At 38.5% G+C, this 72089-nt stretch overlaps 5 protein-coding genes and 1 pseudogene across 5 annotated transcripts; all 6 read left to right on the top strand.

Annotated features, from left to right (window-relative positions):
• Positions 1-4792: 4792 nt before the first annotated feature.
• On the top strand, positions 4793-7622 carry LOC113246508 (olfactory receptor 5G3-like). The gene is made up of 2 exons (XM_026487105.2): positions 4793-4947; positions 6658-7622. The coding sequence occupies exon 2, from the start codon at positions 6672-6674 to the stop codon at positions 7620-7622; it is 951 nt and encodes a 316-aa protein (XP_026342890.1). The 5' UTR covers positions 4793-4947; positions 6658-6671.
• A 14578-nt stretch (positions 7623-22200) lies between these two features.
• On the top strand, positions 22201-23151 carry LOC113246415 (olfactory receptor 5G3-like). Its single transcript, XM_026487026.3, has one exon. It carries the CDS (start codon positions 22201-22203, stop codon positions 23149-23151), a length of 951 nt encoding a protein of 316 aa, XP_026342811.2.
• Positions 23152-37286: 14135 nt separating this feature from the next.
• LOC113246401 (olfactory receptor 5G3-like) lies at positions 37287-38223 on the top strand (annotated as a pseudogene).
• A 6496-nt stretch (positions 38224-44719) lies between these two features.
• LOC113246523 (olfactory receptor 1002-like) lies at positions 44720-45664 on the top strand. Its single transcript, XM_026487117.2, has one exon. It carries the CDS (start codon positions 44720-44722, stop codon positions 45662-45664), a length of 945 nt encoding a protein of 314 aa, XP_026342902.2.
• Positions 45665-55913: 10249 nt separating this feature from the next.
• Positions 55914-56858, top strand: LOC113246530 (olfactory receptor 1002-like). The gene has a single exon (XM_026487126.2). The coding sequence runs from the start codon at positions 55914-55916 to the stop codon at positions 56856-56858; it is 945 nt and encodes a 314-aa protein (XP_026342911.2).
• An 11531-nt stretch (positions 56859-68389) lies between these two features.
• Positions 68390-69334, top strand: LOC113246521 (olfactory receptor 1009). The gene has a single exon (XM_026487115.2). The coding sequence runs from the start codon at positions 68390-68392 to the stop codon at positions 69332-69334; it is 945 nt and encodes a 314-aa protein (XP_026342900.2).
• The last annotated feature ends 2755 nt before the right edge of the window (positions 69335-72089 follow it).

Genomic DNA, 72089 nt, shown 5'->3' with positions numbered 1-72089 from the left:
GCCCAATGAGTAAGTGGCCAAGGCTCATTTTAAATTAGTGTTTCTAGGTCAGGAGAAACTACAAATATGACTCGAGTAAATAGCTGGGAATATTAGGATAAGGTATTATATTTTATTTATCAAGGTAGCAGTATCAGCTTTATAACTGTACCTCTTGGCTTTATCCCAGGGATTAAATGGTGGGCACAAGAGGGATTATGCAGTAGTGAATTGAAGATGGTGGGACAAGGTGGGACATCAACAATCAGAAGCCACTTCAAGCTAGGACTATCTCTATCAACACTTGTATGATTTGTGTTGAAATACATGTACATTTTCTAAAGAAGTAAATTTTTTGCTTTACGGCTGGTGGCTTACATTTTACATTTATTTATGGACAACTTTAGGAAGACAGTTAAATTATGAGGTATACAGGTAAAGACATGGATAAAATAGTAGATTTGGATGTAATTCCTTAGTCAGTTCGTACATGCAATACAAACTTTTCATATTCTTTTTTAAATTAATGAAATATGAATGTCTATATACAGCTAATGAATCATTGAACATTATATCAAAAACTAATGATGTACTTATACCTTGGCTAATTGAATTTAAGTATTCCTCCCCAAATAATTTCAAAGGTTTGTTATTTTCCACTTTTAAAGTATGATTGTGAGTAGTGCAAAATTTACATTGCATAATGAAAATATAAATAAATGTAAATTTCCCATCCATTCCAGTTTCCTATCAAGAGATTTCTTATCAAGAGATTTTTCTCTGCATAGAAAAGCATGCATATTTGTACATATGTGCGCACTTTTACAAATAATGTAAAGGAAAGTTTACCTTATACACATCTCTACACTTGGCTTATTTATTGATTTATTTTATTGAATGAATCTGACATATAGTGTATAAGTTTAAGATGTACATTCTGTTAACCTGATACATTTATATATTGTAATATGATTGCCATTTCAGTGTTATTTATCATTTTACATAATTATAGTATAGCATTTTATCTATATTCATTATACTATGCATGAATAAAATAGTAGTCCATCCATGTTGTTGGATATGTCAGGATATTCTCTTTCCTCATGGCTGAATAATGTTCCATTGTGTACATATGCCACATTTTTTAAAAGAACTAATCAATTAATTAATTTAGAGAGAGCATGAGCAGGGGGAGGCCCAGAGGCAGAGGGAGAGAGAGAATCCTCAAGCAGACCCCCCACTGAGCAAAGAGCCCTATGCTGGACTTGAGCCCAGGACCAAGAGGTCATGACCTGAGCAGAAATCAAGAGTTGGCCGCTTAACTGACTGAGCCACCCAGGAGCCCCTACACCACATCTTTTTATCCATTTGTCTCTTAATGGTTAATTAGGTGTTTCTATACCTATTTTAGCTATTGTGAATAATGCTGCAATGAACATGGGAGTACAGATATCTCCTCAAAACTGTTTTCATTTCCTTTAGGTAGCTACACAGAAGTGGAATTGCTGGATTGTATGGTTTTTTGATGGACTCTTGGGGATTTTCTAAATATAAAAGCATTTAATCAGCAAAAAGTGACCATTTTATTTCTTCCATTCCAGTTTGGATGCCTTTTATTTCTTTTTCTTGTCTAATTACTATAGCTAGGACTTCTAGTACTATGTTGAGTAAAGGTGGTGAGAGTGTGCAATGTTGTCTTGTTCATGATCTTAGTGGAAAAACTTTCCTATTTCTTCATTGAGTATAATGTTAGCTGTAGGTTTGTCATATATGGTCTTCATTATGTTAATGTATGTTCCTTCTATACCCAATCTGTTAAGAGTTTTTAATTTGAAAAGATGTTGTATTTTATGAAATGTGTCTTTCTGTGTTTATTGAGATGATGTGATTTTGCTCCTTGACTTTTTAAGTTGAATATTGTATATGTAATTGTGTCACTTCAAAACACATTGCTCTAACTCATTTAAAAAACTATTTAACCTGTCAAATATTGATAAAAAGTTATTTCTAATCTTTTGCTATTTTAACAAATGCTGCAATAATATATAGGTTTATGTTAGCTGTACACTCCATTCTTAAAGCTTTCTTCTTTTAATATTTCTTTTAAAAATATTTTACTTTATAGTATGACTTTGGATGTTTTAAGGCATGTGTAACATATGTGCATTTCTTCTGGTAATCTGAAGGTGGTATAATTTATTTTTATAATTTCTGATGTTAACCTTTAGAATTTAGATGTTATTCTAAAATTCTGTTATAGGTGTTATTCTATAAATTCTGATGTTAACCTTTAGAACAGAGAGACTTAAAAATATAATGAACTATTTCTTGAATTATTGCTTTAAAACTATATCAGTACAAAAGATGTTAATATTAATTAGTTAATATTAGACTTTTCTTACATTTATATTTTTTATTTTCCTTCCATAAGCTGATTTTGATAGGTTGTTATCCTTTCTTTTTTTTTTTTTTTTTAGGATTTTATCCATTTATTTGACAGAGAGAGAGAGACAGCCAGTGAGAGAGGGAACACAAGCAGGGGGAGTGGGAGAGGAAGAAGCAGGCTCCCAGCTGAGGAGCCCCATGTGGGGCTCAATCCCAGGACTCTGGGATCATGCCCTGGGTCGAAGGCAGATGCTTAACGACTGAACCACCCAGGCGCCCTGAAAGATTGTTATCCTTAACACTCCTAGTGGCAAATTTCCTCTGTCTTAGACTATACCTACATAAAATACTGTATTTATAACATTTAATCAGTATTTAATAACTCTCTACACTGAGAGGAGGAGATTGGTAGGCAAGAGAACCTATAAAACTCCATCTTCTTTCATGTTTGTGTTAATTATGTTACCATATTATTATTGGTCATATTAATATCACTATTGATTATATTACTATTGTCATATCACCATTTCCTATAATCCCCACAGTTTTCTAATCTTGGTCCATGTATAAGATTATTCACTCTAATGTAGGGTGGAAGGAAACTGCTGAGCATTTTTAGAATGATTAGACTTTTTTCCTCTTAAGGAAAAGAAAAAAAAAAAGTCTAACCATTTACCAGAATTTTATGTTTTTTCCTTAAGACATATTGTGTGCTTTTACTGATTAAATACAGATCATCTGATATTTTACTAAGTTTTTAGCATACAACATCTCTCTTCTTCAGAGATACCAATTATTTGTATGTCAGATCTTCCTTTATTCCTTGGTAATCATTTTTTTCTATGAATATTTTGAAGTTGTGGTTTATTTTTAAATTTTATCTTTTTAACCTTCTCAAATACCTTCCATTATTGTTTTAAGGAGTTTCTATATTACTTTTTTGTTTTGTTTCATGTGCTGACAGTTTTAATATAATTTCTTTCCTGGGATCAGCCAGCTTACTTCCTATTACCTGATGTAAATTTTTTCTTTCTTCAATGATGCTATTCCACATAATGAATATTTTTAATTTTAAAAATGTATTAAAGAATTTTCTATAATTTTTTCCTGTTAATAGAATGATTTTTCTTATTATTTTCCTTTCCCTTTTTAGGTATAATAAAATGTCAATAAAATCTGTTTTTGTTGTTTTTCTTATGTTTTTAAATGGTTTTAAGAAGAATTTTTCTGCCATCCATAATCAAAGGTATGTAACATAATTTTAATTACTAAATATATACCATTATGAAGGATAAACTTGGGGGGGTTTACTTTCCAGTAAGTCAAGAAATACTGACACAACACCAATTATTGACAACCTTCTGAGATAGATAGTTAAAATGAGCTACCAATAAAATACTATAGGGGTTGAATAGAAGGGGATATCAACTCTTCTTTCAACAATAAGGTTCTCAGAGAAGGTGGTGATTGCATTAGTTTAATCCGTGTCATCAGACTCTACATTTGTTTCTTTCTTGAGTGTGACCCTTCCATCCCAAACAGCTTCCTTGCTTCTGCTCCTATTTCTATGGATCTCCTTAGCACTGCCTGGAATACCTTTCCTTTAACTTCGGTCTATCTAAATTTTATTTATTTTTCTAGAGAAATTCCTTCCTTGAGTGTTTTCTCCTCTATTCCAGTTTTATAGTAATCTATCCTTTCTTTGGAGTCAAGGGACTGTGCTTTTTTTTTTTTTTTTTTTTTTTTTTTGCCTAGATATAAACAAAGAAACAAACAAAAAACTGCTTTTATTTTAATGTCTAAGTATTGTGTCCTTAACTATGCTATAAATCCCTAATAATAATACATAACATTAATGAGCACGGATTCTGTGCTGGACACTCATTAAGTAGTTTAAATGTATCACTTCATTAAGTCCTTCCAAGATCTCTGTGAACTAGACGCTGTTGTCTTCTTTAGTTTAGAGATTCAGAGAACAAGGCACAGAGAGACTTAAAAATGTGCTTAAAGTGACCCAAGCAGTAAAGCTGTGGAATTGAGGTTAACACCAGGGGCTGTTTCTCCAGAATCCAGGCAGCAAACTACTTCCTCCAAACTGGTCCTGGGTGCTCAATGCATCACTCCCCACTGATGGAAAAGAGAGCTCTTTTCGGCAAGAAGGATCCCAAAGTGGGGGAAAAACCCCATTGTTTTCTTAGGAATCCTCTCTTTGAGAAAAGAAACAGTTATGAAATAGTACTTGGTCCAAGTGCCACTGCAGTTATTTTAATTTTGTCTCTGTGGGTGTAAACTCTTGAGGTTTTAGTTCTTTGGGGACCTGGCCTTAAACTATTGAAAACTCCTGAGAACTACTGAAATCTCCTTATGCTGTGCAGTGCGTGTATTCATATGCGGGTCAAAAAACATCTTTGTACTTGCAGGCTCTTCAAGACGGACATTTGTCTTCTTCGCCAAGTATTTAGAAAGTCATACCTCTTGGAAGAGGTTACCACCATGAAGGAAGTTGAGTGTTCCCTTCTTCTAGAAAATGATCATTTCCTCTGTAGCAGTTAAAGGAGCTACATGAAGGGTATCCTTAAAGAAGTAAGTACGTTGCATTTTGGAAAATAGGAAGTTTTTGAAATTTGGTGGAGAAACCTCATGATGAGCTTAAATGTCAGGAAAATCAACCTCCTTAGCTCGGGCTCTCTAAAGAGAGACCAAACAGCTGGTTTGGTGTGAGTTTTTAAAATTGAATTTCCTATTTATTTCTTTAAATATAGAGATACGACAATGTCTATGAGGATTTCTAAGGTCACAGAATGGAGGTGTGAAAGGGGCATACAGATTAACCTCCTTGTCTCAGAATAGCTTACATTCAAATAAAGAATAAAGAAAGAAAGAAAAGAGAGGGAAGAAGGAAGGAAAGAAAGAAGGAAGGAAGGAAGGAAGGAAGGAAGGAAAGAAAGAAAGAAAGAAAGAAAGAAAGAAAGAAAGAAAGAAAGAAAAGAAAGGAGGAAAAGAAAGAAAAGAGAGAGATTGGATCAAAAATAGAAGGAAGCTGTCTATTCTACCTTCTAATTCCCACATGCTTATATTAGTGTTTTTGGACTGGCATAATGCCCTGGCTGATGCTAACATAAGCCTAGAATCACCTTTGTGACTGTTGAAATCATACTTTATATAGCATTGAGCAAATAATTATTAAAATGCTAAAAGAATCAAATTGAATGGATACAGTCACTGTTTATATCATGTATCAAGCTTCACAAAAAATTATTGAATAATAGAAGTAGTATATTGTTTTTATTTTATTTAAAGATGACATTAATTGAAAAGATAATAAATGTTATTTAAAACAAGATTTTTCATATAAATTTTCCTGCATAGTGATTGTCTCCTTGGAAACCATTTGATTTCTTCTTCCTGAACTAATGAGACAGAAAGTAAAATTGTCTTCATAGGGCTCCCTGTACAAATCATTCCCCATTTGATATTTTACACATTAGTATAATTGATATTGCCTGACAGATGTCAGGATAAGTGCCTTAAAAGAAGTTTGTATAATGTACAGGGAATCACATAAAATAATAATATGTTATTTTGGTGCAAACAGATGCTTATTTTTCTATACAATTGTCATGGCATTTCCATTTTGCTGTCCAAAATTTGCCAGATACCTTGTTCTTACACATAAGACCTCTCCATTTCTTCCATGACATCATATTCTTGTATAGGAGTAACTGCTTCACTAATTGTGTGCATGATCCTTTCCACATCCTGTTATCAGTGCAAGCAGAGAGTAGACTGATAAACACATCTATGAATTGTGTCTTAATAACATTCGAGTGGTACTGATTCTTCAGTGAGAACAGGAACTCCCTTGCTTAGTTCTTTCCCAGATGTCTAATGTAGGCATCTATCATATTGGTGAGATTTTACAGTATTTCCAGTAAAGGTATTCCTAAGTGAGTTATTATCTCATAACACAATAAGATGAAATGTGGAGAGTAATTCCCATTTCAAATGCAATTTTATACCTTGCAGAACTTTAGATGATATAGTTGGACTCCACTTTTTATGGGAGAGTACTGAATCCAAAGAGATGAAGGGTGAATCATCCAAGTTCACACAGTATTTTTGCACAACTCCTAGACCTAATACATGGACATACTGTCTTCAAGTTCAACAATATGTCAATAATTCTCTACTATAGATCTGTTTAGGATAATATGTTATTGGCTTAAAATATTATTTGTAACTGTTGATGATTGATTTTTTTAAAATAAAAATTACTTTTCCTTCTTGTAACAGATTACAACTGATCAATGGAAGATAAGAATCAGACACAAGTGACTGAATTTCTTTTCTTGGGCCTCACAGATCATGTCCATCAGCAGATTGTCCTCTTTGTCATGCTTCTGTCTGTCTATCTTGTCACCCTCGTGGGTAACACAGGGATCATCGTTCTCATATGGACCGATCCAAGACTCCACACCCCTATGTACTTTTTTCTCAGCCACTTGTCCTTTGTAGATATTTGTTCCTCTTCTTCCATTGCCCCCAAGATGCTGTGTGATATCTTCGCAGAGAAAAAAGACATCTCTTTCACGGGTTGTGCCACACAGATGTGGTTCTTTGGTCTTTTTGTGGCAACTGAATGTTTCCTCCTGGCTTCCATGGCATATGACCGGTATATGGCCATCTGTAAGCCTTTGCTGTATACACTTGTTATGTCCCAAAGTGTCTGTGTGCAGCTGGTGGTAGGGCCTTATGCCATGGCTCTTATAAGCACAACGACTCATACAATCCTCACTTTCCGTTTACCCTTCTGTGGTCCAAATATCATCAATCACTTCTTCTGTGACATTTCTCCACTGCTTTCCCTAGCATGTGCTGACACATGGATCAATAAGTTAGCGCTGTACATCATGGCTGGAATAATTGGCGTGCTCAGTGGTCTGATCATCATGGTCTCCTATGTTTGCATCCTGGCTGCCATCTTGAAGATCCAGACTGCTGATGGGAGGCAGAAAGCTTTCTCCACTTGCTCTTCTCATCTGGCAGTTGTCTCCATCCTGTATGGGACTCTTTTCTTTATCTATGTTCGTCCTGGCTCAACTTCCTCCCTGGATATCAATAAAGTGATTTCTCTATTTTATACTGTGGTAATCCCCATGTTGAACCCCCTCATCTATAGCCTGAGGAACAAGGAGGTGAAAAATGCATTCAGGAGGAAGTTTGAAAGGAAAAATTCTCTAATGGTTTTGGTAAAATAGAATTTTGTTGTGTTATACCATAGATGTTGGTACAGACTGTATAGGAAAATCATCCCTGAAGTGGAAAATCAGAAACTGCATGTGAGTCTGTGCTCTGCCAGCTCATAGATGATTTGAAAAATAGAGTAGTTCTTAAATATTTTTCTGCCCTGTCTTGTTGTCTATGACATGATGAGACTTTCAAAATAATATAGAGATGGATTGAGGACATAAATGTGAAAATATCGTGGAAGAACACTTAGGTGAATATTTGTACAATCATGTATGCTTGAATATTATTTAATCCAGACAAGAAAACCAAAAGTTGTAATCAAAAGTTCAGAGTATACAAACAATATTACGGGGGAAATAATAAAACAACAGAAAATGTTTGTGCACATGTTCCAAACAATGAAGTAGTATCCCTGATGATGAAAGAACAGCCTAAAATTCAATGAAAAATAAAAGAGATAAATGGGCAAACGAATGAACAAGCAATTCACAGAAATGGGGATCCATATGACAAGATCGTATGGGAAAAAGTTCACTATCATTACTGGTCAAGGAAACGAAAGGAAATTAATATGCTAATGCAATGCCTTTCCATGTAGATGGAATATTGTTAGTTTCCCATGATGGTGAAGTTCCTATATGTCCACGTTCACTCTTACTTCCTGCTAATAGTGTGACTACTCCATTTTCACAAAGAATCTGGTAGTTTCCAGATAAGATGATAAATTTATATGGCATCTGATCTAGAAATCCCTTCTTTAGAAATCTAGTTGACAGAAATATAAATGCCAATGAGTAAGATTACTCATATTTCAGCATTTTGTGTGGAAAGTAAAAGAAAAGAAATAGAGTGTATATCCACCATTATAAGAAAAGTCAGTTTTGTGTGCATGCATGTGAAATGTACAGCGAATGAGAAGACTAGATTAGGTAATTATGGATTGACCTGGAGTTTATATGCAGTCACTGTTAGGTGAAAAAAAAAATCAAGCTGAAGGTCAAAGTGTAGCTCTGATCACTAAGAACAAGTGCCAACGCTATATAATAAAATGTGCATGTGCACGCAGGTGCCAGTGAGCAGAGGGAGGACTGTATGAAGGATGCACAGCAAGCTTTTGACGTTGATTACTTCAACAGGAGTGACATTGGCGGTGGGAAAGGAGAGGTTTCCTTCATGCACATTTGAATTGTTGCTTAATCGCGCCCCTTGCATTTACTTGGGCTCCATTTAGACGAGCTCATTTCCATCTTATGATCTTTGCTTTGCCCATTTTACTTTATTTATTGGCGGATCTGACGGGACCCAGTGCATGAGGCCTGGATACGTGCTCACCTGGTGCTTCTTGTGCAAGAGTTCCTTCCTTATTAGGGCCAACAAATGGACTAGGAGCTCTTTCTCAGAAGCCGGAACATGCTTTGTTGCAGATGGTATAGAGTAGCTCCCGCAGCTCAGGACCTGCTTTATCTCCCCACTGAGGCTGGTAATATGCTCCATGTTGCTTTTCTCCCGTGACCACAGCTTTCCTTACAGATCCTGCTCTATCACGTGGCCCACGTGGCAGGGCTGCTTGTACTGTACCTGGACCTGCTGCTGAGGCTCTCCTGTTCTGCATCCCACCTAATGCCTGCGGCCTTCTGTGCCATATGGTTTCTGGGCTGGAGAACCATTCCTAGGTGTGGAATATGTGGCCTCCAAACCCCAAAGAGGCCTACTAGGACTCTCTGATTCTCTCTTCATGATTTTTTACTTTGGATGGGATTTTGCAGCATGCCCCAGACCGCTGGACCTGTAAAAACTCACGCAATGTTTTGAGTTCCTGAGTCCTGATAGGTATTTGTGTGTTTGTGTTGTGTCTCTCACTTTCTGGAGCACAGGTGTTTTACCAAGGTGTCCAATGTTCCAGCATTGGACCTGCTTGTGTAACCTGCTCTCTCAGTATGACGTTATCAGTGTAGTACACATTACACTTCGTATCCACTGAGTGCAGTGGGTAGGAGGCCAAATATCTTAGGGGGCTACATACCTGCAGAATATACTGGGAAGGCAGGAGTGTTAACATAACCTGGAGGAAAAATTGGAAATGAGTATCGTTGTTCATCTCACATGAATGCAAACTGTTTCTGATCCTCCGTTCTAATCAGAATAGAAAAGAATACCTTTCCCAAATCATTCACTGCATACCATGTCTGGGAGACCTTGTAAATGATCCCATGTAAAGTATGGAGCTGCTGCTGGGCTACCACTTGGTTGAACTTTAAGCAGTCTACAGCCATTCTCTAAGAGCCGTTTGATTTCTGGATGGGCCAGACTGCTGGATTAAATGGAGAGATAATATGATTACTTCTGCTACATCCTCTATGTCTTTGGTGGTGGCATTAATTTCTGTATTCAAATGTTCTGGAGTCCTATCGTTCCCCTTTACTTTAGGAAGCCTAGAGGCATAACAATATCTCATACCACTTGCTTCCCACCAGCTAGAGTCTCTCTTTAAAAAAAAAATTTTGAAGATTTTATTTATTTGAGAGAGAGAGAGAGAGGAGAGAGAGCATGAGTGGGGGGAGGGGCAGAGGGGAACGAAGAGAGAGAGACTCTCAAGTAACCTCCACGATGAGCACAGAGCCCCACATGGGGCTTGATCTCACCACCCTGAGATCATGACCTGAGCTGAAATCAAGAATGGGATGCTTAACCGACTGAGCCACCCAGGTGTCCCTGGAGTCCCTCTTACTAGTGCTTTTCTTTATTGCTTCAGTGGAAGAAGTGTCCTCTCAGGGAACACAGTCACCTGATACCTTCTTTGATGGATATCTGGTAGCAGCATCATCATATATATTTACTTATAATATAAATCCTTTCAAGCATCCTTGCATCTCTGAGTTTTGGGCCCCTTCTTCAACACTCTCACCTGACAATAATGGTGTTTCTACCACACTTACTGTAGGCTGTCAGTTTCTCCAAGGTTCATGGAGTCATCCCAATAGTGCATTAGGATCCGCTTCTGGTGTCTTGCCTACAACGTAATTTTTGAGTCGTTGGAGTTCTAGATCAGTAAATTCTTCCTTATTCAGCTTTATATTCCTCCCATCCTAAGCACGTTACCTTCAAGATGTATACTGCACATTTTCCAGTTCTGGCTGATACTGATTAGCTTTAGTTATCAGACTATACCATTCTGAGCCTTGCTCCTGGTTTAGGTCTAAAAGCTAAGAGGGGAGGTGAGATAAGATCTCGAGAAAAGCACTTATTATCTTGTGCTATGTCTCACTCAGGTGAGGCCTCTTTAAGTTTTCTGGCAAAGAAAGGCTGGTGTCTTCCAGCAAGGGGGAGAGGGCCCCTTCTATAGGGTCAGAAGCTTTGGGGGGAACTGCAATATCTCAAACACATTCACACAGATGTCCTAATCTCAATTCTCGGTGTCCAACTCCTTTCTTATCAGAGTCCTGACTTTTGTACAGGAAACTTGCAAAGGTTGTGAATTCAGCTTCCGTCTTATTCCGTTTCCTACTGTAAGGTTGTTGGGTTGAGTTTATATGAAGTTTGGTCTCTAACTGTAGGCGATGAGGACCTTTTTAAAATGCTGCCTGTCTGGGGCGCCTGGATGGCACAGCGGTTAAGAGTCTGCCTTCGGCTCAGGGCGTGATCTCGGTGTTCTGGGATCGAGCCCCACATCAGGCTCTTCCGCTATGAGCCTGCTTCTTCCTCTCCCACTCCCCCTGCTTGTGTTCCCTCTCTCGCTGGCTGTCTCTGTCTCTGTCGAATAAATAAATAAAAAAAAAAATGCTGCCTGTCTGACTTTGACATCGTATCATGAATTGGAAATTGTCTGGCCCGAGTCTGTTATTTTCATCTCTTAGCATGTTAGTGACATTTAGTAACAACTAATTCCATAGTCCAATAGTTACCCTTGCTCCCCATATGTCTCACAACCTGGAGATAATTACATAAGCTGATGTGTATTTTTCACCTGTACTCCATCCCAATTCACTGCTGGTGAGTCTTAGTAATTGCAATGCTTGGGCACATTAGCAGTTATGACCCAGCATTGGACTCCAGCTGCCATCTGTCCAGTGAGCATTCCAATTCCAGACTTCCATCCAAGGATCTGCTTAATTCATTCATCCATCAAGTTAGTTAGGTCAGCCTATATTCAAAGACATGGAAAAAAAACAACCACCCTCAATCGTACAATGGAGGAATAGCACACATTTACAAGGAGGTAATTAATTATGGTCATGTAAGAGGTAACCTAACAAAAGTTGTTGGAATGACAAAAACTAAACAAAATTTAGTACCTATATGATAAACAACAAAAAAACCCCTTATTGTTTAATATGGTGCAAGTGTCTGAATTAACTCAATTCACTTACATATGTGGTTCAATGAAATTATAATACAAAGAGATAAGGAAAACAATTCCCAATAAAATTTTGGACAATTATATTACAAAAAGATAACCTTTAGAAACTGCTTGCCTAGGAAATTTTACTTCTCACTTACCTCTTGGAAGTCAAGACAGGACTTCAATAAGAACAGACTCTGCTTCTCTAAAACTTGAACCTAGTATACAGTTTTCTAAAGACTCTGACTAAAGGACCAAAGGTCAATTCCCTTAAGAAAATACAACATTTGTTATATATATGTGTGTATACACACACACACACACACACACACACACACACACACACGGAATGGAATGAGTAATGGAATATTAGCCATAAATAATGAAATCTTGCCCTTTGCAACAAGACCCATGATCTAGAGTGTATTATGCTAAGTGAAACAAGTCAGTCAGAGAAGACAAGCACCATATGTGGAATTTAAGAAACAAAACAAATGAACAAAGAAAACGAGAGGCAAACAAAAAACCAGATTCTTAAATACAGACAACACACTGGTGGTTACCTGAGGGACAGTGCGTGGGAGGGGATGGGTGAAATAGGTGATGGGGATAAAGGGAACATTTGTCATGGTGACAATTGAGTAATGTATAAAATTGTTGAATCACTATAATGTATACCTGAAACTAATGTAACAATGGATGTTAATTATACCTGCATTGAAAAAAAGAGAGTTAGTAATGATACATAATATGAACTAAAATGTGGGTTAAAAAGTCATCATTATGAAAAAGTAACTAGACAGAATAAAAAACTGAAAGAAAATTGGCTCAAATGTTATTATGGCTTATCTTGATGGTAATACTCTGCATAACGTTTTCTTATCTTCCTTTTTTGTTTTCTAAATTTTATAAGACAAAGACATTTTCAAGTGAAAAAAAAAATCAAGTACAGCATAGGGAACATAGTCAATAATGTATGGTGATGGGGCACCTGGGTCGGTTAAGCAGCCAACTCTTGATTTCGGCTCAGGTCATGATCTCAGGGTGGTGAGACGGAGCCCTGCATCAGGTTCAGTGGGGAGTCTGCTTGAGATTCTCTCTCTTCCTCTGCCTCTGCCCCTCCCCCTGCTTGTGTGCTCTCTCTCTCTAAAATAAACAAATCTTAAAAAAAAATAATGTATGGTGACAGATGGTGACTACAGTTAGCATGGTGAGCATTGAGTAATGTATAGATGGTTGTACACCTGAAACTAATATAACATGGTATGTCAATCATACTTCAATAATAAATAAAAATAAGATAATTTAAAAATTAAAAACAATAAACTAAAAAAAAATCTGGACCTCAAGTGGTGTGGGTTAAGAATAAAATTCATAGGGGCGCCTGGGTGGCACAGCGGTTAAGCATCTGCCTTTGGCTCAGGGCGTGATCCCGGCGTCATGGGATCAAGCCCCACGGCAGGCTCTTCTGCTGTGAGCCTGCTTCTTCCTCTCCCACTCCCCCTGCTTGTGTTCCCTCTCTCGCTGGCTGTCTCTATCTCCGTCGAATAAATAAAGAAAATCTTAAAAAAAAAAAAAGAATAAAATTCATAGGCAACTTTCTTTAGAAATGAATTAATGACCACTGAGTCCTTACCTGCCAAGTCTGATGTCCTGGGCAGAGAACAGGACTCTGCCCAACTGCTTTGCCGAAGCTCCTCTGAACAACTCAAGGCAAGGTTGGCTTCTTGGTGGTTTGAAGTTTCACACACTGTTTCCCTGAGCACTTTAAAAATAAATCCGCTCTCTGAATATAAGCATTTTTCAAAGATGTGGAAGGTCTTTAACACCACAAAGTTTAGTGTTGACCAAGGAAAGAGGCAAAGCTTAAATAAAACTCTGTTCTTGTATTTTTGTTTTATATTTATTTGGGGTCTCAGAATTGCAATTCAGGAAGCACAGCTTTGGGTAACCACCCAAACTGTGTCCTCTCAGGGAACAGAAGTCAAGGGATTTTACTTATTTATTTTTTAAGATTTTATTTATTTATCTGAGAGAGAGAGATTGAGAGACCAAGTGGGGGGGAGGTGCAGAGGGAGAACCAGACTCCCCGCAGAGCAGGGAGCCTGACATGGGACTCGATCCCAGGACTCTGGGATCATGACTTGAGCCGAACGAAGGCAGACGCTTAACTGACTGAGCCACCCAGGCACCCAAAAGTCAAGGGATTTTGAAGGCAAAAGGGAATGCTTGCATATGTTGTTTACAAAGAATTTTAATTGGTGATGGTGCTAGAAAACTAATCTTCACTGAGTGTAATTGTTTGCTAAGGTTAACACTAAGCAGTGTCCTACTGTAGCAAGTTACAGGTATTTGGGCAGAGTCTTGGAATATTTGTGGTTTGACCCCGTTCAAAAGTTGGTTTCACTGATAAGGGTGCACAGAGGGCCGGCCCATCTCCTTAATGGCATCCTGGTTCCATTTAAAAACCCCTGGACATAAGCAACCTCATTTCATTTCACATTTCACAGTGTCAAGTGGTAAGACTGCAAATTTTTAGACCTTCCCTTTTACCATGAGAAAAAGAAAGAAATGCTTTTATTAGTTCTATCCTAATGTCAGAGGCTTATATGGCAGGAGAAAACCTGGTTTGTTTCTAGAGGTTTGACATTGAAATCTCTCACACGAAATCTGCAAAATTCCCTCTCAAAAATGTCTGCAAGCATTGTGGAGATGTGTATCAGTAAATAGACAATGGCCTGAAATTTGCAAGGCTGTGCGGTAACACCAATGAAAACAGTAATTTAAAATCTTCAAAGTAACTTGCTGTTTGCATTTCAATTTACTGCTGGCAATGTTGCCTTTCTGTCAGGTTGTCTTCAAAAAGTTTTCTGTTCCATTGTGATTGTTTCAAGTTGCTACCCAATTATTTGCTGTTTGCCTTCCTAGGCTTCATTATTGTCCTGCTCTTCCTCCTCCATTGAAATCAGGCTACGGTTGTTTTATTTAGTGGCTGCATCAGTATTAACTACCAGTTATAAAAGATCTGCTATGAAGCCTGCCAAGTGATCTGCCTGTATATTTTACATTCACAACTATTCTGTGAGCTAGGTACTACACTGAGAGAAACAAACAACAGGGGCGCCTGCGTGGCTCGGTTGGTTAAGCATCTGACTCTTGCTGATTTCAGTTCAGGTCATGATCTCAGAGTCCTGGACTCCAGCCCCACATCTGTCAGGCTCTGCACTCAGCAGGGAGTCTCCTAGAGATTCTCTTTCTCTCTCTTCCTCTGCCCCCTCCTCCTGCTCGCTCTAAAAAAAAAAAAAAAGAAAAAAAAAGAAAAAAGAAACAAAAAACAACCCAAAGTCATTAACTCAAGCATGTATTAGGAATGCTATAATAATGGGGGTAGCTTTGAGATGAGTGTTCTGCAGGGAGCAAGTAGCTGTAAGATTTCACAAGGCTGATTGGGGAGGGTCATTCCAAGTTTAGTTTTGTTCTGAGAAGTATTCACTGTTCACATTCTTGGAAAGTAGGGGGGAAATGAGTTATCTTAATCAGGGGACAGGATGTAGAACAGGAAGATGGAATCTCAGAGTAACAGCTATTGGCTGCTTAAGTGCATTTAGGGATAAGGGGTGGGGAGGAACATTTGGAAGCTAAGAATTTTGGAGGATAGCTAAGATTTAGTATTTTGATTTTCTGGGATGGTTGCAATCATCTCTTGAGTTAGTAGTTAGTAGTTACACAGAGGCATTTAAACTCTAAGCAGTGTAAGATATGGGACTACAGTGGTAAGGAACACTTGAAGTAATATCATTAATAGACCCTGAAATGTCTCCTTTGTGCCCCCTTATCTTTCTAATCCTAACCAGGAAAGCAAGTCCAGTGGATTGAAGGCAGTTGTTTAAAATGCAAATGTTCAGATGATCTTTCTGCATTGGTTCTTACCTTTGTTCTACCTTTGGGTTTTGTCGGGGCTATAAGCTTGGCTCATGGAACATGTGCTAGAAATAGTTTCAGTAGTTTGTGGGGCTCAGTTGGTTAAACGTCTGGCTTGTGATTTCCGCTCAGGGCATTATCTCAGGGTTGTGGGATGGAGCCCCGATTTGGGCTCCATGCTCAGCAGGGAGTCCGCTTGTGATTCTCTCTCCCTCTTCCCCTTCCCCCCAACTCTCTCTCTCAAATAAATCTTAAAAAAAAAAAAAGAAATATTCTCAATAATGTTAAGCAAAATTGCTCTACCAATGCTGATCTAAGATTTTAGTCAATCTTCCTTTATTATTTTGTAACCAGCAATAAAACATAGAAAAGTATGGAACCCTCTGTTGAGTGATAACATGTGATTAATAAAGATTTAGTCAGTGATTACCCTCCAAGTAATCACATATAATAAACAGGGAGGACATTGACTAATCACCAAGGCCTTTGATGTCATAATAAAACATACACACACAGTAGCCACTAATTGTCTCCTTTTGAGATATAATTACGATTTAGAAATAAAGCCTGTAGACAGTCATTGTTACAGTCTGTGTACTTGAGCCTGAGTGTCTTTTAACCTAAGATGTATCCAATCTTTGAAACATATTTATATTAATGTATCTTACTTTCACATAATAAAACTGTGTTTTTCTGATAGTCTTTTCGTTTTTTTTTTTTTTTTTTTTTTTTCCATCAGTCTGGTAAAGACGGAATTCTTAAGTAATCAAAGACTTGATAAAAGCAACATGAAGCACCGGGAATTATTTTGATAAAACACAGAATTTTTGTTTTCTGGGCAGATTACTGAGAAGAGAAAGAAAAGCTTTCCACAATCTTATCAAGAACAGATCCATAGTCCAAGAAAACTTCATGCTTTTAGCAGATGAAGGAAAATTACGTTTAAGTGTTATATAAGCACGCCTTGTCTGCCAGCCCGGACATTAGCAGAAGGGTGGATCCCGGCACATTCTTCTCTAAATTGAGCTCTTCCTACTCTCTCGTGCACATGTCAGCCTCTAGTTGGGCATCAGTGACCGGGCAAGCTGCCCACAGTAGAGGCCAGCTCACCTGCAGCTGTTTTTTTTCCTGCTTTGCTGCAGTTCCTCAAATAAGTGCATTAAAGCAGCTGGCACTGGGGACATCTCTGTAGTCATGTGGCAGTCCACATGCCTCTGACATACACGCCACCCTTCCCCAAGGTCATGGGCCAACGCAGGATTTCCCTCCTGATGTCTCTTCCCCAAGACTCCATTCTCAGGTCTCCTAGCTGGCTCACCAACTGTTAGTTTGAACACTTGGGAATTTCCTGCGTAAAACCTAAAACTGGTCCCTTTACACAGAAGGCAGGGAGAGACAAGAAAGAGGCAGACGACTTCAGGTGGCAGGTGGCAAGTTTAATAAGCTAGAGAACTGCCATTCGAGGCTTGTCTTGGGCAACAGATGCCCACACCTGCCCACCAGAATCTTGAATGTTTATATAGAGGCCTTAACTGGGTTTAGTCACCGACACCATCCAGATGGTCTCAACAACACGTTACCCCCTTGAGGCTGTATCCTTGAAAGTGGGTCCCTCCCACCGTGGGCAGTGTGGGCAGTGTGTACATTCCAAGGACAGAGGATAGGGACTCAGAGCCTCTGATTGCCCAGGTCCGGCAGGAGGGTCAATGGATGGTTACATCCTCTTGAGGACCACCTCTACTCAGCCAGCTAACTGGCTATCGCCTTAAGCAATTTTATCTTATTTTCTTTTTGAATGTTTACGTTCTCCAGAGGGAAAATTTCTTATAAATGTCCAACAGAAGCATTTTCCTATAATAGAATTTGCTTTATCATCATATTTTTTCGTATCATATTATTTCCTCCTCTTGAAGTTTAATAAAGTGTCATTTGTTTATCGTTTTTGTTGTTGTTATTGTCAGTTTCCGTACTAGTTTTGGGTGATTTCAAGTAGAAGAAAAGGGTAAACTGCCTTTGTTTTGCCTTCTTTAATCGAAGTGTATGATGTGATTTAAATTGCTACATTTAAAACATGGATTGTGAAATATTTTTGTCTTATTTTCCACTTCGCTCAAAAAATCCTTATAGAATTTGTCTTCTTTGCAACTTTCCAAGATAGTACTTCATAGGATATAGACAATTCTAAGACTATGTCCTTGAACTTGCAAAGTCAGATGATAGGATGAGCTATTAAGAAAATGCTACGGTGGTTGCTTGAGGGGGAGATGACATCCTTTTAGGGGATCGTGGGATGCTTTCCAGAGGAAGTGGTGACTGAGGTCTTTCAACCGAATTGTATTAGCTTCCCAATGCTGTCCTGACAAATTACCATAAGCTTAGAGGCTAAACCAACACAAATTTATTATTTTAAAGTTCTGCAGGCTAAGAAGTCCTACATGGGCCTCACTGGGCTATAATCAAGGTGTTGGTGGGATTGCATTGCTTCCTGGAATCTCTAGGGGAAATCGGTTTCCTTGATTTTTTCCGTCTTTTCAAAGCTACCCATATCCCTCAGCGGATGGCCCCCTTCCTTCATCTTTAAGCCAGCAAAGTTGCATATTTTTGACCATATTTCCCTAGTCACATCTCCCTCTGTTACACCAGAAGGCCCACCAGATAATCTCCTCATTCCAGGCTCCTTAGGTTAATAACATCAGCCAAGTTCCTTTCTGCCACAGAAGGTACCATGTTTGTAGGTCCCTGGGATTAGGAGGTGGACATCTTTGGAGACCATTATTCTGCCCATCACACTATGCCACAGATGTGATATTTTTTTTCTCTCCTCTATAAACCTTTATTCCAACCAAGTTGAACGTTCCTGTGTCCTTGCCTCCATTCATCTCCTTACTTCTCCCTGTGATGCCCTTCCTCTTAATTTCAGGTCATCATCTCAAACTTGTCTGTCTTTCCAAATGAATCCGCACATGAAATTTTTCCCAACACTTCAGCTCGCAACAATCCCTCATTCTTCTAAAATTCTATGGTTTGTTTTGCCTTGAACCAAGCCAGTGATACATTGAACTGTGGGTTTTCTTTTTATTCCTAGGTCCTGTCTCCACAACTAGGCTGTAGATTCCTAAAAACAATAACTAACATTAATAGCACTTCTTATGTGGTGTGTACCCTTGTGAGCCCAGTACATGTAATAACTCATCTAATTCTTCCAACGTCTCTGTGAGCCAGGCTCGATTAATATCCCCATTTTACAGAAGCGGCTACTGAGGATCAGAGAGTTAAAAACAAACAAAAACAAACAGCAAGCCCCACTTGCCAAACTGTGGGACAAAGTGTCGAGCTGGGATTGGCACTCAGGCATCAGAATGCAGGCAGCACACTCTTCCATGCTAGCGTGTGTTTACTGTTAATAGCACCCCAGATGGAAAAAATGGTCTGTTTTGACAAGAAGGATATCAAAGGGGGGAAAAGAAAGCATTGCTTTTTCAGGAATCCTCTGTTGGAGAGAAGATGTTGTTTTGGACAAAAACTTGGCACAAATGCTAATGATATCACTTTAATTTTGTCCCTCAGGTGTAAACTCCTGAAGGTTTAGCTCTTCGGAGACCTGGCTTTAACATATTTAAAACTATCAGAAACATGAGCCCCTTATTTTGTGCTGGGGGTGAGTCAGACTGTAGGACAAGGAGCACTACTTTGCTCTCAGGCTTATCCGCATGGAGATCTATCTTCTTTACCAAGTGCTTAGGATGTCGTGTCTGCTGCAGAAGGTTACTACCAAGAAGGAAATTAAATTTTCCAAACTGACTTTTCAGTGAAGACCAGAAAACTCTAGGTTTTGCTGTTCATTTTGAAGCAGTTAATAGGGAAACAAAGGACTCCCTTAAAGAAGTGAGTATCCCACTTGGTGATTAAAAAGAAATTTTGAAATACAGTGGAAAGACTTTATTTTTTATTTTTATTTTTTTAATAATAACATTTTTTTATTATATTATGTTAGTCACCATACAGTACATCCCTAGTTTTTGATGTAAAGTTCCATGATTCATTACTTGCATATAACACCCAGTGCACCATGCAATACGTGCCCTCCTTACTACCCATCGCCAGCCTATCCCATTTTAGAATGAACCTAACTCTTGGGAACAAAAACTCACCAGCCCAAGTATTCCAAAGAGAGTGGTCTTTGGTTTAGTCCAGCTCTTTAGAACACTAAATAACGCATTTTTTTTTTGGATCTTTTAAGCCCGATCTTGTTCTTTATTTTTGATACTCTAATGTCCAGGAAGAATTCTAGGGTCATAGAATTCTAGAAATGGAAAAGTCATAGAGACGTCCCCTTAATTATAGGAGAGGCAGGGTGTCTTATTCATGTTTGCATGCTGAGCAGTGGTAGGGATGGTAACTCATTCCCTCACCGAACACACTCACCGGGTCTGTCCACAAACATCCATGAGCACTGCCTGCCAGTTGCAACATAGATTTCGAATTCTTTCAGACATGAAGCTAAAACAGGGTTTTTCCCAACCACTTCAGCTCACGGTGAACATAGAAGTTTTTCCTGAAATCCTGTGGCATATGTAGTTGTGCACCAACCAAATATTAGTTTGAAATGTAGGTTTTCTTTTTATGCCTAGGTCTTATTTTCCCCAATGTGTGTAAATTCCTAAAAATAATTGATATTAGTGGCTGAAAATTGCCCTGTGGAAAATGCATGCCATAGATATTTTCCTGAATAAAAATAATAAACTCAAGAGGTGTAAATAGTGTGTTAACTATTATTTTGTCACTGTGGCATTTCAAGGACCACATCCTAATCATTCTATCTTCAAAGTATGGAATGTTTTTGTTTGTCTATAGAGGGAATTATTTGAGTTGATAATAAACATATGAACCTAGAATCTTTCTATGGATACTCCCACACCTTGTACTTCTTACTCTAATTTTATTTTTTATTTATTTTTTTTTAAAGATTTTTTATTTATTTATGTGACAGAGAGACAGCCAGTGAGAGAGGGAACACAAGCAGGTGAGTGAGAGAGGAAGAAGCAGGCTCCCAGCGGAGGAGCCCGATGTGGGACTCGATCCCGGAACGCCGGGATCACGCCCTGAGCCGAAGGCAGACGCTTTAACGACTGCGCTACCCAGGCACCCCTCTTACTCTAATTTTAAACAGCTTGATGTATTCTTCCTCAGTTGATGGGTCAGAAAAATATTTGCCTGAAAATTTTGTCTAAATAAAAATGTCAAGCATTTTGCACATTTTGCTAATAAAGTAGAAATTGCCTGTCAGGATTTATGCCTTAAATAGGTTTATAAACATTACAGGGAATTAGGGGAAATGATTTATTTTGGTGTACAAAATATATTCATATATTCATAGGAATTACTGATAGAAATTACCACTCAGGATGAAGTCAGTTGAGCTTCCAGTGGACACTTATTTTTCTATATGATTTCCATGGAAAGTTGTTATTCAATATTCAATAGATTAATTAATCTCGAAGGAAGGGCATTTTAATGCCTCCCAAACCATTATATTTTTTCATTTGAATTATATGGTTGGTGAAATTTTCTTCACTTCATTTAACCCCCAACTTGAATTCTCTATTCTTATCTCTTTGTGCCATTTCTGTGTTCATGATGGTCAAAAAATAAATATATCCAATCTCTCATTTGCAGGGCAGTCCTTTATAAACAAAAAATAGGATTATTATGTGTTACGGTAGAATCCTCCCCATTCTGAATGACCAGGCCGACATTTGTTTACATTTCTCTTTGTAAGCCTTTTATAAGGGGAAGAGGTTAATATACACAGATATGGATGTTGTCTTCATAACATCTGACTGGTACTATCCACTCCAACAAAACAGGAACCGAAAGGTCTTCATCGCTGTTCTGTTTACCCCATCCCACTGTCATTTATCAGGATCTGAATTTTTCATCATTTCTCACAGTGTCACCAGTTCCTGTGTTCCTAGGTAGGCATTACTATTCTATCATGTGACAAAGATGAAATACAGAGACTGAATTTAATTTCAAATACAATTTTAGACCCCGAGGGAGTTTTAGATTTTATAGTTAGACTGCTCTTTTGATGGCCAAGAGTACTGAATCCAAATCAAGTATGAATTGCTCAAGTTTACACGGGGATCACAAATACCAGTCCTTGGGAATACTGTTGACCAGTCCAACACTGTTTCCATAACTGCCTCCTTTGCAGATTAAAAAAACACTTTTAATAAGTTTAAGAGGCTGTTTTGTATATGCCTACTGATATTTTAAAAATAAAACATATTTTTTTAATTTCTTACATAGGTTACAACTGACCAATGGATGATAAGAATCAGACAGAAGTGACTGAATTTCTTTTCTTGGGCCTCACAGATCATCTCCATCAACAGATTGTCCTCTTTGTCATGCTTCTCTCTGTCTATCTTGTCACCCTCGGGGGTAACACGGGGATGATCATTCTCATATGGACCGATCCAAGACTCCACACCCCTATGTACTTTTTTCTCAGCCACTTGTCCTTTGTAGATATTTGTTCCTCTTCTTCCATTACCCCCAAGATGCTGTGTGATATCTTCGCAGAGAAAAAAGACATCTCTTTCACGGGTTGTGCCACACAGATGTGGTTCTCTGGTTTCTTTGTGGTATCTGAATGTTTCCTCCTGGCTTCCATGGCATATGACCGGTATATAGCTATCTGTAAGCCCTTGCTGTACACACTCATTATGTCTCAAAGGGTCTGTGTGCAGCTGGTTATGGGGCCTTATGCCATGGCTTTTATAAGCAGCATGACCTATAGGACACTGACTTTTAGCTTACCCTTCTGTGGTCCAAATATCATCAATCATTTTTTCTGTGATATTCCACCACTGCTTTCTCTTGCATGTGCAGACACTTCTATGACTCAGTTTGTATTTTTCTTTTTGGCTGGATCTATAGGAATACTCAGTGGCCTGATCATCATGGTCTCCTATGTTTGCATCCTGGCTGCCATCTTGAAGATCCAGACTGCTGATGGGAGGCAGAAAGCTTTCTCCACTTGCTCTTCTCACCTGGCAGTTGTCTCCATCCTGTATGGGACTCTTTTCTTTATCTATGTTCGTCCTGGCTCAACTTCCTCCCTGGATATCAATAAAGTGATTTCTCTATTTTATACTGTGGTAATCCCCATGTTGAACCCCCTCATCTATAGCCTGAGGAACAAGGAGGTGAAAAATGCATTCAGGAGGAAGTTTGAAAGGAAAAATTCTCTAATGGTTTTGGTAAGATAGAATTCTATTGTGTTGTACCATAGATGTTGGTTCATAATGTGTGGTAAAAAGAACACTGGGCTGAGAATGAGAAGTTCTCTTTAATTCCTGGGGAGTTACCAGGTTACTTGTAGACAGTCTATATATTTTTTTTCTTTAGTCTTCTTTATTGCTAAATGATGGGGAATACAAAATAATTTACAGAAATATTAAAGGTATACATGTAATATATGCCAGAAGAAGATCCAGAACATTTATATATTCTCATATGTGGGATAACATTTATTCCAGACTAGAAAAGCAAATATTATAAGGGAAAGATGGTATAAAGGAAAGAAAGAGTTCATTAATAAAGGTTTCATAGACCTTGTTAAAAGTTGAACAATAGAAAGTGAGAGAACACTTGCAAAACGGGTGACTCACAATGAGTTAAGGTCCCGGTAGGAAAGTGCTGAACATATATGTACATATATATGACACACTAGAGGAATGGACCAATGGATGGATGGCTGAGCAATTGGCACAACTGGACATGCAAATGGCCAAAAATATAAATACATAAAAAATGGCTCAACTTCACAACTTTTCAAGTACATGAAATCAAAATGACAATGCAATGCCTCTTTTCATTTATCAGATTGGCAAACATTAAAATGATTATGTGCAATGCTGGTAAGGTTACCACTGGATCTAGACAGCAATTTTACACATAACCATGATAGCTAAGTGTAGAATAGCTATATTTCCAGAAAGTAATTTTGATGATTCCTATTAAAATTCACGTAATCTTTGACCTAGCTATCTTACATTTGGAAATCTGTGCTACAGAAATATAAATACCAGACACAAATCCTACAGCATCATTTGTAGGGGGGATAAAAGGAAACTACTTTAATTTGCATCATTAGGAGAAACATGCATTCTTTCTTTGAAGGGTTGCACAGTTAATTATAAAAAGAAATTAGATATTCATGCTTTAGTTTGGAGGAAACTCCCTGATACAATCAATGATAGATGGAAAAAAAATTAAGTCAAAATTTAATCTGTAGAACTGATCACAGTTTGTGTTGGTTTGCAACTTACTCGGGGGCTTCTAGTGAAATCAGTAAGTGGCCCCCATCACAAAGGGCAGAGAGAGACCAAAGAAAGATGCAGGCCCCTTCAGAATGGTAGGTGGGATAAAGGGAGGGGGGGTAATCAGAAGGCGGAATGAAGCATGAGAGACTATGGACTCTGAGAAACAAACTGAGGGCTTCAGAGGGGAGGGGGGTGGGGGAATGGGATAGACCGGTGATGGGTAGTAAGGAGGGCACGTATTGCATGGTGCACTGGGTGTTACACGCAACTAATGAATCATCGAACTTTACATCAGAAACCAGGGATGTACTGTATAATGACTAACATAAAAAAAAAAAAAAAAAAAGAATGGTAGGTGGCAGGTTTAACGGGCAAGGGGACTTACATAAGAGGTTGTCCTGAGTGCTGCGGTTAAGAATGTATCTCTGTTACCACCTGCCCGATCTTCAGAGTTTGTATAGAGGCCTTACTGGGGCTCAATCACATACAGAGAGTCCCAAGAACACATCACTGTCTCAAGGCTATGTGCACGAGACAGCTCTTAGGAGCAGAGAATGCACATTCCAAGGATAGGAGAGGGAAGAGAAGCCTCCGGTTGCCAGGCTCCAGCTCACAGACCAACCAGAGCTCAGGTCTTCTTGATGAGCTCCTCCAACACTTTGTAAAAAAAAAAAAAAAAAAAAAGTAAAAAAAGTGGAGGTAAAACTTATCTAACGTGTAAAATATATTGGTATGTGCATATGTACGTGATCATGGAGAGAAGTGTGCAGTTCCTGGCCAAAGTGTTAATATCGGTTACCTCAGTAGGGCGACTTTGGAAGCAGCAAGGGGTGGGTGTTTCATGCTCATGTCAGTTGCCGGACTTGTTTTACAACAAATATTTAGTTTTGTAATTAAAATTTACTTTTGAAAAGCTGTAATCTGTATCAAAACTGAATGAATGAATGAATGAATATATCTGTAAGTAAATAAATTTGGGCAAATGGACTCAATGCCTTCTGGTAAGGCTATGTCTCTATTCTAACATTCTCTGATTTCATGAAACACTTTGAAATACTGGTGAATGAAATCTTTGTCAAAAACTAGGTAAGATGGAGAGATTCTTAGAAACTCTATGCTTCAATCTCTTAGTTTTTCCCTCTAAAGATCAGTATTTTCTCCCACCCACCCCAAGAGTCCCTAATTTTTATACAAGGTGGTGTGTTTTCTCCTTATTAAGAACATTGAAATGATAAAAAATGCTAAATTCAAAACAACACAATGCAAATGATGAAGCTTGAAAACTAAATATTAAATATGTCCATATTAAACTACATTTTATATTTTTTTTGTAGCACACCATTTCATAGAAAGAATGGATGCCTCTGCTAGTGATATGGTTTGTGTCCTTTTATCCCCCCTACAAATGATGTCCCAACATTTGTGTCTGTGTTTATCTACCTGTAGCACAGATTTCCAAATGTAAGATATAGCTAGATCAAAGATTACGAACAATTCGTTTTGTTAATTGTCAGTTTTGTGAAATTTCCCAACACCGCCCTACTAGGAATTGCTGAAACTTGGGCTTAGGTGTGCCAAAGGGAAATGTATTTTTATCTAGAAAGATCAACAGTTTCTTCCCAGTCAGACTTTGTCTTAAAATGACTGTATTCTGCATCTTCCTTATATAACGTCTCAAATCTGTCACCTATTGATATGGTCATTGTCTAGTATGAGAGCTGAAGTCTTTTCTGTCATTTTAATGGCTTCTTAAACATTTATGATGCACATTCTATTGAATGGGGATTGGGAGGAGAACAGCAGGAAGCAAGTGATAATTATAAATTTCTTGAATTTCTCTATGGTCCTTCTCCAAGAATATGCAAATCTATTCAAGCCAACTGTCTTCCTCTAGCTCAAGTTATTGCTGTTTTGATCTCCTAATGTATTCTGCCTAGAATTCTCTTCCTACCACATTCACAGGGATTAACTACTTGCTTTTCATATACCATTTAAGTATTACTGGCACTAGGAGACGCACCCTAAGGGAGTGATTGGAGACAGGGTCAATTAGAGCCCTTCTGTATTTTACTCTTATGGCGCCATATTCCTTTCTTTTAGACTTTACAGGCGTAATGCAGTGCATCTTAAAATAGATTTTTGTTTTGTTTTTATTAGTAAGACATGTTCCCAACTGATTCTTCCTACAGGGCAGTGACAGGAGTTCACATGCAGGTGCATTTTCTGTTTGTTTGTTCACCCCGAAAGTCTTGAAGTAGTTCCCCCTGTTTTGTAAAGAAAAGGTGAATAAGCCCCAATAGAAGAGGGAAATGTTCCGTCACTTAAGGCCTCTACTCACTGAAATCTCCTGTTCTGTAATATTGGTTCCTGGCAGAAGGCCATTGATTTTCATAAGGCACATGGTTTCTGAGAAGCCAGATGTAATTCTTATCTTTGTTCCTCTGTAGATGAGGCGTTTTTGCCTCTGCCTTCTTTCAAGATTTTTCTTTATTTTTTATTTTCTGTACTTTGAAAATTACATGCCTAGGTATAGTTTTTGCTGGCATTTATTTTACTTGGTGTTCTCTGAGCTCCCTGGATCTGTGGTTTGGTGTCTAAGTTTAATTTGGGGAAAATAGTCATTATTTCAAATATTTATTTTTTAAAAAAGATTTATTTATTTATTTATTTGAGAGAGAGAGAGAGAGTGAGTAGTGGGTGGAGGAAGAGGGAGAGAATCTCAAGCAGACTCCCCACTGGAGCCCGATATAGGGCTCGATCTCATGGCCCTGATGTCATGACCTGAGCCAAAATCAAGAGTCACTCAACTGACTGAGCCACTCAGACACCCCTCAAGTATGTCTTCTATTTCTTTCTTTCCTCTTCTGATATTTCCATCATGTATGTTACTCCTTTTGCAGTTGTTACCCCACAGACCTTACTTGGATATTTGTCCGTCTTTCTTTCTTTCTTTCTTTCTTTCTTTCTTTCTTTCTTTCTTTCTTTCTTTCTTTCTTTCTTTCTTTCTTTCTTTCTTTCTTTCCTTTCTTTCTTTCTTTCTTTCTTTCTTTCTTTCTTTCTTTCTTTCTTCTTTTTTTCTTTCCTCTCTCCCTCCCTCCTTCCTTCCTTCCTTCCTTCCTTCCTTCCTTCCTTCCTTTCTTTCTTTCTTCTTTTTTTGTCTTTGCTCTCATTCCTTTTCAGTTTTTGAAGTTTCTATTGCCATATCCTCAGGCTCATTGATTCTCTCCTCAGCCGTGGCCAGTGTACTGATGAGCCCGTCAAAGGCATTCTTCATTTTGGTTACAGTGTTTTTGATCTCCAGCATTTTAATCATAGTTGATTTAAATTCCTGGTCTGATAATTCCCACATTTCTACCATGTCTGATTCTGATGCTAGTTCTGTCTCTTCAGATCATGGTTTTACCTTCCTGTATCTGCCTTGTAATTTTTTCTTGATAGCCAGACATGATGTTCCAGGCAACAGGGGCTGCTATAATCAGAACTTTAGCAAGCTGGCGGCAAGGTGTGGAGGGAGAGGAGCATTTTCTAGTTCTCTGATTAGGTCTCAGGCTTTTGGTGGAGCCATGCCTCTAGACTGTGAACTTCCGAAGTGTTTCTCAGTGTTTTATCTCCCTTATAAGTTGGGACAGGATGACGAGAGTGGACTGGAGTGGGTTATTTTCTTCCTCCAGGTGGAACGCTAGAGGAGGCTGAAGTTGGCCATTTCTCTTCCCCCAGATTCATCAGGCTCTGAGAGTACCCAGCAGGGAATTGTGTGGTTAACTAGTTTCTCCTGAGGGCAGACTTTGTTAAGAAGTACGGAGCCTCTGATGGACTTCAGAACACTTCCTCTTCGTCCTGATGGAAGCACAAGGGGATTTTTCTCTTACACTTACCTTGCGGACCTGGTCGAGCTCCTGGAGGTAAATCTCACTCTATTGTTCAGTTCAGGTTTTCCTATCAAGGCACAGTTCTCATGGCAGTTTCCTCTTGTGAGCAAACTGTGACTCTCTGCTTTCACCTGTCCATCTCTCCAATCTTGGGGGCAGTGGTTTGCCCTGTGTCCTCCTCTCTCTTATGGATCCAAGCAGAGTTATTGATTTTTCAGTATCTTTAACTTTTTACTTATTATGACAGATTGGTGACTTCCAAGATCCTTATCTGCAAAACTAGGAACCTGAAGTCCCTTTATGGTTTTTGCAGTAATGTTGTCTCTGTCTGAGATCACTCACATTCCACTATGTGCCTGGGGAACGCCACACCTTACTGCCTTGGCTTGAAGCTCATTTTCTCTGCGATTTACCTTAACTTATTTAATACTGAATTTGTTACCATCACTACCCCAGCAGGAAACTTAGATTCCCTTTACTCTGAGCTAACCTTTTGTGTTATTCATCACACTTACCACCTTCCAACCAATAATACATTTAAATAGATTATTTTAAATTTGTTATCATTTCAAGTTTTTATTTAAATTGTAGTCAGTTAACATATAGGATAATATTGGTTTCAGGAGTAGAATTAAGTGATTCACCACTTACATACAACACTCAGTGCTCATCGCAACAAGTGCCCTCCTCAATACCCATCACCATTTTGCTCCCCCCCACCTCCCCTCTGGTAACCATCAGTTTGTTCTCTTGTTCTCTATAGTTAAAAGTTTTTAAGGATTTGACTCAAATGAAAGACCTAAACATGAGAAAGGAAACCATGAAAGTCCTAGAGAGCACAGGGAGCAACCTTTTTGACATTGGCTGCGGTAATTTCTTACTAGACAGAAGGCGAGGGAAACAAAACCAAAACTGAAGTATTGGGACTTCATCAAGATAAAAACACCACACACAACGATAAACTCAAAATGGATGAAAGACCTAAATGTGAGATGGCAATCCACCAAATCCTAGAGGAGGACACAGGCAGCAACCTCCTTGACCTTGGCTGCAGCAACTTCTTTCTAGACATGTCTCCAAGGGCAAAGGAAACACAAGCAAAAATAAACTATTGGGAATTCATCAAAAGAAGCTTCTGAGAGCAAAGGAAACAGTCAACAAAACGAAAAGGCAACCTATGAAATGGGAGAAGATATTTGCAAATGACATATCAGATAAAGGGCTAGCGTCAAAGATCTATAAAGAACTTATCAAACTCAACACCCAAAAAGCAAACAATCCAGTCAAGAAATGGGCAGAAGACATGAACAGACACTTCTCCAAAGAAGACATACAAATGGCCAATAGACACATGAAAAAATGCTCCACATCACTTGGCATCAGGGAAATATAAATCAAAACCACAATGAGATACCACATCATACCAATCAGTATGGCTAAAATTAACAAGTCAGGAAACAACAAATGTTGGCGAGGATGTGGAGAAAGGGGAACCCTCTTACGCTGTTGTTGCGAATGCAAGCTGGTACAGCCACTCTGGGAAACAGTACAGAGGTTCCTCAAGAAGTTAAAAATAGAGCTACCCTACAACCCAGCAATTGCACTACTAGGTATTTACCCCAAAGATACAAATGTAGTGATCTGAAGGGGCACCTGCATCCCAAAGTTTATAGAAGCAATGTTCACAATAGCCAAACTATGGAAAGAGCCAAGAAATCCATTGACAGATAAATGAATAAAGAAGATGTGGTATATATACACAATGGAATATTACTCAGCCCTCAGAAAGGATGAATACTTACCATTTACATCGATGTGGATGGAACTGGAGGGTGTTATGCTGAGTGAAAAGAGTCAATCAGAGAAAGACAATTACCATATGGTCTCACTCATGGAACAAAAGAAACAGGGCAGAGAAATGTAGGGAAAGGAAGGGAAAACTGAATGGGAAGTTGTCAGAGAGAAAACCATGAGAGAGTCTTAATTACAGGAAACAAACTGAGGGCTGCTGGAGGGGATGTGGGTAGAGGATGGGGTAACTGGGTGATGGGCATTAAGGAAGGCACATGATATGATGAGCACTGGGTGTTATACGCAACTGATGAATTATTGAACTCTACGTCTGAAACTAATGATGTGCTATATGTTGGGTAGTTGAATTTAAATTAAAAAAATAAAAACTTCTGCACAGTGAAGGAAACAGTGAACAAAACTAAAGGCAATCTATGGAATGGGAGGAGATATTTGCAGATGACATATCTGATAAAGGGTTAGTATCCAACATCTATAAATAACTTATCAAACTCAACACACACACAAAATAATTCAGTTAAGAAACGGGCAGAAAACATGAATAAACATTTTTCCAAAGAAGACATACAGATGGCAGTCATATTTACATATACAACCTACTACCCAGAAATTGCACTACTAGGTATTCACCCAAAGAACACAAAAATACTGAATCAAAGGGACACATCCATGCTGATGTTCATAGCAGCATTATCGACAACAGCCAAACTATGCAGAGAGCCCAAATGTCCATCGATTGATGAATGGATAAAGAAAATGTGGCACACACACACACACACACACACACACACACACACACACACAGAGGAATATTACTCAGCCATCAAAAAGAATGAAATCTTGCCATTTGTAATGAAGTGGATGGAGATAAGTCAGTCGGAGAAAGACAAATGCCATATGATTTCACTCACGTGTGGAATTTAAGAAACAAAACAGATGAACATAGGGGAAGGGAAAATTAATTGATTTTTAAATGTATTATTTATTATCTTCCCTCATGAAAATGAAAGTTCCACGTGTGCATATTGTTTTATTAAACTGATACAAGTCACCCACTATTTGGACATAGTGTATGCTTGATATTTATTCAATAGTCAGATGGTGTGACTTTCAAGTACGAGAAAAAAGTCTTGAGTCATGTGATGATGGATAACCTCAGAATCATGTGGTCATCACACATTCTTATGCTATTCCTTGGCTGACTACATGCATTCTTGATGTATCAGAGTCTGATACAAATGAGTGTTTGTTTCTCCATCTTCGATAATCGGAGGGTCTTAGATCACTTTAATTCCATTCAACCCACTCTTGATTTACATCAGTTTTCTATAAAAGACATTATTATCAGTTTCTACCAGTTAATATCTCTATAGTTATTCACATCTTAATTTTTCCATTGAAATACATGCCTCTCTGTATCCCTGAGATTCCATAAGAAGTAATTTTCTTTCTGAGTAAAGAACTGATTAGTATTATCTCTAGTTCAGCCTACAAATGAAAAAATTCTCTTAGATTTTGCATGTTTGAATATGCCTTCATTTCATCTTCATGGATAGTTTCATCTGGGGTAGGATTCTCAGCTGGATGCTATTTTTTTCAGCACCTTGAAATTATTCCATTTGCTTCTAGTTAACTCAGATATTAGTCTTATTCTTGGTCTTTAAAAAGTATCCTTTTTTCTTTTTAAACTCAATGCATTTAGGTTTTCTTTTTTCTTTGGTTCTTGGCAGTTTGAATATGATGTGCTTGGGTGCATTTTTGGTGAATGTTGAACAACTTGGGGGGTTGGGGTACCAACACCCCACAGTAAAAAAAAATTAGCGTATAATTTTTGACTCCTCAAAACTTAACTACTCAGCCTACCGTTGACCAGAAGCATTACTGAGAACATAAACAATTGATACGTATTTTGTATGTTATATATATTATATACCGTAGTCTTACAATAACATTAGCTAGAGAAAAGGAAGTGTTATTAAGAATATCTTAAGGAAAAGAAAACACATTATAGTACTTTTTTCATACTGTATGGAAAAAGAAATCACATATAATTAGAACTGTGCAGTTCAAAACCATGTTGTTCAAGGGTCAACTGTAATAAGTTTTTTGAGATTTCAAGAGGAAGAGCTGATTCTTGTTTTAAGTTGTAGATTGTTTTATAAAACAGAAAAGCACCTATGTGTTAGTTGTTTGAAGTTTCAAAAATATCCTGTATTTTTGGTGTTGTGGACGGAATTGTAGTCCCCCAAATCAATCTATCGAAGTCCTAAACCCCAATGTGACTGTATTTGGAGATACGGCCTTTTTAAAATTGTTCTTTTTATTATCATTTTTTTCTTTTTATTTATTTTTTTCATTTTAATTTTTTTATAAAAATTTTTTATTATGTTATGTTAGTCACCATACAGTAGATCCCCAGTTTTTGATGTAAAGTGCGTATAACACCCAGTGCACCATGCAATACGTGCCCTCCTTAATACCCATCACCATCCTATCCCGATCCCCCACTCCCCTCCCCTCTGAAGCCCTCAGTTTGTTTTGTGTCTGGGAAACAAACTGGAGATAGGGCCTTTAATGAGGTAATTTAGGTTAAGTCAGGTCCTAACAATGTAGTAGTTAAGTTTTGGGGGAGTCAAAGATTATATGCAGATTTTTGGCTGCTCAGGGTGTTGGTGACTTTAACCCCAACCATGTTCAAATGTCAACTATATATGAAACTTAATATTGTGGTTGTGGAATTTTCCAGGTGCTCTGATTTCTAACTACATAGGTATTAGAGCACATATGGAATTTAGTCTGTAGAGCTCTGTTCTGGGGAACCACCTAATATGAATGATTTCAAGATCAAATGATTTAAAAAATGATTTAAAAAATACATGCAAGCAATGAATCATGGAACACTACATCAAAAACTAATGATGTGCTCTATGGTGACTAACATAACATAATAAAAAATATATAGTATATTTATTTCACTGATAACCAGAAATATTTGACCCCTGAGAGTATGTTACTTGTCTAAAAGTGTGCCTGCAAGTTATCTCTTAGAGTCCTTTTCCTGATTGAGAAACCTTCCCAGTCTTCTAAAATATTTATTTTATTTATTTTTTAAATAAATTTATTTTTTTTTAAAGTTCCATGATTCATTACTTGTGTATAACACCCAGTGCACCATGCAATACGTGCCCTCCTTACTACCCATCACCAGCCTATCCCATTTCCCCCCCTCCCCGAAGCCCTCTGTTTGTTTCCCAGAGTCCATAGTCTCTCATGGTTCCTTCCCCCTTCTATTTACCCCCCCCCTTTCTTCTTCCCTTTCTTCTCCTTCCGATCTTCCTACTTCTTATGTTCCATAAATGAGTAAACCTAAACCAAGATATTTCCAAATTGTGTGTAGTTAGTATTTGTTACATGTATGATCTTCCTGCATTTATGTCTAGTCTCCCAAAACAACCTGTACCAACTTTCAGGGGTTATTTTTGAATTGTGAGTTTCCGTCTCTTTGTGTCCAGTGCTTCTTGTTCAATAGAATGCTGCTTCATTTTTCAGAGACGATCCCAAGATGACAATATTTTTTCCTTCAGAATCCTTCCTTAAGAGACATCCCCTTGTGAGGTAACATTGGCTCAAACTCTAACATCTATGTCACTTTATTTTTATTTATTTATTTATTTATTTATTTATTTTTTTAAAGATTTTATTTATTTATTTGACAGAGAGAGAGACAGCCAGCGAGAGAGGGAACACAGCAGGGGGAGTGGGAGAGGAAGAAGCAGGCTCCTAGCGGAGGAGCCTGATGTGGGGCTCGAACCCAGAACGCTGGGATCACGCCCTGAGCCGAAGGCAGATGCTTAACCACTGCGCTACCCAGGCGCCCCTATGTCACTTTAATTTCTCCTCAATGGATGCAGACCCTTGAGGTTCAGGGTTCTTCAGGGATCAGGTGCCAAGTGACTCAAAACTCGAGAAAAATATGTACTTCATACTGTGCCTTGGGTGAGTCAGAGAAGGACAAGGATTATTTCACCTGCTAAGAGACCTTGGTTAATCAGGACAAAGAAAACCCATCTTTTTCATCAGAATATAATAAATATTCATAATACTTCAATAACACTACATTGGAGACACTTTATTCTTTTTGCCTGAGGTCAGAAGTCGAAACATTTTGGTTACAATGTTGAAGTAATTAAAAGGGGGTGAACAAAGGATTTTACCAAAGAGGTAAGTTTTCTAGTACTGGATAAGCCAAATCCATGGAATGATATTACTATGATGATATGGTCTTTCATTCAATCTCTCCATTTTAATGAGAGTCTGGTGATGTACATGACTAGTAGTCCACTGTTAGTGGGGTTTTTTTTTGACATATACTCTTTCAAAACTAATATTTCTGAATTCTATTCCATTATTTTCCCTGCAATTATACATGTCCATTCATGAGCAAATAAAAACATTATTTGCAATGGATCATGTTTCTGTCGGAAGCTTAGATTTGTGCAAGAAATATCATTAAGTGACATTCACCCGTTTGACTAAAGCTAACACAATTCCTAGGAATCTTCCATAAATAATTTATTGGAGAGATAAATGTGTAACCACTTTTGCCAACTACAGTCGTATCATAATGGCATTTAAATTTTATACTGAACATCATTAGATTTCATAGGATGATGACATTTTATTTTATTTTATTTTTTATTTATTTTTTTAAAGATTATTTATTTATTTATTCGACAGAGATAGAGACAGCCAGCGAGAGAGGGAACCCAAGCAGGGGAGTGGGAGAGGAAGAAGCAGGCTCATAGCGGAAGAGCCTGACGTGGGGCTCGATCCCATAACGCCAGGATCACGCCCTGAGCTGAAGGCTAACCGCTGTGCCACCCAGGCGCCCCCGGGGCAATGACATTTTATATTGTCTTTGTTACACAGGGGATTCACGGGAGGGTCACATGTAGAGGAATGTAAGAGACTCTATCGCAGTGCTTAGAAGACTTAATGTGTGTGTGTATCATCTGGGAATCTTGTTAAAATGCATATGTTGATTAGGTTTAATTGGAGTGGTGCTTCAGATTCTGCACTTCTGATAAGCTTTCAGGTAGTGCTGGTGCTACTGATTCATGGACCAGACATTGAATAGCGAGGCTGTAGACAGTTCAGATGACTGTTCCACAGTGTCCTCTACTCTGACTTGTGTGGGTCGTTTGAAATGATCTGTCTTCCCTATTCCTATTTTATGAGTCAGAAATATTGATCAGGAATTTATCAGAATTAGTATTTATTCATCATGACGTCTTGAATTGTGTTCTTGGGGAAAATGAGGAGTTGGAGAAAATATGGTTGAAATGATAACGATAATATTTTTTTTCCCTCATTCATTTATTCAAGTACCTAATACATTCCCCACTCTGATAAGCACGGGGGTTACAAACATCAGTAAAGAAGATGTGCTTTGCTCACATCGTTCTGTGTTGGGAAATAATGTACTATATTTGATAAATGCTCTATAAAGGGACATGATGTGCCCTAGAATTATGATGAGGGACAAACCAAAGGTGACTTGAGGTTCCAGACAAACATCATGGAGGAGAGAAGAGAAGGAGCAGGGGATTAATTTTTAGTGAGCCCTTACTATCTACCAGGTGTTTTGCATGGTTTATTTGTTCCAGTCTTTCAAACAGCTCTGTGAGCTAAGTATTTTTCATTCCTTTTAAAATATACATTAATAACACAAAGCTATATACGTAGAAAAAAGCCGAGCCAGTGTTAAATTCTAGGTTCACTTGGGTATAGTTTTGAACTGATTCCTGTTTATTAGGCTGTGTCTTGCATATGGTAGCATTTGAGCTGAGATTCCTTCTTTCCTTCAGAGCACTTTTTGCTGCTTGATCAGATAACATGATTATACATGGTAGTGGGTCGAACAGTTCCCATTGTAGTGGGTTGAATAGTTCCCTCAAATATTCACGTCCACCAGAACCTCAGAATGTAACCTCATTTGGAATAGGCTCTTTGCAGGTATGGTTGAGGTCATGCTGAATGAGGGTAAGCCCTATACCCAATGACTGATGTTTTTATAAAAACGTAGAGACACATAGATAGGAAATCATGGGAAGATGGAGTCAGAAAATGGTGTTAATCTGTCACAAACCAAGGAATGCTAGGAGGATGCAGAATGTGGAGGAGACAAGAAAGGGTTCCTTCCTAGAGCCTTCAGAAGGAGTGCGGCCCTGCCAACACCTTTGTCTTCAGACTTCTGGCTTGTGATTATTTGTTGTGGCAGTCTTAGGAAACTAATATACACATGCAATAATTATGCATTTCTGTGTTCGTTTATAATGTTGTATCTAACTGGAAGGTAAGGCCCTCTTATTTCACAAATACTTGGTTTTTCACACAGATATGGTTACTGTATCCAAGGCCATGTCTGGAGTCCATGCCCGGAGAGTCAAAAATGTTTGTTGAATAAAGAAGTACGTGAACAAATTTGTGAATTCCAGATTTTCGGTACTTCTCCTTTTTCTCTTTAAAGGTCCATTTCTATGTATATCACATACAGTGAAAAACATCAGTTTGAGTTTTTATTAGTATGTTGTTAGGACAAGGGAGTAGAATAGTAAAAGGTGTGGAGGAGAAGGGTTTTCTCATCTTAGTAGTGTGAGTTACGTTTTCAAGCTGAATGCACCCAGGATGTGAGCATTTTATTTATTTTTGCAAAGTTCCTGGAATGTAGGTTCAGAACTAGTTATGATTTTTCCATTCAACCAGAAGGAAATGGAAACTAGATGGTGTCTACAAATCAGAAAACTAAAGAGTTGAAGGCAATTTTGGACCATCCATATAAATTAAATAAATAAGTAAAACCCACAGACATTAAGAATAAATTGCTCAAGGTCACACAGCTAGCAAAATTGCCATACCCCCGAGCCTGGGAATTTGACTAATTCCACGAATGTTTGTTGGGCTTTTCATGATTTTTAAGTAAGTTATTTATAGCATATTATGATTTAATAAAGCTGAGTAGCAAATGCAAGAGTGTTTTTTATATACACCTCTGTAAGTTTTTTTTATTTTTCTGATTGCCAGTTAAGTTTTTTTTAATTTATTTTTATTTTTTTATTTTAATGTTTTTTTATTATATTATGTTAGTCACCATACAGTACATCCCTGGTTTCCGATGTAAGGCTCGATGATTCATTAGTTGCGTATAACACCCAGTGCACCATGCAATATGTGCCCTCCTTACTACCCATCACCACACCTCTGTAAGTTTTATGTTTGCTAATGGGTTAAAAGGCTATTAATTATTTAGTTATAATTACTGATTATATTGCTAGCCCCAGTTAACTACCGATCTATAAAAATTTTTTTCTTGCTCTCATTACAGATTGTCACCCAACGATGGATGATAAGTTTCAAACAGCAGTGACTGAATTTCTTTTTGTGGGGCTCACAGATCATCTTCCACAAAAGACTTTTCTCTTCTTGATATTTCTTTTTGTTTATCTTGTCACATTGGGGGGGAAGTTGGGGATGCTCACTGTGATATGGATGGATTCCCGACTCCAAAGCCCCATGTACTTTTTTCTCAGCCACTTGTCTCTTGTGGATGTCTGTTCCTCTTCCTCTGTTGCTCCAAAGATGTTGTGTGATACCTTTCTGGAGAGAAAAGTCATCTCCTTTGTGGGCTGTGCTGTACAAATGTGGTTTTTGGTCAGTTTGTAGTGCCCGAGTGTTTCCTCTTGGCTGCCATGGCATATGACTGGTACATAACCATCTGCAACCCCTTGTTGTATACACTCATCATGTGCCAGAGGGCCTGTGTGCAGCTGGTGATAGGGCCCTATGCCATGGGCCTTCTAAGTGCCATTATCCACGAGATATTCACTTTTCGCTTACCCTTCTGTGGTCCCAATGTGGTCAACCACTTTTTCTGTGACATTCTCCCTGTTCTCTCCCTGGCATGTGCCGATACCCAGAACAATAAGTTGGTTCTTTTCATTATGGCTGGATTAATAGGAATATTCAGTGCCCTGATCATTCTGGTCTCCTATATTTTTATCCTCAAAACCATATTGAACATCCAGTCTGCTGATGGGAGGCGGAAAGCTTTCTCTACCTGCCTTCACACTTGTCTGCTGTGGCCATCTTGTTTGGGACACTTTTCTTCATTTATATACAGCCCAATTCAAGTTCATCTTAGGACATTAATAAAATGGTTTCTGCATTCTATGCTACATGGATTCCCATGTTGAACCCTATCATTTACAGCCCGAGGAACACGGATGTAAAAGATGCATTTGGTGGACATTTATTAGGACAATTTTCTGCTAGATAGGTGATTCACAGGACAGCTTTTGCCATTGTGCAGGTGGTGTGGCTAAAATGTGTATTAAGAAAGAAGTGGACTTGGTTTAAGGAGTTGTCACTTTAAACCTTGAGTCTTCCAATTATCAAGAGGATGAAAAGTTAACATGCAGTGTTGTGGTAGTTTCAGGTGTAGTGTATAGTAATTCAACAGTCCTAAATTTGCATGTGCCTGGGTATTCGTTGATAATTACACTTTAATCATTCTTATTGTCATTTCAGAGTGTATAGAAAGCATGACCTGTTGGAGTTCTGCTTTCATAAAGATAATTTTTAGACCTAAAACCATACCATTTTAAATAAATTTCTTTGGAATTTGAAAAAAAAGAGGATTAAAAGCAGTTAAGTCCTATACCATTTCTGGTTCTCAATGTCTTAATTTATAAAGTGAGGGCAACAGATTCAATGCCATCTAAATTACTTTTCTCAGAAAGTTCTATGATTTTTTACAGTATGTCCAAACTTCTATGAATGCTATCTTTTCATACAGCAGCAAAAAAAAAAAAAAAAAAAAAAAAAAAAAAAAAAAAAAGGAAAAAAGAACTTTTCAGCTCTTTGCATAATGATATAATATCCCCCAGTTTTGCAGTTTTCCTTTCTAGGAACTTATTCTCCCTTTCCAATCCTTAATTCAATACATTACCTGCAAGGCTTTTCAACTCAGTACTTTATAACAACACACGTCTTTGGTAAAAATAACTGAACACAAAAAGTGTAATGAAATTTTAACCCTTTGTAAACAATAAATGGAAGCCCTAGGTGGAAGTTCTCAGGAAAAAAATGTTAAAAGAGTGAGTGAATAAGGCAAATACAATACGTGTATAGTTACTTAAAGTCCCAATTATTATCTTTCTTAACAACCTGGACACAGGTGTAGTTTAAGGTCCTACTTCTTTCCAGATCAATTTATTTCATCCTTCTTCTGCTCATTGATGTCTTTTCTTTTCTTCATTTTTAAATTTTTTCCAGCTTTATTGAGCATGATTGACAAATATAATTGTAAGATATTTAAATTGCACAATGGGATGATCTGGTATATGTATACGCTATGACAGGATTCTCCCCATTGAGTTAATTCACACATACATCACCTCATATAGTTATCTTCTTCTGGAGTTGGTGAGAACATTTAGATTCTATTCTCTTTGCAAATTTCAGTTATACAATACAGTGCTGTCAACCACAGTCACCATGTTTTCCATTAGATCCTCAGACCTTATTCATCTTACAAGAAAAAGTTGGTGCCCTTGATGTCTTTTCAACTCAAGCTAACTGAAGACCCACATCAGTCCTCATGAGAAGGATCAATTCCCAGGATTACTGATGTGCATTTTCTCTGCAAGTGCTTCTCGTTTATGGTCCACATATGTTCCTGACAATTTTTATTTCCACTGCTCTACCTGTTATGGTACTAGGTGCCTACTCTGCTGTTACATGGGATTTTGAAACTAAAGTTTTTTGTCTTTTCTTCCACTCTTCAAATGCCAGCCATGGCTGTTCCTCTCCTCCAGCAACATTTATTCTCTTCCCCTTTCCTCTTCCCCCTTTCCTTTCCTTTCCTTTCCTTTCCTTTCCTTTCCTTTCCTTTCCTTTCCTTTCTTATGACATTAGGATATGAGAAATGATGTAGATTGCCCTTGATTTCAAGGGAATATATCACATCTAAACTGAGTCCTCAAAGGAGGGAAAACAGAGGGGGAGATGAACCATGAGAGACTATGGACTCTGGGAAACAAACTGAGGGCTTCAGAGGGGAGGGGGATGGGGGAATGGGATAGACTGGTGATGGGTAGTAAGGAGGGCACGTATTGCACGGAGCACTGGGTGTTATATGCAAACAATGAATTATGGAACACTACATCAAAAACTAATGATATATTGTATGGTGACTAACAACATAATAATAAAAAAATCATTGGCTCTATTTTCCTTCTTAATGTTACACCATCTTGCATCTTCTTATGAGAAAACTTTTCTGTTTTTTTTTTTTTTTGTCATTTTATGTACATTGGGTAGAGCCCATGTTTTCTTAGGAGATGGTCCATAATTAAACTTAAATTCTCTCACTTTATCATGAGGTCCTTCTTCACTGAAGCTGGCATCCTTCTCAGAGAAGTCACTTGCATAGTGTGGCTGTTTGCATTAGTGCCTGTGGATTTGTAGGCTGGTTAAGTCCCGGAAGAACTGGTTAATACTTTGATCCAGTTTTTAACCCAGTTTCTTGCTTTCCTCCACATTAGGGTCATACTTATGGCTTGGTATTTTTGTGTGGTTCATGGAATGATAATAAATGTAGAACATCAAATTTATTTATAAACTCTTTAATTTATTGAGTCAAATAATGGTTTTTCAGGGAAGAGGAGTGGGCATAGTCTAGGTGTCATAGCAGGAAGACCCGTGCTGTAAAGTTTACCTAATCCGGCAATTTGACTAGGCCCCAAACAAGCTCATGTGATTGTCGCTGAAGAGTTTAGCTGTTCTGTTTCTTAGGAGGCTGATGGGTTGGGGTGAGGTTAGCTCTACTCTTTAAAAAGGATGATTGAAGATGGCCTCTATGATGAGCAGAAGTCTGAGTGAAGGGAAGAAGAAAACTGTGTAGCTTCTTAGAGAGAAATACACTAGAAGCAGAAGAAAGAGAGAGGAATCCTGCTTTGCTTGTTCCAATAGAAAGTGAACTGGGGTGCCTGGGTGGTTCAGTTGGTTAAGCATCTGCCTTCAGTTGAGGTCATGATTCCAAGACCCTGGGACTGCGCCCAGCAATGGGCAATGGCTCCCTGCTCAGTGGGTAGTCTGCTTCTCCCTCTGCTTCTCCCTCTGCCCCTCCCCCTGCCCCTGCTCTTGTTCTCTTGTGTTCTCTCTCTCAAATAAATGAATAAAATATTTAAAAAAAAGAAAGTGGACTGAATATCCTGAAGTGAGGTAGGAGAATCCAGATCTTTCTATTCATCCCCTTCACTGAGCTCTTATGAGGTTTGAATGGGTTAATACTCTCTAAGCAGCTTTATGAAGTTTGAGCCCAAACCCATTTTTCTACCCTTATATTTGAAATTTTTATACAGCCAATGAGGACCACTTTGTCTCTCAAAAATGCTGTCCAAATTTGTAGCTCTCTTTGCTTCATAGGAACCCCAATCCACCTTATTTTTATCTACTTACATTTATCTCCCTTTGAGATTAATCACATCCAAGAAACTATATTTTCAAACCTTTTGGCTACACTGATCCTACTGTCCTGGCAACTCAGGGACCAATCATGGAAACCCTCATGCTGCTGTGTACCCAGACTCACCTTCTGATTATAATATCTCTGAAGCAAGGCTCTATTTTAGATTCTCAAACCTGCATAGTGCCAAAGGCTGGTGATATCATGCAGCATTTGAAGACTCAAAACGGCCCCAAACTGGGTTTCAGGGGTGCCTGGGTGGCTCACTTGATTGAGCCTCTGACTCTTGCTTTCAGTTCAGGTCATGATCTCTGGGTCTGAGATTAAGCCCCAGTGTCAGGCTCCATATTCAGCATAGAGTCTGCTTAGGATTCTCTCTCCCTCTTCCCCTGTCCCTGCTTACACTCTTTCTCTCTCCTTCTGTCAAATAAATAAACAAACAAAAACAAAAACCCAAAAATATACCTGGATTTTGAAGTGTATGTGTGTGTGTGGTCCCAAAGGGAGAGATAGGTTTATTTTGTGTAATTACAATGGATCCATGTCACAATATTTTTCTTTTGAAATAACTTTAATATGTTCTCTATAGACCCAATCTCCTGAGCTCTTTGTTCCTTGAGGGAGTTGGCTCCAATGTACACAACAACCCTTTGGAAAAACCTCTTCTGTGTGTTGGGCAGATTGAGTCAATTAATGCCTTTTTAAGTGCTATTGGAAGGCCCAGGTTTCAAGATGGTATCACTGTACTGTGTATCTTCCTAGACACCTGGAGAAGTGAGAAGAATGACCAGTATATCTTTGCAGGGTAATTGGTTTTTATAACAGGGAATCTTACTTTCATAATTTACTATGACATGGACAGGCAATGGGTCTAGGGCATGTTTCTTCAGACAGGTGCCTTAAGTGATTTCCTAAATTGCCTTTAGGAATTTAGATAACAAAAAATGAGTTAAGTATGCCTGGAACACATCATCTCTAAGATTACCATGAGGAATAATTTGGCAGAAGTCAAATGTTGAGTCTCTGTCTTTTGGTTTAAATTACCTAACTTGAATGTACACGTTCATTGAATTTTGTGTTTGGCATAGAGATAGTGAAATGTGCTGCAGGATTTATGGCTCATAGGATTTTAGAATTAAGAAGCCTTGGCTTCTTTGGTTCTTAATTTCTTCCTTTTTCCTACATGGAATCTTATAAGTAGAAAGAAAACCTCTGAATCCACTGACCTGAATTCCATGCTGTTCATGACAAAAGTGACATGTATACCTAGGATCATGATTTTTCTATGTTAGAATGTTTGGATTGGGTAAGTTTTTGGATTGGGAAAAATAAAGTAATATGCATTTTGACAGTCATGAGCTATTGTTTTCATACACATCTTCCTTGAGTAAAAAGCAAATACAAATATCAATGACCCGTGATGGGTTTGTATGCTTAGAAAATACTAAATTCTTGAACATCTCACAGCTAAGGTACAGTTTTTCTAACTAATCTTGGATTCTACCCCTCCAGGTCTTTTCTTTCCAAGCTCCTTTGCCTATGAGACCATAGGACATCAGTGGATTTTCATTTCATTACTTTCCTGTTAAGCAAAACCCTTTCCAAGCTTTCTTACCGGGGGAAGTGTTTCTAGATTTCTGTCGATGCTTCTCCCGCTGCACAGCCCATTGATATTTTTGTGTTACTGTGCTGTTGGAATCATTATGATTATTTCAAGGTCCAAAACATGTGCCTCCCTTCCTCAATTTCCCATTTTTGGAGTCCTATACTCATTTTCCCTTCCTCTCACTTCCCATTCGTTCATTCATTTCTCCTTCTCCTTCTTTCTCTTCCCCTTGCCCTTCTCCCCCTCCTTCTCCTCCTCCTTCTTCGTTAAAGAGTTTTATTCTGAAATACAGATCCACAGGAAGTTGCAAAGATATACAAAGAGGCTCATATCCCTTCCCTCAGGGTTCCCCAGTGGTACATCTTACCAACTACAGCACAACATCAAATCTGGGAAATTGGCATTGGTGTGATGTGTATGTTTTGTTCCATATCATTTAACTTTGTGTGTAGATAGATTTGTTTAACCCATGTGACAATCAGGCTGGAGAACTCTTCCATCTCTACATGGATGTCCCTGTGCTATGCTTTTATAGTCACACCTTTACTCTCCCTCCCTTTCCTAATCCAGGGCAAACAATAACTTGTTCTCCATCTCTATCATTTCACCATTTTGAGAATGTTATATAAATGTTATAATGATAGAATTCTGAATTTTTGAGATTGGCTCTTTTTAACTCAGTGTAATGACTTGGAGACCCATTCAAGATGTTATGTGTATCATATTTCCCCCCCTCTTTCTTACTGAATAGTATTCCATGGTATGATCTACCAAGATTGTTGAGCCATTACATATTGTAGGACATTTTGTTTGTTTCCTGTGACTGGTCATGATGATTAAAGCTTCTGAGAACAAAATTACACAGGTTTTTATGTGGGCATAAGTTTTCATTTCTCTAGGATAAATGCCCAAGTGTGCCTTTTCATCCTTAAATTATTGCTTTTCTTTCCCAGCTCCTATTAATACTTAATTGGTTACAACACTCCTCATATTTAAGAACTAGCTTCTTCTTTGATTAACTAAAAAATTTGTTGGAGTCTGCTGAGGTTAATGGGTATATAAACCAATTACAGGAGGATCATAGGTGTTCGGGAGAAGCTGTCACCGAGGAGATTTAGTGGAAGATTTTGACCCCTGGTCAAACCATCTTCCCTTGTCTGAGCTTGCCCTCCTTCTTAGACATCACAGGTCTATCTTTTAAGCAACATGACTAAATAGTTCTCTAAAATCTAAAGGAATTAGCAGAGAGCTTACATTCCCAACACCCTTCACCTAGAGTGAGAGAAGCTATTTGCCTGAATTCATCAAATTCGCACAATACTTTTTTCTATAAAAAGTTTCTTTAAGTATACTTTGAACAATGTAGGGATTTTTAGAAATGTAACCTGGCACAGTTAGAGGACTTGCCTCAGATAATCCCCAATGTTCACGTCTAGGTTAAAATTCTATGATTCTATTAAAAAATTCTGTTTCTATGGAAGAAACTAAAGAGCCTGTGAGGTTTGGTGACTTGCTCTGTATGCACTAATAGTTTGCAAATAGATTGCATGACCATCAGATGTAGAATTCAAGAGAGTTGGGCGTCAGGTTATTCTTTTTAACTGAAAAAGAAAAAGAAGTTAAATTAATTTTAAATTTAATTACAAATTGATTGCAAAGAAAAATCTTTCTCTTTCTCATTCCAGATTAAATCAGAAAATGGATTATAGAAATCGGACTTTGGTGACTGAGTTTTTTTTCGTGGGCTTAACAAGTCACTTCCAGCATCAGGTTGTTCTCTTTGCGATATTTCTCTTGGTTTATCTTGTCACTCTTCTGGGAAATGTGGGGATGAGCACCCTCATTTGGATGGATCCCCGACTCCACACCCCCATGTACTTTTTTCTCAGCCACTTGTCCTTTGTGGATATCTGCTCCTCTTCGGTCATTGGTCCTAAGATGTTGACTGGTATCTTTGTGGAGAAAAAAGTAATCTCTTTCTTGGGTTGTGCTGCTCAGATCTGGTTTTTTGTTCAGTTTGTAGTGACTGAATGTTTCCTCCTGGCCTCCATAGCATATGACCGGTATGTGGCCATCTGTAAGCCCTTGTTGTATACTCTCATTATGTCCCAGCGGGTCTGTGTGCAGCTGGTGGTAGGACCTTATGCTATAGGTCTCTTGAGCACCATGACCCACACGACTTTCACCTTTCACCTACCTTATTGTGGTTCAAATATCATCAATCATTTCTTCTGTGACCTTCTTCCTGTTCTGTCGCTGGCATGTGCAGACACCCATGTCAATCAGTTTGTACTTTTCATCTTGGCTGGAGCTCTAGGAGTGGTCAGTGGTATAATCATTCTGGTCTCCTACATTTTCATCGTCATTGCTATCCTGAGGATCCGCACTGCTGAGGGGAGGCGCAAAGCCTTCTCCACCTGCTCTTCACACCTGACAGCTGTCTCCATCCTGTATGGGACACTCTTCTTTATTTATGTATGCCCTAGTTCTAGTTTCTCCCTGGACATCAATAAAGTGGTTTCTGTGTTCTACACAGCTGTGATTCCCATGTTGAATCCCTTTATCTACAGCCTGAGAAACAGGGAGGTCAAGGATTCATTCAGAAGGACGTTTGAGAAGATGCAGTTTCTTATGAGTAGGTAAACTAGATTCCGTTCGTACTACAGATTGAAAGGTGATATTTACGCAAGATGAAAGAACATGGGCTGAGTGATGGGAGTCCTACTTTTATGTTGAAATGCATTCTCTATTACTCTGTGTCACTGAAGTCATGTAATGTCTTTCAGTTACAATTTTCTCATCAGATTTTCTCATTTCTCGATTAACAGGGGTGAGATTTAGAGCTTTAAAATGTAGTGAGTGGCTTAGAGAACCCCAAAGATTTAGAAAAGAGTCTTAAGATTTTGTAATGTGAAATGAGAGGTGCTTTGTTATATGTGAAATAAGTGGAAAAATCTTAACCAATGAGCTTAACAGTACCTCTGTTTTGCTTTACAAGATGTGGAGATCTCTCAATTTCTCGCAAGTTTGCTTTTGATTCTTTTTAATAAACAATATTATAAACGGTATTTTTCTGGTAGTATGTAACAATTGCACTCTCTAGTAACACCTCCATGTTTGGAGTAGACATTTGACAAAGGCCTTGTATGTCTGCTCTGCTTTCTGCTGATAGTAACTACTTGTTTAGATTTTGCCACTATAATCATGTGATTCATGCATATAAAATGCAGAACGAGTTCCAATTCTTTAATAAAGTGGTAGTTATTGCTATTGTTAATTATTGATTTTTATGCCATCAGCAGGGAATGAATTTCCATTTTATAGATGACGAGACTGATAGTTGAGAAGACTCAATGGATTTCCCATGACCTCAGAATTTGTTCCCACATTTTTTCCTCCAGATGCAATATTCTCTCAATTATCCATCTTTTTTTTTTTTTAAACACAGCAACAAATGCAAGAATGAGGGGATGGAACATGTGCCTTGTACAAATTGAAAACTCACACAGAATTTCTCTGCCTTTTCTTGAAGGTCTTCTTTAAAAGGCATTTAATTTTAATCCACTCACATTGAAGAAAGTAGCTTCTAATGCCTAGAATTGTTTTCTCCATGTTTATTCATCATGCTTTCTGCCAGTGATGGTGTCTCTGTTTGCTATTGACTCAGGACAAAATCCAGTAAGTTGCCCTTTAGTTAAGAATAAATGGGGGTCAATGAATGATGCAAAGGTTCATCAACTTAACAAATTGTTACATGTGCCTCTTGTGTGCTTACCACTTTATCAGGTGCCATAAGCAAAAAAGTCCTCATGGAAGTTACAGGCTAGTGCACAAACAGAGACTAAAAATCAAGTACATAACCATGGTAATTTCTATGACAAAACCAATCCAGGAGCCAAGATAGAGTATTAAGGTATCTTTAGAAAAGGTGGTAGAGAAAACCCTCTGGAAGGGGTAGGGCCTGGGAAAGAGGAATACACTCTATTTTAGGTTATGTTTCCCACAGAGTACGGACGCTATGATTTGGCTCACGAACGGAAAAGAATCTTGTCCAAATAAGTATCCGGATTTTCCAAGATGGAGGGCAAAGACTGAAAGCAATTTGTTCTGATTCTCAAGGTATTTTTCTTCATTCCAGTATGTCATGCAGGTTTTGGGAAGGGGCCGGGTTGAAAGTAGGAGGACATTACATAAAGCTTAACTGGGAGGAGGGATTTATTATGAGCCACACGAGACGAAAATTACAAAAATGCTCACTTTGGAGAATAGATTCAAATACTTGTGATCTTTCACCAGGTAACTCCTTGCTGTATAAATGCGTAAGATCTTCCAGGCACTTTAAGCTAGAATAATTGTGGTCTCTTTCCCACTCACTCCAGGCCTCCGTGTGCCGTGAAAACAAGATCATACAAAGAGCTGAGCAGATTGTCTTGACAGCCTTAAGCAGTGCAGTCTGAATGTGTTTTGGGGGAGGGGGCAGTGTACAGCTCAGGCCACACTCCCCTTCAGTGGTGTGTGCACCATCCAGAAGCTTCCTCTGTGGGATTTCTTCAGTTATTCTTGGGGTCTTATGTGGCATTTCCATTTTCTGTTTCCTCATCCTGGGGCAGCGTTGCCAGTCAGCCTTTACTCTGGCTGAGTCTCTGCTTAAATGTGATGCCATCCAAGAGGCCCTCTGGATCTCTTTACCTAAAATAATTCTCTGCTCCTATTATATTCCAACAATTTCCCTTTTTTCTTTATTATGTTTTGAAGTACTTATCAATACTCAAATATTATCTATTTACATGTTTCATTATTTTGTGTCCCTCCTTGTAGAAGGGGGATTCGTGAAAGAAGGATGTTTATGTCCACTGCTTCGTCCACGACTCCACAGCCTGGCACATAATAGGTGCTTAATTTATATTTATGGATTGAATACTACATTTATGGTTAATACGATATTCTTTGTTTCATGTACATTATAGATCAACAGACATATATTAAAATTTCTGCTCTGGCTGTGTTTCCTTGGAAGAAGGGCTTGTCTGCAAGAGGAAAAATGTTTCATAATTGGAAATACGCATACATATACATATGTGTGACTTAACATGGAATTTGGCATGCAATAGTAATAAGAACGCTAACTTTTTAGAGCATATTTTTAAAAATTATGATTTTATGCCATTTTTCACTGTATGGCTTATTGTAGTGATATGCTTTAAGTGTGGCATTTTGGTGAAGCATTATATTTTGCAAAATTTTCCTATAATACACACTTGTTTCTCACAGACATCCATGCACTCCATTTACGTCTACAATAGTAAATACTAAATAGTAAAATGTTCTTTTGGAGATTTTTCTCTTACCTGTGGATAATAGTCTCCATGGGATTGTAACAGAGGCCCCAGCCTTCCCACAGCAAGTCAGAGGCGTAGGATCTAACCTTGAACGTTTTTCCCTGGAGTTTGAGTTGTAAGGAGGATGACACAATAACAGAAACTGACTGGAGCTCATTTATTCCGGCCAAGGACCTCTGAGTAGACACAGTGTCTGTCACCAGGGTGCCCAGAGCAGGCCTGGTTCTTGTGCACGTAAAGGCTCTGAGCTACTTAATATATTTCTGGTGAATTTCCTGTGTCTGTTGCTTGCAACTCAGGACTCTGATATGTTGTTTAATTTTTCTTTGCCTACAAAGTATTCAGTATTTATTGTTCTTTTCTGTAATAATCCCTCCAATCAAATCTAAGCTTAACATTAGTTATTTAGGATATAACAGGAGAGGGGAATAGATTAAATTGGGATTTTTATTTCTATTTGAACTTGAGTTGAGGATCTCAGTCACGGTTAAATGATCCTGTTTTGTTAATCAGCACCATTCCACTGGTGGAATAATCCTGTTAATAATTATCGATGATTGAATTTCCACAGTGTCCGAGGAAACATGCTGCGTGCTTTCCAGAATTGTCATCTCTGATCATTCTATTATCATAGATATGCACACAAGCAAAATACTGCTGTTTCCAGCTTAAAGGTAAACATGCCCATGTAGTCTCTTTCTACTGCTGAATAACAAATTGCCACAAAGCTGGTAAGTTATAACTACACAAATTTACTGCCTTGCAGTTTCCTTGGGTCTGGGTCCATCATGGCCTGAGTCTCTTCCCCGGGTCTCACAAGGCTGAAATGAACCTGTTAACAGGGCTCAGCCCCCTCCTGGAGGCTCTGGGGAAGACACATTTCCAAGTTCACTTGTGTATTTGAGAAAACTCCGTTCCTTGTGGTTGCAGGGCTGCTGTGCCTGTTCCCCAGCGGTGGTCAGCCAGGGACCTCTCTCAGCAGCTTAGGGTTGCTCACCTGCCTTCTGTGGTGGCCCCTCCAGCTTCGGACCATCAGTGACTCCTCTAGATCTCCGTACATTTCCAACCTCACTAACTCTTGTGCTCTGAGCTGGAGAAATCTTGGGACCCACCAGTTCATCCAGGGTCATGTCTCTTAGAAGGCTAACTGAGCCATATAATATAACATAATGATATGAGTGGTACTTCCTCATATGCAGAGATTCCTGGGAGTAGGGCAAAGATTAGGGATCTTTACAGGACCATTATAGGAATTTTTCCACTCACACTGATGCTTGCAGAATAAACATCTTCCCTAAAGAACAGTAGTCTGTGAAGGGGAGGAATTAACATTCGAGGTTGTCCTTGTTAATTTGTGTGTGTGTGTGTGTGTGTGTGTGTGTGTGTGTGTGTGTGTGTGTGTTTCCTTTCCTGGGCCTGCAGTTTTGTTATTTTTGCTCTTTGCTTCATGCTTAAATAATTTTTAAAGTTCTCATTAGTACAGAATATTTATCCTTTTTTTAAAAAAAAGATTTCATTCATTTATTTGAGAGAAAGAGAGAGAGCGAGCGAGTGCGTGAGAGAGTACAAGCAGTGGGACTAGCAGAGGGAGAGGGAGAAGCAGGCTCCCTGCTGACGAGGGAGCCGGAACCGGGGCTTGATCTCAGGACTCTTGGATCATGACCTGAGCTGAAGGCAGATGCTTAACCAACTGAGCCTCCCAGGTGCCCCAGAATATTTATCTTTTGACAATAATGGTGTTTCATACATTTGCTGAGGATCTGCTAGACGCTGTGCTAAGTGTTTAACAAACATCTCATTGAATATTTTGGTTCATTCATGGTTGCTTTCTTAGGTTTACATTACAGCTGGAGAAACAAGGCCTGAGAGCTTGAGCCACATGCCTTAAGTAAGGAATCTTCTGAACGAAAGAGGTGGTGTTTGATCCCACTGTGAGTCCTCCAAAGCCTGGTTCTTTTCACTTAACCACCATAAGGTCATTCACTAGGGTAGGACTGATTGCGGGTTTTTCCTTCAAAATTTTTCATAACCGTTTATTCTTCTAGACAAAAATGAAGACAACATGATTTAAAAAGTTGTATTATTCTGATAAGATTTTGTAAAACTATGCAGTCAGAAAGGGTGCTGTTTAAAGGTATCAAAGATAATCACTTCTGTGGACTCATGCAGCACACCTGCAATGACAGCTTTTGCAAATTGGTTCTGATAAACACTTTCAGAAAATTTGGGTGTATTTTTGTTTGGAAATACGGATACACTTTGAGAGGCTTGGTGGACAACTGGTTTCTTCCTGTATGAGTACCATCCTCAGGTACTTGATGACTCTGAACATAGAGGTGTTCACCTGTAGGGACTTTAATAATGCCTGCTGAATCTTCAAATATGATTGTTGCCCTAGCAGAGTATTGTAAGCAAAGAAAAGAAAGGAAAAACAAGGAATGACATGATATGGTGGCATTTCTAAGTACTGTGTGGAAGATAAGTGGAATATCACCGCACTTTACAACACATACTAAGATGAACTGCTGGATGCGAGATCAGGATGTGAAAGGCAAAGAAATAAAACAAAAGATAGTTACAGAGAATATCTTTATGAGCTTGTGATAGGACCTTGTGGCAAGGAGATTTTTTTCTGACTAACTGCAGAAAACCGTAAGCATGGGACACCTGGTTGGCTCAGTTGGTTAAGCGTCTGACTCTTGATTTCGGTTCAGGTCATGAACTCATGAACTCAGGGTTCTGAGATCGAGCCCAGCGACGGGCTCGCCCCTGGGCTTGGAACCTACTTAGGTTCGTCTCTCCTTCCCCAACTCACATGCTTTCTCTCTTAAAAAACAAAAATACAAGAAGCAAACTCTAAACACAAAGGAGAATAACGCTCTCCTGACACCATTAAAAACCAGGAACCTACAATGAATCATGGAACACTACATCAAAAACTAATGATGTACTGTATGATGACTAACATAACATAATAAAAAATAAAAAAACAAAACAAAAAAACAAAACAAAACGAAAAACAAAACCCCCCAGGAACCTAGGTCTGTCAAAAGGCACTATTAAGACCATAAGTATACAAGCCATTGGATGTGAAATGTACAAAACTGACATATCTCTGAAGTATATGAATACCTATTATGAATAATAAAGAAACAGACAACCCAGTGATTGAAAAAGGCCAATACACTTGGGTATTGCAGTCTTTAAACCTCATTAGGAGTCAGTAAAATGGCAAATAGATGTGCAATGAGATACCACTACGTGCTCAACAAAATGGCTAAATTACAAAATTGGCTCCCGTACATTATATGGGAGTGTGATGCTACCACTTTGGAAAACTTGCATTATCACTCAGTTTGAACAACTGTGTCCCTGCTGACCGACACTGCCTCAATACTCCCCTCTGAGCTTGGCTCACCTCGAGCCAGGTTTCTTCGTGACAGTAGACCCATGACCTCCTTGTGTCTTAGTGTATGAAGTTCAGAAAAGTTGCAACTGTAGAGTCTTTCTTTGTCTCTTTGAGATATAAATCTTCTTCCAGTCTCTTGCAATTTTACAACACAGATAGACCTCTCTTAAGGACCTGGAAGCCATCTGTTTATCTCTCTATCTCTGTGGGAGAGTGGGAGACAAACACTGAGAAATGCAATGAGCAAATGTAGATGGCTCAATCACATTGACCAGCCTATCACCCACAGTCCTCCAACACTTATTCTCTACTTCATCTCAGCAATTAAAACAGTCTTGCATTTTTTTTTTGAGACAGTGGAACTCAGCTTCTCTCTCTTATTGCACTAATCATGAACAATGTCCTCCTCAACTGTATTAACTCCACTTGATGTAATATTTCTTTGACAATAATTTCACTCCCTCTTATATTCCTAAGAGAAACGCATGCTCAAGAACACTAAATGACATGTACAAAGATGTCCATTGGAGAAAAATGTGTAAAGGTTAAAAACAGGAAAGAATTCAAATGCTCCATAACAAAAGAATGGAGAAATCATTCATGGAATATCCATATCATGAAATGCTAATGGCGGTAAGAGAATATTTTTCAGCAAAAGGTGAATTTCACAAACAAAATGTGGATGGTGAAAATGCTTTATTTTCTTTTATGTTGTTATTACTTCCAGTTTTAGTGAAGTATAATTGACAAATATTAATTGTATATATTTAAGATATATAATGTGGTGAGTTAATAAATGTATACACTGTGAAATATTTACCACAATCAAGGTGATGAACACATCACCCCCCCGCCCAGTTACCTTTGTTGTTGTTGTTCTATGTTGCAAATACTTAAGATCTAATATCTTAGTAAATTTCAGGTATACAATACTAGTTATTAAGTGTAGTCACCATGCTGTACATTAGATTTCCAGAATTTATTGATCTTGTACCCTTTGACCAACATCTCCCCATTTCACCAACCCTGACCCCTGACAACCACTGTCCTAACCACTACTGTGAGTTCCACTTTTTTAGATTCCACATCTAAGTGACATCATGCCGTATTTGTCTTTCTCTGGCTGGCTTATTTCATTAAGTGTATTGCCTTCCATTTTCATCCATGTTGTTACCAATGGCTGAATTTCCTTCTTTTTTCATGGTAGGATGCTTGTTTCCTGTGTTTTCTTCTAGGAATTTCAAAGGGCGGGGGCAGTACCAAAGGGAGAGAGAGGTTTATTTTGTGTAATTACCCTTGACTCAAAGTCCCAAAATCATTTTCTCAAAAGATATTATCTTCTCTCTAGGTCTGATCTCCTGAGCTTTGGTTCCTTGAGGGAGTTGGCTCCAATGTACACAACAACCCTTTAGAAAAAACTCTGCTGCATGTGGTGCAGATTGAGTCAAGGCTTTTTAAAAGTGCCATCAGAAGGCCCAGGTTTCAAGATGGTATCACTGTATTGTGTATCTTCCTAGACCAATGGAGAAGCTGAGAAGAATGACCAGTCCCCATTTGTAGGGTAATTCATTTTTATAGCAGGGAATGCTACCTTCATAATTCACTATGACATAGACAGGCAATAGGTTTAGGGCATATTTCTTCAGATAGGCATGTTAAGTGATTTCCTAAATTGCCTTTAGAAGTCTAGGTATAAAAAAATGAATTTAGGACACCTGGAAAAGCACCATCTCTAAGCTCATGGTGAAGCATAATTTGGTACAAGTCGACTGTTTAATCTGTGTCTTTTGGCTTAAGGACCCAACTTGAATGTACATGTTGGTTGAAATTTGTGTTTGGCATAGAGATAGTGAAATGTGCTGCAGGATTTATGGCTCATAGGATGTTAGAATTAAGAGGCTGTGGCCTCTCTGACTCTCGATTTCTTCCCTTTCCCTGTATTGGATCTTAGAAGTAGAAAACAAACCTCTGAATCTTCTGAGTTGAAGTCCATGCTCCTCATGTCAAAAGTCACATGTGAAGATTATATTATGGTTCTTCTGTTTTAGAATCTTTGTGCTGGGTATGGCCAGGGCAACATAATGTTATAGGCATTTCTACATTTAGGAACTATGGTCTTTACACAGGATTTCAACTTGAAGACAAAAGTTTTAAAAACATAATAATTATCAGTGATATGAACTTACCTTTGTTTACAAAGGCAATTATTTGAGATAATAGATGTGTATATTCTAGTTTCAGTTTTACAAAATGTTATGCCCTGAATATGCAACTCTCTATCTTCCTTGAGTAAATATCAAATACAAATGTCAGTGACCTGGGATGAGTTTGTGTGTCTAGAAAATATTAAATTCTTGAACATCTCCCTACTAGGATATTATTTTTTTTCTGACTAATCTTGGACTCCACCCCTCCAGTCCGTTTCTTCCCAAGCTCCATTGCCTCTGAGACCACAGGACGTCAGCGGATTTTCATTTCATTACTTTTCTGTTAAGCAAAACCCTTTCCAAGCTTTCTTACCAGGGGAAAGAGTTTCTAGATTTCTGTCGATACTTCTGTCGATACACAGCCCATTGATATTTTTGTGTGATTGCATTCTTGGGAATCATTATGATTATTTCAAGGTCCAAAACATGTGCCTCCCTTCCTCAATTTCCCATTTTTGGGAGGACCTATCTAGACTTCACATTCCTCTCAATTCCCATTCATTCATCAATTTTTAAAAGTTTTCTTCTGAAATAATGATCCACAGGAGGGTTCAAAGGTATCCAGAGAGGCTCACCTACACTTCACCCAGGATTCCCCAATGGTACATCTTACTAACTACAGCACAACATCAAATCCGGGAAATTGACATTGGTGTGACAAGTGTGTACTGTTCTATACCATTTTACCAGGCCTGTAGATTTGTTTCACCCTTGTGACAACCAGGGTGCAGAACTCTTCCATTTCTACATGATTCCCTGTGCTACCCTTTTATAGCCACCCCTCCACCCTCTCCCACCTTTCTGAATCCCAGGCAAGCACTCACCTGTTCTCCAGTTGTGTAATTGTATCATTTGGAGAATTTTATATGAATGGAATCATAAAAGTTTTGAACTTTTGAGGTTGACATTTTTCAAGTGTAATGCTCTTGGGTTCATCCGAGCTGCTGAGCGTATCATATTTTGATCTCTTTCCTACTAAACAGTTTTCCATGGTATGCATGTACCATAGTGTGTTTAACCTTAATGTATTGTAGGACATGTTGGTTCTTTCAAATTTTTGAACCTCTGTGAATAAAATAGTATACATTTTTTTTGTGTGTGTGGACATACTCATTCCCCTGGGATAATTGCCCAGGGAATACCCTCATAATTCTTAAAATATTTATATTTCTCTCCCAAGCACTTAATAATACTAGTTGGGTCACAACAGCTATTCAATACTTAAAAAGTGGTCTTATTTGTTGATGACCTAAGAATTCAATGGAGTCACTAGATTAATGAGAATATACACCATTGATATGGGGGATCACAGATGTTTTGGAAAAAGAGTCATCATGAGGATAGTGTTGAGGATGTGATCATGTTGTAAAGCTAACTTTTCTTGTTCTCGGCTTGCCCTCCTCCTTGGACATCAAAATGCACCTGTTAGCTAACTCAAGTAATTATAGTTGCTATAGAATCTAAGGAGACTGAGGAAGTAGTTACATTGCCCAAACCAGTTTACCCTTAATCAGCATGGGTATCATGTGGAATTCATTGAATTCCCATAGCCTTTTTCAATCAAATATTTAAAAAAAATATCCTTGGTTCAAAGCTAAGTACTTTTAGAAATATAACCTAGTGTAATTAGAGGAGTTGCTTTAGATAATCCCCAATGTTCACTTGAGTTTAAAAATCTATGATTCTATTAAAAAATTCTGCTTCTGTGGAAGAAACTAAGGAGCCCTGCCAGCCTTAGTGTCTTAATCTGTATTGCACAAATAGTTTGCAAATAGATAGCATGACTAAGAGATGTAGAATTCAAGAGAGTTGAGGGTAATGATATCCTTTTTTAACTGCAAAAAAATAGAAGTTAAATTTATTTTTAAAATAATTTAATTACAAGTTGATTGCAAAAAAAAAATCTTTCTCTTTCTCATTCCAGATTAAATCAGAGAATGGGTTATGGAAATCAGACTTTGGTGACTGAGTTTTTTTTCATGGGTTTAACAAGTCACTTCCAGCATCAGGTTGTTCTCTTTGTGATATTTCTCTTGGTTTATCTTGTCACTCTTCTGGGAAATGTGGGGATGATCACCCTCATTTGGATGGATCCCCGACTCCACACCCCCATGTACTTTTTTCTCAGCCACTTGTCCTTTGTGGATATCTGCTCCTCTTTGGTCACTGGTCCTAAGATGTTGACTGGTATTTTTGTGGAGAAAAAAGTAATCTCTTTCTTGGGTTGTGCTGCTCAGTTATGGTTTTTTGTTCAGTTTGTAGTGACTGAATGTTTCCTCCTGGCCTCCATGGCATATGACCGGTATGTGGCCATCTGTAAGCCCTTGTTGTATACTCTCATTATGTCCCAGCGGGTCTGTGTGCAGCTGGTGGTAGGACCTTATGCCATTGGTCTTACGGTTGCCATGACCCACACGACACTTGCCTTTCGCCTGCCTTACTGTGGCCCCCAAGTCATCAATCACTTCTTTTGTGACATTCTTCCGGTTCTGTCCCTGGCATGTGCAGACACCCACGTCAATCAGTTTGTACTTTTCATCTTGGCTGGAGGTGTAGGAGTGGTCAGTGGTATAATCATTCTGGTCTCCTACATTTACATCGTCGCCGCTATCCTGAGGATCCGCACTGCTGAGGGGAGGCGCAAAGCCTTCTCCACCTGCTCTTCACACCTGACGGCTGTCTCCATCCTGTATGGGACACTCTTCTTTATTTATGTATGCCCTAGTTCTAGTTTCTCCCTGGACATCAATAAAGTGGTTTCTGTGTTCTACACAGCCATGATTCCCATGTTGAATCCCTTTATCTACAGCCTGAGAAACAGGGAGGTCAAGGATTCATTCAGAAGGATGTCTGAGAAGATGCAGTTTCTTATGAGTAGGTAAACTAGATTCCGTTCGTACTACAGATTGAGAGGTGATATTTACGCAACATGCAAGAACATGGGCTGAGTGATGGGAGTGCAAATTGTATGTTGAGATTCACTCTTTATTACTCTATGTCATTGAAAAGTCACACAACATCTTCAGGTTACAATTTTCTCCTTTGTCATTCATTGAGCAAGAGATGAGAGGATTACAGAGCCTTAGTGCTTTGAAAATATTTTCAAGGACTGTGAATAGAATACGAGAGGTTCTTTGTTAAATCCGGAATAATGTTAGGATATCATCAGTGATTTGACAGTACTTCTGTTTAGCTCACAAGGTGTTGAGATCCTGCAGTTGTCTGCAAGCCTGGCATTGATTCTTTGAACATAAACCACTGACAAATGTATTATGGTGAAAAGGTAAAAACTTCAACTTATAAGATAAATATGTCCTGGGAGTGTAATGTAAACAGGGTGACTTTAGTTAATAATTCTGCCCTGTACATTTTCACGTTGCTAAGAGAACAGATCTTAAAATTTCTCCTCATTAGAAAAAATGTATAACTCCGTAAGGTGATTTATGTTAACCAAACTTATTGTGGTAATCATTTTTAAGATGTGCAGATATCGAACCAGTATGTTGTACACCTTGGACTAACACAACATGGTATGTGAGCTATATATCAAGAAAATGAAAAGAGGGAATTATTCAGGAAGTATGTAACCGTAGTTCTCTGCAATACCACCTTCGTGCTTGAAGTAGACATTTTACAAAGGCCTCGTACATCCCCAATGCTCCTCTCACGGTCCTAACTGTTGAGATGTCGCTGCTGTAGTTACATGAGCTGTGCATGTGAAAGTCAGAATGCATTTCAGTTCTTTAATAAAGTGTTTATTGCTACTGTGATTTACTGAATTTTGTGTCATAGGCAGAATGTGATGTTATCTTTGCAGATGTTCAGTTTGGCACACATGAAGAATCAATGTATTGCCCATGACCACGTAACTTGGGCCACGCTTTTATTTTCTCCAGGTCCAATATTCTTTCAACCATACTTCTGTGTTTTATTTCTGGAACGTAGTAACAAGTCTAAGAAATGAGGGATCAACCATGTTTTTGTGCAACTCTAAGACTCAATAAGAGCCACACTCTGTCTTCTCTTGAAGGCTTTCTTTAAAGGATGTAAATCATCTGTAGGGCCCTAGAATATGTTTGTTTGTCTTGCTTGTTTTTCACCAAGCTTTCTGCCAGTTTTTGTGACCGTGTTGGGTAATGACGTGGGTCAAGATGCTATTTAATTAAGAAGAAATGGGAGTCAAATTATGCTAGAATCAAGCATTAATTTAACAGTTCTTTACATAGGCCTCTTACATGCCTGACACTTTACTGGGTATTATTCATATTGAGAGGAGAAGTCCTCCTGGAGGTTACAGGCCAGTGTAGTGGAAGGACACACGAACAAGAAGATGGAAAAATATTTACATAAACATGGTTATTTCTGTGATAAACAGAAGATAGTGAAGAAAAGAAGAGGCAGTATATTTTAGGAAGGGTAATTTTTTAAAAAAAAGCCTCTTTAAAGAAAGTAGGAATTGGCAAAGTTGAAAAAATTCTTTTTGGTATGGCTTTCCATGGAATCGAGACGTCACTATTTGGATCATGAAAGGAGAGAGTGTCTCCCCCCCTCCCCCAAATAGTAACAGACGCTTCTGGGTATTCTAGCACCGGGTTGGGGGGGGAGGCTAGAGTTTGCAAGCTAATTGATTTTGATCCTCAGAATACTTTTATTCATTCCTTTACATAATGTAAGTTTTGGGAATGGGCAACATTGAAAGTAGGAGGACACATGAAATGTTTTATTGGGAGAAGGGATTTATTATATGCCATGTAAGTGCTGATAAAAATGATCACTTTTGAGACTAGATTAAAATACTTGTTATCTTTCACCAGGTGACTCTGCTGCACAAATTCGTAAGATCTTCCAGGCACTTTATGCTGGATGAACTGTGGTCTCTTTCCCACTCATTCCAGGCCTCTGTGTGCCATGGCAACAGGACTATACAAAGAGCCAAGCAGATTGTCTTGACAGCCTTAAGCAGTGCAGTCTGAATGCATTTTGGGGAGGGGACAGCACACAGCTCAGGCCATTCTTCCCTTCAGTGGTGTGTGCACCATCCAGAGGCTTCCTCTGTGGGATTTCTTCAGTTACTCTTGGGGTCTTAAGTTACCTTTCCATTTCCTTTTCTTCATCCTGGGGCAGTCTTGCCAGTCAATCTTTACCTCGTCTGAGTCTCTGCTCAAATGTGATGCCATCCAGAGGCCCTCTGGACCTCTTTACCTAAAACAATTCTCTGCTTCTCCCATATCTCAACCATTTACCGTTTTTTCTTTATTTTTTTTTTTTCAAACATGCTCCTATAGTCGCTTTCTACTGCTGTGTAAGAAATTGCCACAAAGCCAGTAAGTTATAACCACACAAATTTACTGCCTCTCAGTTTCCCTGGGTTTTGGGTCAGGGTCCATCATGGCCTGATTCTCTGCTCAGACTCTCACAAGGCTGATATGAACCTGTTGCCAGGTCTCAGCTCCCTCCTGGAGGCTCTGGGGAAGACTCGTTTCCAAGTTCACTTGTGTATTTGAGAAAACTCAGTTCCTTGTGGTTGCAGGGATGTGGTGCCTGTTCCCCAGTGGTGGTCAGCCAGGGACCTCTCTCAGCAGCTTAGGGTTGCTCACCTGCCTTCTGTGGTGGCCCCTCCAGCTTCGGACCATCAGTGACTCCTCTAGATCTCCATACATTTCCAACCTCTCTGACTCTTCTGAGCTGGAGAAATCTTGGGACCCATCAGTTCATCCAGGGTCATGTCTCTTAGAAGGCTAACTGAGCCATATAATATAACATAATGATATGAGTGGTACTTCCTCATATGCAGAGATTCCTGGGAGTAGGACAAAGATTAGGGATCTTTACAGGACCATTATAGGAATTCTGCCACCCACACTGATGCTCACAGGATAAACATCTTCCCTAAAGAACAGTAGTCTGTGAAGGGGAAGAATTGACATTCGAGATTGTCCTTGTTAATTTGTGTGTGTGCGTGTATGTGTGTGTGCGTGTGTGTGTGTGTGTGTGTGTGTGTGTGTGTGTTTTCTTTACTGGATCTGCAGTTCTGATGTTTTTTCCTGTTAGTTTCTATGCTAACATAATTTTAAAGCAGTTATTAGTGTAGAATTTTTATTCTTTAATAATAATGCTGTTTCATATATTAAGGGAGGATTGCTATATCATAGACACTGTACTTAGTATTCTGCAAACATCTTATTGAATATTTTCATTCCCATTGGTGATACGAGTTACTTGATTCACTTTACAGCTGGAGAATCCGAAGCTTCAGAAAGCCTGAGCTACGTGCATCTCCTCAGACATCTTGTAAATGAAGGAGGTGCCTCTTGACCCCTCCAAGCTCCAGTCTTTTCATGCAGCCAGGGTAAGGGCATTATTGGGACAGGACTTATTCTCTTTTTCCACCAGTAATCTCTGGGTTCACATTTGCTAATTCCAGACAAAAATGCAGACAATTTAATGTAGGCAGTTATCAGTTAAGATGATAATTCTGCTAAGTTTTGTAAAATGATGTAACCAAAACAAATTTGATGTAAAGCTTCCAAAGGTAATCACTTCTCTTTGATCATGGGGTGCACTGTGGAAAATACAGCATTTGCATTGCTTCTGATAAACCCTTTCTTTTTATTTTAGTGTATTTTCATTTTGAAATCAGGATTTCAAATTACTCCTTGAGTAAATTGATTTGACTATAAGTTTCTTCCTGTGTAACCAGCATCCTCATTTTGTCAACAACTCAGAAAATAGAGACATATGTTTAGTAGGACTTTTGATAATGCCAGTTCAATACAGTAAGATACGACCCTTCACCTATTAGAGTGTTTATTAGTGAGGGACATAAGGCATAAACCAAAATGATAGATGGTAGCATTTCTAAGTGACCGAAGAGAGGCAAATGGCACTGTTAAAGTTCAAAGAGAGTGATTATTTTTGTCTGTAAGGTATGAGGGAAGGCTTCCTGGATGAGGTTATAATTCAACCATACCTTGCAGAACAGATGGAATTTTGACTTCCAATATTTCAGTAAGGGAGAAGGGAAAGTCAGAAGGATTGTAAGGTGGGAGGGACATATGGGTCTCTGTGGGAACAGCAAATCAGCAAGTGTGCTTGAATCTTATAATGTTCCCATGGTGTGAAAGGAAGCTGTAAATGTAGGTCCTGCAGGATTGAAGACGCAATGTTAAAGTGAATCCAGACTTAAATCTTCCCAAGATATTGCCACGATTCTGAAGTTTATATGGAATACAAAGGGTCCAAAATATCCCAGGTAATCTTGAAGAAGACAAGTCAGGTGGGACGTCTTCCTTTACTGAATATAGACTCACAAAACTATAGTAATTAAGATAGGATTGGGGTATCTGGGTGGCTCAGTCAGTTAAGCATCTGACTGTTGATTTTAGATCAGGTCATAATCTTAGGGTTATGAGATCGAGCTCTGCATTGGGTTCCATGCTGAGAGTGGAGCCTGCTTAAGATTTTCTCTCCTTCTCCCTTGGCTCCTTCCCTCGCCTTTTTTTTTTTTCCTAAAAAAAAAAAAAAAAAAAAAAAAAAGAAAGAAAAAGAAAAGAAAAGAAAAGAAAAGAAAAAAGAAAAGAAAAAAAGACAGGATCAAGAATAGACTAATAATCCAGTTGAGCAGAATAGAGGGTCCAGGTATATTAATGAATGCATGCTAATACTTCTATTATTAAAGAATATACAGACTCAATACATGGACACTTCATTTATGACAAGGGTGACACAGCAGGGTTGTGGGGAAAGAAAGGATTGAAAAAAAATAGTGTTGGGTCCATTGGATGTCTGAATGGGAAAAAAATGGAATTTTATTCCCATCTCACAATATACATTAAGATTAATTCCAGATGATTTGGAGATTGAAATGTGAAAGGCAAAGAATTAAGGCATCTAGAAGATAATATTGGAGAATACCTTGATGACATCATATCATATCATCCTATCATAGATAGGAAATTTTTATAAAGTAGGCTACAAAAATACTAAATATCAAGAAAAATATTGATTCCCTGAACTACTCTAAAATAAAAACTTAGATTTACCCTTAAGAGTGTAAACATGGAAGCCACAGGGAGGGAAAATATATTTAGAAGGTATATAGGTGACATATTTGAAGTATATGAATAACTATTGTAATTTTTTTTTTAAAGATTTTATTTATTTATTTGACAGAGATAGAGACAGCCAGCGAGAGAGGGAACATAAGCAGGGGGAGTGGGAGAGGAAGAAGCAGGCTCATAGCGGAGGAGCCTGATGTGGGGCTCGATCCCATAACGCCGGGATCACTCCCTGAGCCGAAGGCAGACGCTTAACCGCTGTGCCACCCAGGCGCCCCAACTATTGTAATTTTTAAAGAAAGGCAATCCAGTGACAAAATGTGGGCAAGACACTTCAACAGCCAATCCATGAAAGCGGTTATGGAAATGGCCTATAAATACTGCAAAATTTCTCAGTTTCCCTAGAAATGGCAGCTAAAGGCACAATGAGATCCCACTATACACTCACCAAAATGGCTAAAATGACAAACACTGACTCTCGTACAGTACTTACAGAAGTGTAAGCAATGGGTTTGGGATGACTTCCTAAATTCTTAGTCAATATGAATATATCTGTGCCCACAACGAAGAAACTTTACTCCCAGGTATATTCCCAAGAGAAATGCCTGTTTATGAACACCAGAACATATGGTGTTCATTGGATGCTCAGTGGAGGAAAAAAATCACAAAAATTAAAACCTGGCAAATGGCCAACAACAAAGTAATCGATAAATCATTTGTGGAATATTAATATAATGGACTGCTAGCATCAATAAAACACATGAACTGGAGATGTATTCAACAAAGACGAATTTCACAAACATGATAGACATGGCGGAGATGTTCTAGTTCCTGGCTTGAGTGGTGGCGCACGTGCTCACGGCGCAATAATTCAGCCGCACACTGGAGATTTTTATGCTTTTCTGTGTGTTATTAATCAATAAAAGCTGAAAAAATGTAGTCTTAGGCTTGAATTTGTCAGTGAAACCTCTTACAATTTCTCATAAAAAAACGCCTGTGTGAATATGTTGGCGATTCTTCACACGTTCCGATTCTCAGTGATTTTTCTATTAGAAATGGAAGATGAGTTATCACGATTAATTAAACTATCCTGGTAGGCGATGCTCTCCTGTAATGATCTCTAAATGAACAGTTGCAGAAATTTCGTGGTGCTTCTCATGGGGAAAACTGCAGTTCTCACAACATGGCACTAAAGTTAACTCTTTAAGTATTTTCTTGTTTAAGAAGGAGGTAAGAAATAAAGGGTTTACTCAGTCAAGCACAGAAAACAAGTAAGATGATCCCAGTGGATTTTTTTTAGAGTTTAAAGACAACAATAGCATTTTAATTTAATTCCCTCTTACCAAAGTCCCACGGTATGGCATGCTTTGGGACCTAAGTTCTCCCAGAACAAAGAATGATGTAACTACTTCTGGAAACTTTGATCCAAGTGAAAAGACAGTGCGTTTTGGAGTGGAATCTTACCAGTTCCTTGGGAAGAAAACTAAGAATAAAACCAAGTGATTCTAAGAAAATCTGACCTCTTCTCTGTGCAGAGGCACAGATGACAGTGGGCAGAAGGAATACATGCTGAAAAAGAGTACAATTTATACTCCATTTTAATTTTAATTCTTGGAAGAGGGAAGGAACTCATTGGAATGTAAGTTTAAAGCATTTTTAAAAACCCATTTCGGATTTACTCTTCAAGAGTAAACTCGCGTTTACTCTTCAAGAAGTTCAAAATAAATGGGTTTATGGTAAAATGAAAATGACTGACATCTAAAATGTGCTTTTTTTTTTTTTTTGGTATCTAGGGAAATATCCATGGTCAGACCATAATTGGTTAGAATGTAACAAATGCAGCAAACCTAATAGGAAGTGATGTGAAATTCTGTAAGGTGCACAAAGAGGTTATGGTCAAGTGAAATCCCTCTTCAAGTTCAGTGACTGCCCGGAGCAGGAGAGAGGTCAGGCCACCCTCTCCAGGCGGGCTGCCATCCGCATGGAATGTTGCCCTGCAGTGTGTCATCTGCAGCCCCTCCACTGATAAATCTGCATCCGTGTCTTACCTGGTCCTGTATCCCTCAAACAGCACGCAGAACTGGGTAGGGACTCTGAGAGATCTAAGGTCCCCTTGTGGGAGAGTGACATGTTTCAAAGGACGGAGCCTCTGTATCCAGATGGGACAGTGTCTTAATCTCTGATGACTCTTACGAGATACTAACTCTGGCACTTCGGGCACCATCTTCCACACTTCCTAGCCTTGATTGCCTGTTCTGTAAAATGGGGTAGCAAAATTTTTCTTACTTAGGTCTGGGTGGAAATCAAATGGGCTGACGTTTGCAAAGCACCTGGGGCACAGCCTAAGTCTTGACTACTCTACAAACGCTTGTTCCTTGTCCCGTATTCATTGTAACCTTAAAGGTACCGTATCATGCAGCCAATCGTTGTGGGTGGAAAGTGATTGTATATTTGTCACCAGCTCTGTGGTCCTGGGTCAGACATCTTGGAGCCTCAGTTTTCTTATTTATAAAGGGTGAGGTTGGGGCTAGAGTTCTCTCTGCTTCTTAGAATTTTAGAAATCTTGAACTCCAAATGCATAGCTTGCAATTGTTTCTCACTTTCCGCCTCCGAGGCTTCGTACATTTCTTTCTTGCCTGTTGTTCTTCTCCCACTTGATTGTAGCTAATTTGTCTTCTCTCTTTTTCATTTTAAATGTTGAAATAAATTTCATATAAAAATAAATACAATTAAATAATAAATAAATAGTAAATAAAAGCAACTAGAGAATTGTTTTAGGTTGCTTTTTTTTGGGTTTCGTTTTAGATTTTTTTTCAAAGATCTTATTTATTTGAGAGAGAGAGTGTGCAAGCAGGAGGAGGGGCAGAGGGACAAGCAGACTCCCCACTGAGTGAGGCATCCGACATGTGGCTTGAACCGAGGACCCTGAGAGCATCACCTGAGCCGAAACCAAGAGTCGGACACTTAACCGACTGAGCCACCCAGGCACCCCTAGATTATTTTTAATTACAAAGATAATGTATGTGCATTTTCTCCTTGTATTAAATCTTAAAATTGTGGATAAATCTAGAGGCCCCTTTGGTTCCCTACCCACATACCAGTTCACTGTCTCTCTGTTTTCAGAGGTGATGAGTATTCCTTTGGTGACTTATTTTCCCAGACTCTTATTTTATTTACACACACACACAGAGAAACACACTTAAATAATTAAAATTAAAGAAAACTTTGAAAATGTTCCTACTATCCTACTGCACACATCATTCTGTGACTTGCTTCTCCTTCACATATTTTGGGAAAATAGCCATGTTTTTACTACTTAATTTTAATTTTTAAATTCCAGTATAATTAACATACAGTGTTATATTAGTTTCAGGTGTACAATAGAGTAATTCAACAATTCTGTGCATTACTCAGTGCTTGTCACTATACATGTTCTCCTCATCCCCTTCACCTATTTTTCCCATGCTCCTCACCCACCTCCCCTCTGGTAATCTAGTACTTAATCTTTACATATCTGTACAATAGTTCACAGAAAGACCATACCAAGGTTTATTTGCTGTTAATGCCTTTTGGAGAATATTTATGTGGATTCCAGTTTTTTATCACTTGAAGCAACAGTGAGGGGACATCATTGTTTTTCCATTCTGTGTTTCCTCAGGGTAGATACTAAATAATGGAATTTCTGAGTCATCAGGTACGCACTTAAAAAAAAAAAAAAATTCAAGAGACAGTAAAACACTGCCATCCAGAGGCCATGGCCCTGTTGCAGCCACTGATCTCCTGTGACCGCCATATTGTCTCCCGGCTTTGTCAGTATTTTATATTTCCTTGTTTCTGAATATCTTGTCAATTTGATGGGTGAAAATAGTCTATAATTGTTCTTTCAGTTTGGTTTCTGTGACGATTTGGGATATTAAACATCCTTTCATGTTTGTTGGGACTTCGAGCGTCCTGTCTGTGGCCGGCCAGTCTGCGTCTTCTGCCTCATGTCACGATGAGTATTTTCATGGATAATCTGTGGCAATTCTTTGTGTGATCTGATTTTAATCCTTTGTGACATATGCTTCAGTATTTTTTTCCATCTGTGTGTCTTATTTTTACTTGGAGTGTATCCATCTACTTAAAATTATGATGTAGTAAAAATTTTCACCATTTTCTTCAGGTGATTTTTATGTTCTGTTTTAGAAGGCCAACCCTACAACACGTTATACATTCTCTGGTGTTTTCATGTTACATGTTTATAGTTAGAATTTTTCTTTTTAGTTTAGTGGTGTGGGGTAGAATTTTATTATTATCTGTTTTTTCAAATGGTCATCCAAATATTGTAACACTTTTTTAGGGGTAATTAATGCTTACTTTCCTGATTGAAAGAAAACCTTTATTCATACTAAATTGACATCAATGCCTGGGTCTGCCTATGGTTTTTCTAGTTTTTCTGTCTCCTATTCATCTCCCATCTATTCTAGTCACAACACATTATTGGTTTAAGTATAATGGCTTTATTTATGTGTTGAAATTCGGAATAGTACATCCTTTTTTTTTTTTCTTTTTTGAAGTTGTCTTTGCTATTTTTGAACATTTTTCTCTTCCATGAATTTAAAAATCAGATCGTCTCTTTAAAAATTATATTTTCATTTAATTTTTCCAATTGGTTGGAATTGCTTTAAATTTGCCATGTAATGTGGTGGGTGGTCTAGCCTTAAATCAGTCTTGAACAGCCAGGAGCAAATTTGTAGCCTGACCCCATCAGCTTTTGACCCATTGCAATGAGGGATACCACACCCTAGGAACCATGGATGTCCCGTTGAACAAAGAAAAACTAGAGTTATTATAGGATTTTGAGAAGTGGGATGGTTAGGTGAAATTTAAATCAGAAACAATTCTGATGAGCTCAAGACAAAGCAGGGCTGTGTGAAGGGGCCAACATCACAACATCACAACAGGTCTAAACCAAACAGGTAGCACAGGGTCCCGTTTCCCTGAAAACTACAAAGATAAGATAGATGTAGAGGGTTGTATCCAGACATCCTTCACGTGGAGTTTTGTACCTGTGTTGGGAATTGAGACTGTTTCGCTCTGTCAGACTGATTTAGCTATTCCAGACCAGAGTGGGATGTTTTATCTTGCTGATACAATTTCAAACAAAAATTTTAGATAGCCTGTAATTTTTGAAAATAAAGTTTCTGAGACTCTGGACTCCGGGAAACAAATTGAAGGTTGCAGAAGGGAAGGCTACCCGAGGTAGCCAGGTGATGGGTATTAAGGGGGGCACGTGTTGTGATGAGCACTGGGTGTTTTATGCAACTAATGAATCATGGAACTCTACATCAAAAGAAGAAGAAGTAGAATGGCCATGCAGATTCTCACTCTCCCTGTTAGAGCTAAGTTTTGCTCTCTCAGGAAGAAATGAATCTTAGTAAATACATAAAAGATACATGTATTTTTCACTGATTTAGGCATTTCCTCCTTTGCACAGTAAAGTTCTATAATTTATATTTTTCTTCATACAAATCTTGAACATTCCTTGTTAGGCTTATTTATAGCTATTTTATCATTTTGAGTCAATGAGTGTAAGTTTTTCCATTATAATTCATAACTATTATTGACTTTTTTACACTGATCTTCACTACTTTGTTGAACTGTTTCGTTTTTTTCTAAAAAAGTTACCATATTGGTTGACTATTGTACAACTTTGTCTGCAAATAGTGCAGTATTTTCTTATCTCTATTTTTTTCTAGAATTCTTACATCTTCTTTCTTTTATTTATGGTTTAGTACTTCAGATGTGCTCTCCTCTATAATGTTAAATAGTACAAATTGTGAGAATATATAGTTTTTGTTTATAGTATGAGTGTTTCCAGTGTTTACCCTGCACACATATATTTTCTGGAAGTTTCAGGAAGATTCTTTTTACTGAGTTAAGTAGTTCCTTTTTGTTTCCTTCCTTCCTTCCTTCCTTCCTTCCTTCCTTCCTTCCTTCCTTCCTTCCTTCTTTCCTTCCTTTTTTTTTGAGAGGCACATTTTATCAAATTCTTTAAATAATTTTATTAAAATAATTATAATGCATTTTCTTTTAATATGTAAACATGTAAATGTGGTGAGTAATTTTATAGGTTTTCAAATGGTGACCCAATTCTTAGTTCTAATTTTCCCTTTAAAACATTTAAGCCATATTGCTTTTAAGAACTTTACTATATTTGATTTGTTAGCATTTAATTTAGTTTCTTTTTATATCAATGTTCCCAAATTGGATCTGTAGTCTCTTTTCTTAAGTATTATGTTATGCTTTTAAATTATTTAAAGTTGTATGCATTACCTATTTTCTGTTTTTCTCACTCTAGAAGACCAAGACAACCAATGGCCAATGGGAACTATACAAGAATCACAGAGTTTATTTTCATAGGCTTAAAATATCATCCTCGGATGCAAGTCTTCCTTTTCTTGCTCTTTCTACTTTTTTACCTTGTTACCATGACAGGAAACTTGGGTATGATTATTCTTATCCAGATGGATTCCCGCCTTCACACGCCCATGTACTTTTTTCTCAGTCACCTGTCCTTTGTGGACATCTGCTTCTCATCAGTGGTGGGTCCCAAGATGCTCAGTGACTTCTTTGCTGAAAGGAAGGCCATCTCCTTCCTGGGCTGTGCTTTGCAGCAATGGTTCTTTGGGTTCTTTGTGGCCATCGAGTGCCTTCTGCTGGCGTCCATGGCCTATGACCGCTATGTGGCCATCTGTAATCCGTTGTTGTATTCCGTTACCATGTCGCAGAGACTTTGCATACAGCTGGTGGTTGGACCCTATACTGTTGGGTTCCTGAGCACCATGACTCATACAACAGCTGCTTTCCGGCTTCCCTTTTGTCGCTCCAACATTATCAACCATTTCTTCTGTGACATGTCTCCCCTTCTTTCTCTGGTATGTGCTGACACCCGGATCAATAAATTGTTGGTTTTCATTGTGGCTGGAGCCGTCCTGGTTGTCAGTAGCCTGACCATTATAATCTCCTATTTTTACATCCTTACCGCCATCCTGAGGATCCGCTCCGCCGATGGGAGGCGCAAAGCCTTTTCCACCTGCTCCTCCCATCTCACCGCGGTGTCCATCTTATACGGGACTCTCTTCTTTATCTATGTGCGGCCAGGTGCCATTTTTTCTCTGGACGTCAATAAAGTGGTGTCGGTGTTCTACACCGCGGTGATCCCCATGTTGAATCCTCTCATCTACAGCCTGAGAAATAAAGAAGTGAAAGCTGCCATGCGCAGAACGATCGTCAGGAGGCAGCTTTGCATCAGAAGCTAAGTTCCAGTCTGCAATACAACATAGATAAAAGGAGAAGCTTCTAGACATGGTTCGTCTACCTGGTCATCATCCGAAGATGCCAACTATTTCTTTAAAGCTCCATTTCAGTCGTGTGCGTGTGGATGATAAAAATCCCCAGTCACCCAGAGTCAGAGGAATTCTGTTTCGTCAAATGATTTCATTATTGGGCATAAGATAAAAATCTAATAAGTGTTGGATCATCTAGCGACTAATACTATGGCACTAGTTGGACCAATATACGTGTCCAGACCAGGTGAGAGTCATTGGAATGACGTATAGGACCCCCATTCCTAAACACAGAATTGAAAATAGCAAACAGAACATGTCATTTAGCCACAAATGATTTGTTTTTTAACTAAAGGAACTCCTCATATCATATTCCTTTAAATATCTTTTAGGCTGATTTTCTTTATTCTTGCTTTTAAGAATACTGTGTCACAATCACTGCAGAAAAAAGCAAATACAGACAAGCAAAAGGTGTACAATATTGATGATACAAAACTTATAGTCCTATTCTTCCACTAACTGACAAGTGATGCAAGAGAAGTCTCTCTAGCTAATTGACTCTGAAGTTGTTCCAACTATTACTTTAATATCTGATATTTAGTTTTTTCTATTTCCCTCAGACAAAAATAAATGGGCGTCGCTTATTATAGAAATTAGAAATAAAATGCAAACAGGTGAATGGCAGAACAAGCAAACACTAAAATATCAAAGCCAATAGGTGTTGAGAAATGAGAGGTAAAGTAAAATGCCTAAAATATATATATCTTATTTTCATATTAGTCTTTTTTGTTGTTCCAAATTAGAAAAAAAAGAAATACAATAGAATGAAGTTTAAAATATATTTTAACATCTTTCCGTCCCTTGTAAAACATTTGAACAATTCAAGTGGTATTATAATTAGTTCAGAGAAGAGAAAATGATTTTTGAAGTGGTTTTGTTTTGTTTTGTTTTGTTTTGTTTTGTTTGGGTGCAAGCTCGAGTCTGCAGGCGTTTGAGCCCTGATTGCTGAGTGTGATCTAAAAATAGAAAGTTTATCTCTAAATTATAGAAAGATACAGGGGGAAAAAGCAGAGTGAAACATGCGTCAGGAATGATACAGGGAGAACTAAAGTATAAATGTATGTCGAGTCTGTGCCCTAATAAATTTCGTGGTGGGGTTAAGCAAAGGCTTTCTTTGGCAGTATTGATGGAATGATGGTGTCCCAGCCATTCCTTCTTGGGATCATGACCCTGCTGGGAATGTTGCAGTTATTCTAAGCATAGCACTTTGCAAAGATTGGCATAGAGTGGTTGGAGTTCAGAGGGAGCGAGCAGGTTGTGGAGGAAACTGAACACCAAGACAACGAAGTGGTCTACAGGCTGGCGATAATCATGGTTTCAGTGAGGCAACGGTCTCAGACAGCAGGAATGAGTCATGGGCTAGAAAATGAGAGAGACAGAACTAGTGCCAATGGGAGGCTCTGAAAAGGATTCAGATGTTAGCTCAGAAATTTCTTCCATTTAATATCCATCATTTATTTATTTTTGAAATAATTAATTCAATGAAGGTTGGGATCAACACTGTCAGATGTGTGTGTTTGCTGCCAGTGGTGAAGTAAGTGATTTCTTTTTCTCTTGCTGCAAGGAAAATTATGCATGTTTTAGGCTGTGTCTTTATAGCACAGATCCCGTACTGAAGGAAGGTTCTTGAGCATTCTCTTGTTTGTTTTTGTTTTTGTTTTCCCCCCTCCCAGTGAGTATTTTGGCAGTAGAATCTCTAATTTCTAAGTTTAATCCTACCAGGTACTGTTTTCTCTATACTTTTGGACCAGGAAAGTTATGCAACATTAAAAAAAAAAAAAAACAAAAAAAAAAACAAAACTACACAAAGCATCCCAAACCTTTTTCACCTAAGTTATTGGGACCCAGGTAGCTTTGGTTCAGCCTGGGGTCCAGAGGGAGTTTTGTGAGCCCCATGTGTCCTCTGGCGTGAGTGATGGGACACATAACTCATCTGAAGCCATCTGGGAGAAGGAAAGCTACCTAAGGGTAAGGGCAGGGAATTCATTCACAGTCCTTCAGTGGCCACTCTGTCTTAGCACAAATTGATCCAGATCACAACCCAGCATCCTCCTCCCATAATACTTGACTTTTGCAGCTTTGGGGGGCTGTGGTATTGGACAAATAATGTGGGTCACAAAGTCTTAGATTTTGTTCGTCTCATGATGTTGGGAGACACCACCAGACAAGCTATACCACATTTTATGTCTCACTCAAATAATGAAAGTTTTATAAATGATTTAAGAAAAAGTTTCTAGTCAAGAAAGGGGATGCAAGATTGATTATAAGCCACGGTGCATCTAAAATATCTCTTGGAAAAGAACTCGACCTTCAGAATGGAATGGGTGATAGCAGGTGTTCTTCAAGTGCTTAAAAAGTCCCTGAAATCCACTGGGATCATCTGTGTAGACACTGTACTTTTGCCAAGGCTCTTGATATTTTCTGAGTTAGCTAATCTAAGGAATGGAGCAATAGAACTCATTTAGATGGACTTGAGTTATTATCTGAGCTCAGGGTGGTGGGTCAGGAACTGCGATCTCCTTGAATCTCACTTGAGCAATTCCGACGCCAAATATAATGGGCCTGAAGGCAAATCTCATGATGCTGTTGGAGGGCTCACTCATCCGTAACCCAGCAAGAGTTCCCACTGAGTGCGCTGAGAGGCTTTGTGCCCTCCAAGAGATTCCAC

Source organism: Ursus arctos, unplaced genomic scaffold (assembly GCF_023065955.2).
Source record: "Ursus arctos isolate Adak ecotype North America unplaced genomic scaffold, UrsArc2.0 scaffold_23, whole genome shotgun sequence".
Taxonomy (NCBI): Eukaryota; Metazoa; Chordata; class Mammalia; order Carnivora; family Ursidae; genus Ursus; species Ursus arctos.
Note: the sequence above shows the minus strand (reverse complement) of the source record. Positions and strands in the feature narration are given on the sequence as shown.

Excerpts from the sequence above, each read along its gene's own strand:
- LOC113246523 (XM_026487117.2), top strand. The coding sequence starts at position 44,720 with ATGGATTATAGAAATCGGACTTTGGTGACTGAGTTTTTTTTCGTGGGC.
- LOC113246521 (XM_026487115.2), top strand. The coding sequence starts at position 68,390 with ATGGCCAATGGGAACTATACAAGAATCACAGAGTTTATTTTCATAGGC.
- LOC113246415 (XM_026487026.3), top strand. The coding sequence starts at position 22,201 with ATGGATGATAAGAATCAGACAGAAGTGACTGAATTTCTTTTCTTGGGC.
- LOC113246530 (XM_026487126.2), top strand. The coding sequence starts at position 55,914 with ATGGGTTATGGAAATCAGACTTTGGTGACTGAGTTTTTTTTCATGGGT.
- LOC113246508 (XM_026487105.2), top strand. The coding sequence starts at position 6,672 with ATGGAAGATAAGAATCAGACACAAGTGACTGAATTTCTTTTCTTGGGC.